At 36.4% G+C, this 72,089-nt stretch overlaps 3 protein-coding genes and 2 pseudogenes across 12 annotated transcripts; 1 reads left to right on the top strand and 4 right to left on the bottom strand.

Moving 5' to 3' along the window:
• Nucleotides 1-1,140: 1,140 nt before the first annotated feature.
• On the bottom strand, nt 1,141-6,581 carry LOC150032681 (uncharacterized; annotated as a pseudogene).
• Nucleotides 6,582-7,452: 871 nt separating this feature from the next.
• Nucleotides 7,453-12,358, bottom strand: LOC150032680 (uncharacterized; annotated as a pseudogene).
• A 21,968-nt stretch (nt 12,359-34,326) lies between these two features.
• Nucleotides 34,327-54,556, top strand: LOC120092021 (ENHANCER OF AG-4 protein 2-like). Of its 9 annotated transcripts, none has more exons than XM_090307119.1 (15): nt 34,327-34,953; nt 35,948-36,024; nt 36,768-38,780; nt 38,925-39,411; nt 39,850-39,958; nt 40,193-40,305; nt 40,390-40,577; nt 42,163-42,829; nt 42,900-43,404; nt 47,005-47,097; nt 47,214-47,287; nt 47,406-47,600; nt 52,302-52,511; nt 52,881-52,953; nt 53,608-54,556. In XM_090307119.1, exons 1-11 carry the CDS (start codon nt 34,843-34,845, stop codon nt 47,282-47,284), a joined length of 4,434 nt encoding a protein of 1,477 aa, XP_090163245.1. In that variant the 5' UTR covers nt 34,327-34,842; the 3' UTR covers nt 47,285-47,287; nt 47,406-47,600; nt 52,302-52,511; nt 52,881-52,953; nt 53,608-54,556. The 9 variants fall into 9 exon arrangements, with proteins under 9 accessions (XP_090163245.1, XP_090163243.1, XP_090163250.1 ...); XM_090307117.1 differs by having other exon boundaries at nt 47,214-47,306; XM_090307124.1 differs by having other exon boundaries at nt 42,900-43,414.
• LOC120092022 (uncharacterized) lies at nt 53,155-57,138 on the bottom strand. The gene is made up of 3 exons (XM_039050214.2): nt 56,550-57,138; nt 55,174-55,304; nt 53,155-54,382 (listed from the first exon to the last, which is right to left on the bottom strand). The coding sequence occupies exons 1-3, from the start codon at nt 56,766-56,768 to the stop codon at nt 53,614-53,616; spliced, it is 1,119 nt and encodes a 372-aa protein (XP_038906142.1). The 5' UTR covers nt 56,769-57,138; the 3' UTR covers nt 53,155-53,613.
• Nucleotides 57,139-59,284: 2,146 nt separating this feature from the next.
• LOC120091589 (uncharacterized) lies at nt 59,285-65,559 on the bottom strand. Of its 2 annotated transcripts, XM_039049684.2 has the most exons (20): nt 65,356-65,559; nt 65,189-65,237; nt 64,868-65,040; nt 64,147-64,284; nt 63,834-63,977; nt 63,654-63,764; nt 63,432-63,569; nt 63,212-63,343; nt 62,978-63,094; nt 62,576-62,674; nt 62,200-62,247; nt 61,806-61,913; nt 61,515-61,583; nt 61,341-61,432; nt 61,017-61,134; nt 60,548-60,636; nt 60,357-60,450; nt 60,179-60,270; nt 59,650-59,963; nt 59,285-59,558 (listed from the first exon to the last, which is right to left on the bottom strand). In XM_039049684.2, exons 1-20 carry the CDS (start codon nt 65,386-65,388, stop codon nt 59,527-59,529), a joined length of 2,190 nt encoding a protein of 729 aa, XP_038905612.2. In that variant the 5' UTR covers nt 65,389-65,559; the 3' UTR covers nt 59,285-59,526. The 2 variants fall into 2 exon arrangements, with proteins under 2 accessions (XP_038905612.2, XP_038905613.2); XM_039049685.2 differs by lacking the exon at nt 62,200-62,247 and having other exon boundaries at nt 65,356-65,558.
• Nucleotides 65,560-72,089: the final 6,530 nt, after the last annotated feature.

The following is a 72,089-nucleotide window of genomic DNA, read 5'->3' as shown; positions in this document are numbered from 1 at the left end:
GTGGAGGGGCAAGAACGGTCAAACCGTCTATGGTGATCGCAGTCTACAAAGGAAGGCCTCATATTGGGCTCTACCGAACAGATGTTAGGGAAGCAACCATAGGATTTGGTGTTAAGAAAATCAATCATTTGTACAATCTAGAAGACATTTCTGACGTTGAAGGAAATAGGATAATTGAAAGCCCAACATCTAAGGAACAAAAAGGAGCGTTGAAGGTGGTAGCGCTACCTAGGATCAAATGGAACTTCTCAGCCAAAAGGGTCAAAATGTTGTCACTGCATAATCTAACGCCAAAAGCCAACATGTGGTTATGCTTCGTCAAAAGAAAACTGCTCCCTACAATGATCATTCTGTCTCAAGAGAGAGGGTAATGGCCATTTTCTGCATCATGCGACTGATCCCTATAAATGTTGGTCGCCTGATCGTAGACCAAATTTGGTCATTCTTCTTAAGGCCAATGGGGCATCTATTCTTCCCATCGCTCATCACCTAGCTCTGTGTAGCGCAATGATGGTTTGAGGAAGAGGAAGATGTGACGATAAGAAGCACGCTCACGAGAAATTCCCTCCACCGCTTAATGAGGTTTCCAGCTCAAGCCTAGAACCAACTAAAGCAACAAACAAAGCGGCAACCTTAGAACCACATGACCCCAGAAACCTCGCAGCGAAAAAAGAGGAAAGTAACAATCGCATTAGAGGTTGAAGAAAGGGTGATACCTTCACCCCAAGTAAAGAAGTCTCCACCACCCCAACCAGATTTTGAATCCCTCAAGCTAAGTGTTGATCTTAATGTGTGCCCTTCATTGCTTGAAAAGCCAACGCCGCCTACTCTTGAAGACGAAACCTTCCTGATCCTTCCCCTTGCATCTAGACCACCAACTCCACCACCCTCCCCTAAATCTAAAACAAGTCTCCACACATCACAATTGATGACCCAAGCCTGTCATCGCCTAGGATTGAAATAGACGGTGGCTCTGGCATTGGTGAGGCTAGTGAACGTCAGCCCAATGAAGAAAATCAACACACTCAAGCCAATGCACCCGAAGGAATTGACCCCAAGGATGAACGGTATAGATTCCTTCCCGATGACCTCCGAGAACCAATTTTGGAAGGTCTTAATGACTTATTGCAGCAACAATAATCACTTCAAGCACAAATGAACAACTTCAGGCAACAGCAAAATGAACTCGTTAGACAACATAACGAGTTGAAGGAATTTGTTCAAGACCAATATAGTGTGACACGTGACTTCATCAAGCAACTGATGCAAAGGCAGCACAACCAATTTCACTACATAATCAAATTTTTCCAAAATGTCGTTTCTCGCCTCGTGGTGGTGCCATCCATTCCTCTGCATCTCCAAAACCCCTTGCAATTCCCCAACAAAAATCCACTGCAAGAGAATAACAATAACGATACAGGAGAAAACTAAATTTGGGAATGGTATCGTTCCTTGTTTTCTCTTTTCCTTGTAATGCCATCTTTCTTCTTTTGTATCTTCTATTCAATGATTTAATAGAAATTTGATAGAAATTTTTCTATCTTTCGTTTCCTTTTCTTTTATTTGTATCACGCCTATACTTTTGATCGCTTAATTATCTGTGGAAGAGAAAAGAAAGGGGAAATTCGACAGGAGGCCGAAGGTGGGCGAGTTTTCTGGCCTAAAGCAAATGGAGGTATTTATAGAAATAATTGCAGCATTGTAACGTTAGAAACTGCGTTGCAACGCTCGACAGAAAAGGCCACGAACGTTAGGGAAAACGTTGCAATGTTGAACATTCTGTCAAAAACTCGATGCTTGATGTTGGATTACTCAATAGCATTTTACACAATTACTCAACAACCTTTTACTCGATGATACTTGATGATACTCGATGGCTGATTATACCCGATGGAATTTTGGAAATTTCAGCTTCTTTGAAGCCCAGATGCTCAAATCAACTCCAAATTGCTTCAAATTAACCCCATTCTTCATCAAATCGCCCATTCTACCTTTTGATTTCTCGGTACCTACAAAATAGGGAAATAAACACGTAAAATATGATAACGAGCCCGAATTAAGCTATGAATAATAACTCTTTTTGAGAGCTATCAAACACCTTCCCCCCCCCCCCCCCCCCAAACTTAATTCTTGCTATAATGCATGGATATGCTATAATATAAAATGATGCACGAAAATAAATGCACAATCTATGGTGGGTTTTAAAACTATATGACATACATTATGGCATATAAAATAAACATATATCACATGTATATTTAAACTAAAGTTGATGGACCGGGTTAGAACATCTCTAAAACCAGAAATTAAATGGCTAACTTATTGCAACAATTGAGTCCACCGATTCGAAACAAGTGAACTGAGTCTTGAACCACTCGCCTCGAACTACTCCACCAAGAACCCTTACAGCTTATCGTGTAGTAAACTCCTGATCATCGAGCAGTAAGGCATCGAGTATAGACGATCGTTTATATGCGATCGTGTAGCTTTTGACTATGCGATGAGCATGAAAGTCCATGCGATCGTGTAGTTAGCATGTGTGCGTCGAATATCGTATACTATGCGATCATGTGGTTAGCATGCATACGTCGAGTATTGTATACTATGTGATTGTGTAGCTAATGACTATGCAATGAGCATGATAGTTTACACGATTGTTTAGCACGCAAGCTTACGTCCAGTACCATATATCACACGATTGTCTACCCAACGAACGCCTACACGATCATGCAGCCAAGGCAACACGATCGTGTAACAAACTCTACACGATCGCATAACCAGATCTAGACAATCATTTAGCTCTAGCTACACAATGTGGCATCCTCCGTTTTGTCTTCTCCATCAAAAGGCACTGCAACCTTTCTTCTAAAGCCTCACGAGCGACTCTAAACTTAAACAAATACAAACTCGATTGCAATTTAATTGCCCAAAAATGCAGGGGCCCTTACAAAACAACTTTGTAAATTAACCAGAAAGCCATAAAATAGAGATTTCTATCCTGAAACATCCATCAACAAACCATCCACGAAGATTTATCATATAAACGCAATGCAGATATTAAAACCCACCAGTATTGTAAACAAATTCAATACAAAAATGGAATTTGGAATCAGAAACCAACAACCTGGCTCTAATACCAATTGAAGGAACTCGTATTGAAAGGAGATCCTTGAGCGGAAGCGGATTGTCCAAATTCCATTAATTATTGAAAACATAATTTCCAGTAAACATATAAGATATACATTCAAAGTAAATTACAGCATACTTGATACAAGAAAAGGGGTTCAAGATACATTACCCTTGAAGAACCTTGCTCTTCACGTAACTCCTTGAACTGTCACGAGCCTCGAACCAAAACAGCAACTCTTAAAGACTTTCTTTAAGAACTTCACGAACTAAACAGAGAGGACACAACCACAATAAACCTTTGGTATTCTCGAGTGAGAACCCAGGAGTGGTAGGCTCTAACTATTTTGGTTAGGAGGGATAGTTTGAGTGTGGAGGAAGAAGATTGAGAGAACACATAGAACAATTCTACAAAAACTCAATCGTACAACAAATTGACAATCGTTGAGGAAGAAGAAGAAAACCAATTTTCTTTTATTCCTCTTGCCACAAAAACAATAACCACCCACTAAGGTGATTGGGGGAAAAGAGGGAAGTTGTTATTCAAAATAATATAAATAAATATGATAACTAACTCATCATATTATATTTATATTAAACTATATGTTATATCAAATATAAAATATAACCTATAGTTTTAATATTGTATCATATACAATATAAAATATAGTTTCTTTTCTCTATTTTATGACATTTAATATAAATCATATTTATATTAAATTTAACTTTATGAATCACATTCATAGAAAATATATTTGAATCTCATTCAGATATTTATTTCCTCTCATTAAACCATAATGTATCAAATACATTATGACAATTATATCATATATAATTGAAACAATTTAATTATATCATATATAATTAAATCCTTCTTATTAATTTGAATAATTCAAATTAACCCAAAAACTGATTCTCAACTAAATCTTTTTAAGCTACCAAGGGGACCTCATGGACCTGTAGCTTGAAGCTCCAATGGTACATGAATAATTAATTAAACTTTTTAATTACATTATCCACCATCCGTTAACTGTCGGACACTCCACTAAAGATCGACAGTTGCACTCTTTGCACTACAAATATATTTCTGTGTCCATTGGATATAACCGATTAATAGTACGATGACCCTTCACAAATTGCTCGTAAGTATAGTTGGGCCAAATTACTATTTTGCCCCTGTAATTACATCTAACTTCTTAAGTACCACTGATCTCTCTAATGAACAATTGATCATAGTCCAACTATGATTAAACCCCTCTCGAGCCAGGAGAGGGTGTGGTGCCACATTGTTCAAGACTCGAAATCAGCCTTTAAGGGAGAAATTTATCTACTTACCCCTGCTTCGGGGAAGGAGTGAATGTCATCTTCTGTAGCTGTGTTCCCAGCTCCCCAATCAGACGAATCCCAAAAATGGTAGACTTGTTGAGTCAGCGATCTGGCCACTCTCACCCATACAAATCAAAGGACCGCCCTCATAGGTAGGAGTTCACAACTCACTCAAGATTCAGGACATGTTACTTATGGTCATCTTGGTGAAATATAGGTCTCTATTATGAATGGCGTTATATAATGAGACTAAACATTTCGTGGTCCGGTCTTATACAAACTCCTTTGTATAGAATATCCCCGCTCGTATGTCTAATACATAAATGATAGAATCAGATCATTTATAGCACTTACAACAATCGTAACACCTACAAAGCGGGTCACACTTGTAGTGTCACCAGGATAAGGTATCAAACCTTATCCATCTACTATAGACCATTTATGTTATCACTTAAACATGATTCGCTCGTATGTCTTCACATACATGTTTAAGTTAAATGATAACCTATGAAGCATAGCCACCGATATGGATATGTGATACAGATACGATCGGATATGACTATTCGTCAATTTCTAAAAAACTGAGATACGGATACGCCATTTATAATTTTTTTTCATATATATAAATTTAACCATAAAGAAAGATACTAAAATGTAATCCACCAAAAACATAAGATACCAAATTAATAACATAAAAATTAATCAACGAAATACATAATACAAAATTCTTAGTACAAACTAGAGAAACTTGAAACATTATCACTTTGTCCCAGCACAAAGTTCTTAGTACAAACCAAATTAGTAACATAAAGATTAACATAAAGACTATAAAATAGAGAAACTTGAAACACTCAAATCTTAAATCACCATAACATCATCATCATCAACATCATTATCACTTTCACCACCACCATGATCTCCCAAAACATCAACCTCTAACTCTAGTTCATCTAAAGATAAATTGACTACTTCCAACGTACTAACATCTTCAAAAGAATCAAAACTATCTCTAGCAATGTCCCATGCTTTAGTCTCTTCTCTTGAATATTCTAGAGTACCCCTTGACAAAAGGCGTAGATTGTTGCGAATATATACCAAATCTTCTGCACGTTGAGGTGTCAACTTGTTCCTTTTGAGAGAGTTAATAAAAGAGTATGTGCTACAATTTCTCTCACAACACAAAGAGGAAGAAGGTTGTCTGTGTACTTTCAATGCAATTAGTTGAAGCATTGGAGCATGGACACCATGAGTGGCCCACCAACTTACAGGATCAATTATACATCTTTGAGATATGGAATCAGGGTCACTAAAATCTCTAGATTTGGTAGAAAAGTTTGCAAACTTTATGTTCACTTTTGCACGATCCCCAAGGTCACTAAAATATTTCTTAAAACACTTCCTCCTCTCTCAAGATAGTTCGATATCTTGGTGTGGGACCACTCGATTAGAGGACTCTAAAATCCATTCTTCACTATAGTACCTAAATAGAAGTTTTAAAGAACGTTAAAACTCTTATAAAATATAATCTATAAGGTTAGAATATAAGATAAACAATATATATATATATATATATATATATATATATATATATATATATTTAAAGATAAACAAGATAGTGTAATTAAGTACCTCAGATTCAAGGAGTGTGTTAAACAATGAAGTGGAGTATTTTTTTTATTCCAGAAAACAATGAGAATTTTATACACCATGTTATAAAAAAAGGAAAAGTCACTAGGTTCAGTTGGTTGCGATCCTTCATGCTTATAAATAGTTGCCTTCACCTTTTCAATCATTTCATCCCACATATCATACACCAAATGTAGACAAGGTGAATATGTATCACAAGCTCTAATCATGTCATAGATAGGTGCAGTGAAGGCAATAATATAATCAATTTTGTCCCACCATAAGTCGTTAAGCACTAAATCCTTCACACGCCTTGCCTTTACCACATCATTTTCCCTATAATTTTCCCATTTATCACTGATGACCATGGCTTGTAAACCACCTTTAATAAGTTTAAACCTCTTAAGCATGATGATAATAAATGTAAAGCGTGTTTCAGCCACAGAAGGCAATTTTAGAGATACAAATTCATAAAACATGGCAAGCCACATCGAATGATTCATAATAAAAATTTTCACAAACATGACTTCACTAGCAATATCAGAGATCCAACTACACTCCTTATACACAAGTTGGTTGTTTTTAACATTCTTTGTTGTGAAATCGACAATTAAAAAACACAAAAAGGAACGTAGAGTAGGGAAGATCGACACACAGATATACGTGGTTCACTAACAGTGTGTTAGCTACGTCTATGGGCAGAGGGAGAACAATATTATTCAAGAGAATGTTTTCAAAATTACATAAAAACAACGCCTCTAGGGTTAGAGAGTTTATATAGCACATTACTCTAAACCCTAGGGTCAAAATCGTAAATAACTGCAAATAAATAAATATGCTGAATACAAAAATCTGAATATAAGCGCCAGCAAACAGATTCAAGGCATTTCAATAAATCTCCACCTTGACTTAAATTCTCTCCCAGATAACAGATGTACCAAATGCAACATAAGTCAATATCGCTAGACGTACTCAGACTTCTCCCTCGTGCCTCAAAATGTCCCACAAAAGGGACCAATAACAATTCAAAACATTCAGCAAGTCCAAACAATGTTAGAACTTGCCTTGTGGAACCGGTTTGGTGAACATATCAGCAAGGTTATCAGCAGTACCAATTTTCATCACTTTAACTCTCTGCTCACCTCTTAAGAAGTGATATCTTACATCTATGTGCTTAGTTCTCTCATGATGAACTTGATCATTGGCTAGGCGTATTGCACTCAAACTATCACAATATACAATAGCTTCGTCATGATGCAAACCAAGATCACCAACTAACCCCCTCAGCCATATTCCCTCTTTAGCAGCTTCTGTCAAGGCCATGTACTCTGCTTCAGTAGTAAACAAATTAAATGTAGGCTGTAAGGTTGCCTTCTAACTAACAACAGAGCCACCCAGAATGAATACATAGCCAGTCATAGACCTCCTATTGTCAACATCTCTAGCATAGTCAGAATCAGAATAACCAGTCACCAAACACTTTGTACAATTCCCATAAACAAGAACAAATTCAGATGTACCTATAAGGTAACGAAAAATCCTTTTAACGGCTTGTCAATGCTCCTTCCCAGGTTGACCCATGAATCTGCTGACAACACTAACAGCATGGGCAAGATCAGGCCTAGTACAGACCATAACATACATCAAACTTCCCACTGCACTAGCATAAGGAACTCGAGACATGTACACCTTCTCAGCTTCAGACTGTGGTGAAAGCTCAGATGACAAACGAGCATTTACAGCACTAGAAGTATCTATAGGCTTAGCTGATGACATACCAAACCTGGACAATATTTTTTAAATATATCCTTTCTGTGGCTAGAAGAGCTTATTCTTATCTCTGTCTCTATAAATCTCCATACCTAGAATTTTCTGAACAGCACCCAAATCCTTTATATCAAACTCAGTACTGAGAAGATTTTTCAATTTCAGAATATCATACTTGGACTTTGCAGCTATGAGCATATCATCTACATAAAAGTAGATAAATCATCGAACCATCATCAGCTTTGTTGTGATATACACAACAATCATACGGACTCTTGTTATAGCCAAGTCCAATCATATAGCTGTCAAATCGTTTGTACCACTGCCTTGAAGAATGCTTTAACCCATACAAAGATTTCTTCAACTTGCAAACATAAACTTCTTTACCTGGACACTGGAACCCATCTGGTTGGGTCATATAAATCTCTTCCTCCTACTCTCCATGTAAGAAAGCTGTCTTCACATCTAGTTTTTCAAGTTCCAAATTCTGATGTGCTACTATAGCTAGTAACACCCTAATAGAAGTATGTCTGACTACTAGTGAGAAGATCTCATTATAATCAACTCCTTCCCTTTGTGTGAACCCTCTAGTAACAACTCGAGCTTTATATTTAATGCCATCTAAAGGTGATATTCCCTCATTTTTCTTGAAGACCCATTTACAAGTGAAATTTTTTCTCTCCTTAGGTCGTTTAACTAATTCCCAAGACTGATTTTTGTCAAGAGATTCCATCTCATCCCCCATAGCAGCAAGCCATTTAGTAGACTCACCACATGACACAGCTTCTCTATAGGTGGATGACTCATGACGATCCACCTCTTCAGTAACTTGCAACGCAAAGGTAACCATATCTTCAAAAACATGCCTCATAGGAGGTCAACACCAACTCTTCTAGCTCCATCATGAGCTATGCTCGGTTGATCTACTCGTGATCTAGAATTCTCAGGCAAAGCAACTTCTGACGTTCTAGGCACATTAATTTCTGGTTGCACATCAGTTTCAGTAGTAACGTGTTGATCTTCTCCACCTTGATGTTGTAATTCATTCACGACTGAAGTGAATTGCATCTCCACCTGTTTATCAACACTACTACTTTCTCCCACATTAGTAGACTTCATAAAAGGCTTTACAGTTGAGTTAAGCATGGAATTTTCATCAAATATCACAGTCCTACTGAGTATGACTCTATTCTCAAAAGGTGACCAGACTCTATATCCCTTAACTCCATCCCCAAAACCCACAAATATACCCTTTTTAGCTCTCAGTTCTAATTTACCCTCATTAACATGATAGTAGACAGTACAACCAAAAACTTTTAATAAAGAATAATCTGCAGGCTTACCAGACCACACCTCGTAAGTTGTTTTTACAATCAGTAGCTGTGTGAGGTCCACAATTGATCAGATAACATGATGTATTTACTGCTTCTACCCAAAACGTTCTAGCCAACCCTGCATTAGAGCATGCATCTTGCTCTCTCCAACAACGTCTGATTCATACGTTCTGCAACCCTATTTTGCTGTAGAGTATTCCTAACAGTATGATGGCGAACAATTCCCTCAGCTTTACAGAACTCATTAAATTCAGATCCACAGAATTCCAGACCATTATCAGTTCGCAGCCTTTTAATCTTCTTCCCAGTTTGATTTTCAATCAATATCTTCCACTACTTGAAATTCATGAAGGCTTCACTTTTATGTTTCATCATAAAAACCCACGTCATTCTTGAGTAATCATCAATTATAGACAAAAAATACCTATTGTCTCTAATAGATTCAACTTTGGAAGGTTCCCAACAGTCTGAATGAATATAATCAAGTGTCCTTTTTGTGCGATGAACGCCTTTTGGAAACTTGCTGCAATGAAGCTTCCCAAATACACAATGTTCACAAATTTAAAAATCCTGCACCTTATGCCCACAAAGAAGATCTCTTTTTTTACAAAATTTGCATCCCTTTTTTCACTCATATGACCAAGTCTCATATGTCATAACTTAGTCATATCATCCTTGTGAACGACCGACGATGCAACAACAGTATAACCTGTTATCGTGGAACCTAATAAAAATACAGTGTTCCACGCTTTATGCCTTTCAGAACTACCTCAAAACCTTTATAGACATACATTGCTCCACCTTTACCTTCAAAACTATAACCCTTGCTATCGAGTACACTAAAGAATATCAAACTCTTCTTCATTAGTGGAACATATCTAACCTCTTTTAAAGTGTAGAAGGCACCATAATGTGTTCGTATCTTGATTGAGTCGATTCCAAATATCTTGCACACAGCACCATTAGCCATGCTAACATTCTCTCCATCCATTTGCTAATAGGTTGAGAACCACACTCTATTTGGGCACATATGATAAGATGCCCCAGAATCAAGAACCCACACATCATCAGAATGTGACTATTCATTCACAACTGAAGCTAGATCTCCTTCAGAATCGATCTCGACTTCTTCATAATCACTCTCAACTTGTGCAACAGAGGCGAATGCTTCCCTTTTATCACTTTTTTCCTTCTTTTTCTGATTCCTTTTTATCTGAGGACATTCGGTTTTCTAATGCCCATTTTTTTTACAATAGTTACAAATATCATCTGATCTAGAACTCTTTGACTTCGAAGACCTTTTATTCTGGTTCGACTTCTTCTTACCATAATTCTTATGTCCCTTGCTTCCTGTAGCAGCTAACCCAGATGCCTGACTTTCTGTAACTGAACTTCCTGCTTTCTGACGGTCCTCTCTCATAAGCAACGTGGACTTTATATCTTCTAAGGTTAGAGTTTCTTTCCCTCAAATATACGAGTCAACGAAAGTCTCATAAGACGGTGGCAAAGATGTCAACAGAATTAGGGCAGCATCCTCATCATCAACCTTAACCTCTATATTATGCAAATCTAATAAAATTTTATTTAATTGATCAAGATGGTCTCGTAGAGACGTACCTTCCTACATACGTAGATGATACAAACATTTCTTCAAAAATAACTTATTGGTTAAAGATTTCGTCATGTAAAGACTCTCCAACTTCAACCAAATACCAACGGCAGTTTCTTCATCTGCGACCTCAATGATGACGTCATCAGCCAAACATAGCATGATCGTCGAATGAGCCTTCTCCTCAAGAGTCTGCCACTCTTCGTCATCCACGGCAGCCTTCTTTGACTTACCCGTCAGCGGCGCCCACAGCCCCTACTGCTTTAGCAAGGATCGCATCTTGATCTGCCATAAACCAAAACTATTCCTCCTGGTAAATTTTTCGATCTTTACATTCGTGCTAGACATCTTCAATTGTTGAACAAATGCGAAATTTCGAAAAAAAACCCTAACAAGGCTCTGATACTAGTTTGTTGCGAAATCGACAATTAAAGAACACAAAAAGGAACGTAGAGTAGGGAAGATCAACAAACAGATATACGTGGTTCACTAACAATGTGTTAGCTACGTCCATGGGCAGAGGGAGAACAATATTATTTGAGAGAATGTTTTCAAAATTACATCAAAATGGCACCTCTAGGATTAGAGAGTTTATATAGCGTACTACTCAGCGAGACCCCCGTACTAGGTTGTTAGAAGTGCCAACAAACAGATTCAAGACATTTCAACATTCTTAGCAGCACATATATTCTTCAAAGCAAGGTTCAAGGTATGCACTACACATAGTCCATACAATCTTGGAAAAATTGTGATTCGATAATTTGTCCTACGACTTTGTAATTAGGAGAATTATCAGTTATCACTTGAATCACTTTCTCATGCCTAACTTCATTAATAACTTCTTTAATCAAATTTTCAATGAAATATTTGTCTTTAGTCTCACCAAAACAATCCACTGACTTTAGAAACATAGGTTGTCCTTCTGAAATTGCCATAAAATTAATCAAAGGCCTCCTTTGTGAGTCACTCCATCCATCACCCACAATACTCACCCCTTTAGTACGCTATCCATCTCTAATTGGAATCAATAACCGCTCAATATTTGTCTTTTCTTTCTAAAGAAGATTCGTCCTCAACATATTATATCCATAAGGCAAATATCCTGACAACAAATGATTTGCAGCATAAGCAAATGCTTCTCTAAAATGTGGATTTCTCGCTAAATGGAATGGCAAACCAATCGAATAAAACATTATGGCAAGTAGTGAATGTATTTGGTCTCGTGATGCATTGTTGAATGATTTTTCAATTGCACTTGTATCACTACTACTATACTTTCTCTTCTTCTTAAAGTCCAATTTGCTTGTAATAGAAGAATTACTGACATTAACACCACCAATTGTTATGACTGAAGGCGGTAAGGGAACATTCTTTGGACCTTTTCTTTCTAGTCAAGCCTTTATTTCTTCTTCCATCTTTTGCATTTCACTCAAAATGGAAGAAGTGACTTTTAAACAATGTCAAATTCCTTGACCACTTATCTTCAATAAATGAGCTCTAACCCGTGTATAAGAGCTCCTCTTTGAAATATTACAAAGGTTACATTGCCAATAGAAATTTCCACCCCCATCACCTAATTTTTAAATTTTGGTCATATATTTTAAAAGAAGTTTTGTATCATATTCAACAATGGAAGAGGATGAGTTTATGGAATGATTTGATGATTGACTTTAGCATGATGAAGATGCCATATTTGATGGTTTGTTATGTTATCTTACTAGACTGTTCATTCCAAATCGACATAAATATTCAGCCATTCTAAGAATCAGAAATATGGATTTCATGATAGAGATCCATGATAAGAATAAAAAATATGGGGGCAAGTAATTTCCTAAGAAGTAAGAACATTTAAACAAGAATAGAGTCAGAAGTTGTTCGATGAACAAGAACTGAAAAGAAATGGAAATGGAAATTAAAATTTTAACTTACTACTGTTAAAAATTAGAATTAAAAACCTAAAATCAAAGATTCAAAGGAAATGGAAATTTCGAAGATTGAAAATGAAAAGTTGAAAACTTAAAATAAAAAAGAAATGGAAATCAAAATTTGAACTGAAGAACGAACGTTTACTTTCCGTTTCAGGCATCGACGATGAGCTGATAAACGAGCCTTGAAGAACGAACTGGTCGATGGTGAAAGTTTGGTGTAATGTCAAACTAAAGAACGAACGAAGAATGAGAAAGAGACGAAGCGAAAGATTTTTGTTGTATCGTCGCCGTCGGCTGGGCTGAAGAAGTGAAGAAGTGAAGAAGAAAAAGAGCTGAAGAATTAAAATTTTAGTTTTAGGGTTTTCTTTTTTAGTTTTACTTTTTGTTTTTAATTTATTATAATATTATAATTATAATTCAATAATTATATTAATAAAAATATAAAACTGAGTGGGTTATTTTGGGTTAATGGGCTATTGGGCTTAAAATTTAGCCCAAAATAAATAAATTTTAGCTTGATGTATCATCCCTTTCACGTATCTTGAAGGGGATATCTGTATCCAAAATTAAAAATTAAAAAATAGATACTTCATTTCACGTATCTAGACGTATCGGTATCAGATACTTATCTGATACCGATTCTCTACACCTTTTGAAGTATCTATGCTGCATAGATGATAACCTTGAATATTAGTTTATTGATTTATGGTTAATGCAACTAAAATATCAAATATTTTATAGACAAAGTGAATAAAATATCATATATTTTATTAATCACATAAGAATTTGTTCATACAAAGTTTATAAACTATAGGACCCCATGAGATTTAGGGAATCGACCCCAACATAACAAACATTGTAGGATAAAGAATCTAAGCTTGAATTAATCTAAGATTCAGCTACCCATGAGAACATTCAGTAGTAGCTACTTAGACTTCCTAAAGGAACTTGACACTAGACCAAATAGAAGTAGTTTTATGTTCATGTATATTTCATTGTCTTGGTATGATGTGGCTGCATCACTTACAGTATAGAATCTGAAAGGTTGGAACATAAATATATCCTTGTTCAAAATTCTCTTTACTTCTTTTATCGCCATTAAACCTCAAAATCACTCATCACTAGTTATCCTTTGGTTTGCATCGAAAAACTTTCTAATAAAGATTGAATTGCATAAATAGTCTAGTGGGAATCGACTCTTAGAATACTTCGAGATTTATTACTTCATCAACAACGTATGCCTACATTTAGACCATATCTATTCTCATTTTATTATCCATACATATTTAGACAAATCATCTATAAAGGAGATGAAATATCCACACCCTTCTCTTGCCTTAACATTCATTGAATCATAAAAGTCTGAATGTACAAGTTCTAAGGGCTATTTAGCTCTATAACCTTTTCCAGTAAAAGGTATTTTTATCATCTTGCCTTCAAGGCATGACTCACATACAGGTAAAGGGTTCTCTTCTAACTCGCTTAGAAGTCCACTCTTACCAACCTCTCAATCCTTAGATGTCAAAAATAGATGTTTTCTTTAGGAGAAATCTTTTGTCTTTTATGTTAAGTTGTTGCATTTTTTAATATTTCAGTATTTAGAAGCGCCTTAGATGCTAACGACCTTAGCACATACAAATTACTCTCTAAATTTGCAAAACAAATATGAACCCCATCTTTATAAATAAACACTTTATTTACATAAAATGAGATATTATAATGTTATTCAAGCAAACATTTCACAAAAATCAAGTTCCTTTTTAAACCAGGAACTTTATATACATTGTTCAATAACAAATAAGATTTATGTAAAAGTAATTTGGTGCCTCCCACTGAAACCGTTGAGATGACCTGCCCGGTCCCACCCCGCATGGTCATCTCACTGGTCCCAAGTTGCCATCGGGAACTAATTCCCTAAAAAGAAAAACAAACGTGAGTAATGGTCCCTGAATCAACTATCTAGTTCAAATCATCATTCTCCATTAAACAAGTTTCCAAAACTAATAGATCACATTTACCTTGTTTGACCTTATTCTTCTCTGCCAAATACTTGGGGCAGTTCTGTTTCCAATGCCCCTTCTGATCACAATGGAAACAATTTTTCTTTTGCTACCTTGGCCTTTTTCTTACCCTTGTGGGTTGCAACTTGGTTGGTTTTATTCTATCACTCTTTTTCTTCTTCTATTTTTTTGTGCCAAAGGAAGAAGACACAGACTTAGTTTCAGAGGTAAAACCTCTATGAAAATTTTTAGAGGGATTGGCATCATTTGCCTCTCCTTTTTATCCTTTGACTTTCATTAAGGACTCGTAATTCTATAATTCTTTTGAAGGGTGGTAAGGTTATAGTCAAGGTTGTTCATAAAAACACTACTACAGAACATGTTTTCAAGCTGAGTTCCCCTCGTTCATACAGTCATTGAAAATGAATTTCAAAGCATTGTGCTTGATCTAAGTGGACAATTGTCCAAGCATCTCTTACAATGAGTCCATATTTTCTTGTGTAGTGACCATGAGTTCATGTTTCTTAGCTAAGACTTTCGTTAAGCTGGCTAAGTTATATGTTCTAGCCTCCTCGTTTGCATTCATCCACCTCTTGTATGCATCACAAACATTTTCGATGCATTGGGAGTGGGGACCTGAGGACACTCCTCAAGCAAGACAAATTTTAGGCCATCAATGATTAACACGGTATTTATCGTGTTTTTCCAGTTCTATAGTTTTCTCCAGTTAACTTATCAACACTTAGCAAGTTAGTAATTGTGCTAGTCATATTTGCTGAAAACAGATAAATTATTCTATTAGAAAGTATATAAATCTTTAAACCTAATCAAGTTTAGCAAATTTTTAATAAACCCTATGTGACATCTAATTTTCAATGATACTTCAGCCACTGAAGCATTGACAATGCCAATGAATCTCCTCCCTTTAAAAGTCACTGAAGAGTGATCAGTTACTTCTTCATTGAATTAAGACACTCTCAGCCAATTATTACACCAAAATAACTTTATTCCTATAATAATTAGTCACCATTTGTTTGTTCAAGAAAATTTTAACTTGTTTAAGGATTTCTTGTAAGTGTGATCCTCAATTTTAGATCCTAGTTTCAGAGGTAAAACCTCTATGGAAATGTTCTGCTTCAATGAGCCAATCAAAGGGAAAAACTGATTGGGACAAAAACTAAAGCGAACTTATGCATTACTGGAGTTTGTCTTAATATCGACTCGATGCAAACACCTTCCAAAGAGGGACATAAATCGAGATGCCACGAGACTAAGCATGAAATCTCATTTGCATACCAATAAAAGAGACCATAGGATGTATTGACTTCCCTCTCCCACTTGTTATAAACATCTTCTCCATTCACATTGATATTAACCTATCAAACACCTTCCAAAGGGGACACAAATTGAGGATGCCACAAGGCCAGCATAGATCTCACAGAGTGAACCTTAATAGAGAACGTGAAAAGAAAATGACATATCATATTTATCTTTTCCTCCCACTAAGTGTTTTAACCCAATTTTTATTATTTAGGTAAATCCGACTAATAATTTATCTAAGTCATTGTTAATTTGTCCAATATAACACTTATATTGGATATTTAACAACGTATGATTTGTTGGGTTTTATGTCCTAAAACTCATGGTTTGCAAACAATAAACTTATTCTGTTATTCAATAAAGATATTATTGAAGTTTTAATTCAATAAAGTAGTTATTGAATACATGAATTGCTCATTTTGTTTTAGAAATAAATCCAATAAACTTAAGATCCATGGTTATTACATGTGTAATTGAACTTTATATGGATACATAAGAGTGGATCAGGTTCGAGTAAATAGCCAAGATGATCTATAGTATATAAATAAGATTGAGTACCTTATTCTGGTAATACTAACGGATGCGGCCCACTCTGTAGTTGTTACAATTTGTTGTAAAGTGCTATAAACGAGTTGATCCTGATTCATTCATGTGGTGACATGAGGAGTTGGAGCATCCTATGTAAAGAGTTTGCATAAGATCGAACCAAGAAATAAGTCACTCTTACTTTATAGCGCTATTTACTGTTTAAGACTGACTATTTCAAAGTGATGACCTAGGTAGCTTAACCTTAATCTTGATCTAACTACGAACTCTTAATTATTCGGGATTATCCTTAAATTTGCATGGGTGAGGGATGGCTCAACAATGCCGGCTCAATAAGCCTCTCATTTCAAGGATAAGACCGTGTAAATAGTTGGGACATAGGGTACAAGATGGAATTCACTCCTACTCGCTTTTAGGGATAGTAGAGAGGTTGTTCCCTTAAGTGCCGACTCTGGGTCTTAAACAAGGGACCCCACCCTCTTATTGGACCGAGAGGGACTCAATTTGATGATTGGATCACAAACCATCTGTTCATTAGAGGATCAGTGGGACTTAAGGAACAATAGGTAATCTCGGGGGTAAAACAACTATTAACCCAGTCGTTATTACGAACAACTTGTGAATGGTTAACTTACTAATTATGGTTATATTGAGTGGACACAATATATCTACAGTGGGGGGGGGGGGTGAAACTACTAGGTTTTAGTGGAGTGACCTGGTAGTTAATGAATGTTGGTTAATTAGGTTAAAGAGTTTAGCTAGTTAATCTCATATCGTTGGAGCCCATGATCTGTAGGCCCATTAGGTCTCCCTACTACCTCACAAATAGAATAAACCTTAGAATAGCATGATGAGTAAATTTGAAACGTTCAAATTCGAATTAAGAGAATTAGTAATTAGATACGATATAATTACACATTTAATTACCGACTTAAACGAAATTGGAGAATCGGATAATATTTAAATATGATTTAAATATTAATTTCATGAATATAAATTCATGATTGAGGAATTGATGGTTAATTAATTTAATATTTGATATCAAATTAATTTGTTTAATTAATTATTAATAATTAATTTTATATGAAATTAATTAGTGAAATAATTATATATATATAATTAAATAAAGTGTAAATTGATATTAATTAAATAATGAATATCTAAAGTTTATTTTGAAAATTAGTTTTCCAAAATAAAAAGAAAATGGATTTTCAAAAAGTTGAAAAATCATTTTAATTGGGAAACCCATTTAGTGGGTTTTTCCAATTCTTTGTATTTTGACTCATCTTCCACTCAAATTGATCAAGTAGTAGTTGTCTTGTTCAAAGGCAATCCAATTGCATGAGTCTCTTAAATAAAACTCATAAGATTGAGCTGAGAAATGGGCATGTAATGTGAATTTGGGAGCTAAGATAAATTCAAGAAGGGTTCTTGTTTTTTCTCAGCAATTTTCACCTTGTCTCCTAAAATTCCCTACAAATTCTTACTCTTTTTTAGTCTCACAACTCAATATAAGGTTTCTAGAGGATAGTAGGAAAGATCTTTTGGTGGTTCACAACTTGTAGCTGAGGACATTGAAGTTAATTTCGTGGTTCAAAAGGAGTTCATCAAAAGTATTTATGGAAACCCTTCTTATTGTGTGAACATGCTTAATTTGTTGCTAAAAATAATGATCTAGAGTGCTTAATAATCCTGAATTCTTCCGTGTATGCTTGTTACTTCCAACGTAATTATCATTCGTTAAATATTTTAATAAATTTTAATCATCTATTGCATGCTTATAAAATATTTGACTAATTCACCTTTCAGGTTGGTTCCAGGTGGGGATGCTTTGTTTTGTCAACTTAATTACCTCAGCCTAGACAAAACCTTATTTAGACAAAGGTCCCTTATAGGCAAATATTTATGGATTTAATCTTTTACTGCATTCATTTTAATCCTATTAAAACAAAAATAAAAATTCACCTATTTATAATATATTAGAAATATCTTAATATAAATCCAAGTAAATTAATTTTAGACCATTTAAAATTAATCAAGATCTTATGTTTGCATGTAACTCTTTTTTAATAAATTTTTATTTATCTCATTAAACATACAACATATATATTTTAATGAATTATTAAAACCTACAACATGCATTCAAATGACATTAGTTAAATATAACTATATATTTACTAAGTAATGTCATGCTCAATGCATTGCTATTTTCATTATATAATATAACAATTATATTAATTACTAATGAAAAACATGCATATCCCATTATATTATATAACATTTAAACTAAAGTGCCAAAATAAAAGGCTTTCCTATTCAATCTCCAATATCAGAAATGTAAGATTCAATCCAATTTACTTTATATTCGAGGGGGCTAGCAGCAAGCCAAATCTTAGCTTATTTTTATATTTCCACACTGCCCAATAAATCACATTAAACCTCAAGAACTCCTCCCTTCTCAACGCGCCACCTACATCAAGACATCTTAAACATTGCCACTCGGACCCACAAAGCTCCTAGTAGCACGTAAGCAAAAGTCCCAGATTTTTGCAGCTCTTTTATATTTGAGCAGCATATGAGTGTCGGATTTAATGTCTTTACCATAATACACACACACCACTTCTGATTAACATTGGTAGGAAGGATCTTGTTAAAAAATTTCTAGAGAAATATTATTATTATTTGAGGCAAGATAGATCCCCAAACATTCTTCCACTAAGTTCCATTCGAACCCCCTTCCAAAGTAGAAGGATCTGAGAGACCTTGGATATACACTTTATATGCGCTTGAAGTTGAAAAAATGCCAATTTTAGTGTAATGCTAACACCAACAATCTAGGATAGTGGTACAAAAAATAGGTATAGAGAGAATTTTTTTAACATTTTCATCCCACAAAAAAGTTTTAAGTTTGGGAATATCCCAATGGCCATCTTCCGTAATACAATCAACCACAACCGAGCTCTCATTATTCATAGAAATAGGGGTTAAGGGTTTGAAAGATCTCCCTCTAGGTATCCAAGGATGGCGAAACACAAAAATGTCCTTCCCATTACAAATGGTATGATAGACACCTTTTTGGAGCAAAGAATGACCCCAAAGAGTATTTCACCAAATAAAGGAAAGCGAATTCCCACACTCTATGTAATGACCCGACCCCTTAGGACTTAAGTTAGGCCGTTACTAAAATACATACATGCATGGCACTTAAAATGACACTCCTTTATGTTGAAATAAATGCTAAATAGATAAGGAAGTTCAAAAGTCTTTTATTAAATGCAAACGTTAAAACAAGAATAGGGTACCCATAAATCATAAAGGTTAATAAATAAATATGAAAAACAATTCTTACTAACAAGTTTCAAACGTCAAAACTAGCATTAAGAGAAACATGAAAAGAACTCTAAATCTCATTATGCGGAAGCGTAAAAACTAGTCCCAGTGGCTCGATCACGAACTCCGCTTGTCCATCGCCGATGCATCTCTACCCTTACTTGAAACAACAACATGAGAAAGAATGAGTATAAAATACTCAGTAAGTAACCCCACTACTGGGATCAGCCTGGGTATCTATGTCCTCTAGATACCCACCTATGGCACATATACACATGAAACAAAAATGGAACTGAGTCCTATCCTACTGTAGTTAAGTATACCCACTACCTGTGGTGAATCCCGAAGGAGACACATACTGGTGAATCTCGAAGGAAACACAAACTGGTGAATCCCGAAGGAAACACAAAATCTAATGGGCATCTAACTAATTAGTAAGGACATTCACATGGTTTCAACATCAAAATCATCACCATACGAATCTACGACATACATGTAATCCTCGATACCATGGCTCTACCATATACACATATACCTCAACAGCATATTCTACAACATTCATGTATACCTTAACATCATAGTTTTACAACATACATATATGCCTCAACATCATCAGATCAGATACAATCACATGGGAACACATACCATCTCATACTAGCATTCAAGTATTTATGTGTATATTTAAACAATTCAGATCTCGTGCCAGAGCTTACTTTGATTCATATCATATTATAATTTATCATGCTAACATTTACCATAACATACACTTATTATGCTAGCATACAACTAAAGTCTGGTCCGTGGGCAGTTCCAATAGTAAAATTACTTACCTTAATCGAATTCCATAGATAAAATCAAACAACCAAACGATGACCGCAGTTTGAAGTAACGGCCCTAACATACGAATACAACCATTAAATTTCAGTCCAACAATAATTGTAAAATCTCAGATTCAAATCCACTATACCCAAAAGCTTACCCAAAGAACTTGATCAATAACAACTCCCAAGATTCGACTCCAAAATATCCTTCTAACAGATTTTAAATCCCAATGGTTAAGTCAAACTTAATTCAATAATCAAAACGTGCCCATAAATCAACAATAAGGACCATAACTTTTACCAAAACTCTTGCCGAACGATCTTGAATCCGCTAGACAGTCGCTGCTGTGATTTCTCAAGCTCAAATCTAAAATCAAAATAATGCGACTAATTTAATCCTTAATCCAACTTAGTGGGCATCCAAAATATTTCAAGAAACCCAACCACCAAAATAGATCTTACCAAAATCTAAGAGTCAAGCTGCTGGAAGACGGCGCGGCACGCGGCAGTCAGGAAGTTGGAGCGGCGGTGGCGTGCAGTGGTCAGAAGGCTGGAGCGGCGGCGACATTCGTGGCTAGAAGCGGTGGGTTGAACTAGTTGGATCGAGCGGCGCAAGGGTGAAGCAGGTGGTGGCGACTCAGATGGCTCCTCCGGCTGGCGAGATCGGTGCGACTCCGTCGACGGCTCTCTGGCTGGACGAGCGGTGCGACTCCAACGGTGGCTCTCCAGCTAGGCGAGCGGTGCGAGATCGGGTTTAGGCAGTGAGAGAGGCGGCGGCGAGATCGGGTTTGGCTCATGCGGCGAAAGGAGGTTGTAATCGGCAGGAGGAAATTTGGGGGAGAAGGGTTTTGTGTGTGAGGGATAAGGGATGGGTTTTTTATTTTATTTTATAAAAATAATAATTATTATTATTACTAAAAAGGAAATAGTATAATTACATTTAAATCATTTCTTAATCCACTTTATACTATTTATTTCCTTTTCTTTTCAAAAGAAAATTAATTTCTGTTATTAATTTTCAAATTGAATTTCAAAAATTGAATAATTTTCACATCAATACTTAAATTCCCGCACTTTACTTGAAATCCAAAATTATAAAAATGCCCTCCAACTAAGGACAATTACTGAATTTCCAAATAATAAAGTTATTGAAAATTACATTATTATTAAATAAAATGTGCGGGGTGTTATATTCTTCCCCCCTCAAAGAACTTTCGTCCTCGAAAGTTCATCCTTGAAAAAGTTCCGGGTACTAGGCCTTCATCTCATCCTCTCGCTCCCAGGTGGCTTCCCTGAACTGGTGATTCTGCCACAGGACTTTCACATGGGACTTCTCTGGCGAAAATCTCTATGGGCTTCTCCTTGTAGCTCAAGTTGTCATTCAACTGTAAGGGCTCGTAGTCAACTACATGGGACGAGTCTGTCACATACTTCCTTAGCATCGAAACATGGAAGATATTATGAATTGAAGACAATGCTGGGGGCAAAGCCAAATGGTAAGCTACAGGGCCAACTCGTTCCAGGACCTTGAAAGGTCCAATAAATCTCGGACTCGATTTTCCCTTCCTGCCAAACCCCAGAATACCTTTCATGGGTGCCACTTTTAAGAACACTTTCACAGTAGTCTTAAATTCCAAGTCCTTACGTCTTACATTGGCATAACTCTTCTGTCTGCTTTGAGCTGTTTATATACGAGCCCTGATCTTCTGTATTGCCTCATTCGTGGTCTGCACCAATTCAGGTCCTAACAGTTTCCTCTCTCCTACCTCATCCCAACACACAAGGGACCTGCAACTCTTCCCATATAGGGCCTCAAAGGGTGACATTCCAATAGTGGACTGGTAGCTGTTGTTATAAGCAATCTTCATTAAGTGCAAGTGAGCATCCCAGCTTCCTGAAAACTCTAAGGCACAGGCCCCAACATGTCTTCTAGTATCTGATTCAATCTCTCTGTCTGCCCATCAGTTTGAGGGTGGAAAGATGTACTGAAGTCTGACCAGGTCCCCAAAGCTGCTTGGAGACTTTTCTAGAAGTTAGACGTGAAACGAGAGTCTCTGTCTGACATGATGGACACGAGCACTCATTGCAATCTTACCACCTTCTTCATGTATATCTATGCCCACTTATTCACTGAAAAGGTGGGCTTTCCAGGTATGAAATGTGCTAACTTCATAAGTCTATCTACAATGACCCATATCACAGTGAAACCTTTGACTGTCTGAGGCAACCCCACGATGAAGTCCATAGATTCATGCTCCCACTTCCATTCTGACACACTCAATGGCTATAGCAAGCCTGCTGGCTTCTGCCTTGGGGCTTTCACCTGCTGCACACCAAGCACTTACTGACGAACCTCTCTTTTCATATTATTCCACCAGTAATAATGTTCCAGGTCCCGATACATCTTGGTGTTGCCGGGGTGAATTGAAAATAAGGAACTATGAGCCTCTGACAACAACTCATCTTTAATGTCACTAACCGCTGGCACGCATAGACGCCCTTGATAAAGGAGGCCACCTTCCGCTAAAACTGAGAATTCGTCATCCTGGCCTGACTCCACCCTACGAACTCTCTCTTCCAGATAAGAGTCGCCTCGTTGCGCATCAATAATCTTCTGCCTTAGACTCGGTCGCACCGACAACTATGCTAATTGTGTCGTGACTCTTCCTACAGCCACTGCAATCTCTGCTCTCTCCAGTTCCCTGCATGAGTGAGTCTGTCTGGTAATGAGGGCTACTAAATGGGCCACTTTTCTACTTAAAGCATCTGCCACTATGTTTGCTTTTCCCGGGTGGTACAAAATTTCACAGTCATAATCCTTCACCAGTTCCAACCACCTTCTTTGCCTCATGTTTAACTCTTTATGAGTGAAAAAATACTTCAAACTCTTGTGGTCGGTGAAGATCTGTATCTTCTCTCCATATAAGTAATGTCTCCAAATCTTGAGAGCAAATACCATTGCTGCTAACTCCAAGCCATGTGTGGGATAATTCTGTTCATGCTTCTTTAGCTAACGTGAAGCGTAAGCAACTACTCTACCCTGATCAATACGCATCCCAACCCCTTCTTGGACGCATCACTGTAAGTGACAAAACCATATAATCCACCGGTACTGTGAGAACTGGGGTTGAAACCAGCCTCTGCTTGAGGTCATGGAAACTGTTTTCACAAGCCTCATTCCAAACAAATGTTGCTCCATTCCAGGTCAACTGAGTTAGTGGGGCGGCTATGCAAGAGAAGTCCTTTACAAATCATCTATAATAGCCTGCTAACCCCAAAAAACTACGCACCTCACTGACTGTGGTTGGATGAGCCCAACTCGTAACTGCTTCAAACTTTGCAGGATCCATAGAGACATCTTCCTTCGATACTACATGCCCTAGGAAGGACACCTCTTCAACCAAAATTCACATTTAGAAAACTTAGCATATAGCTTATTGGCCCTCAACGTCTCCAAAACTTTCCGCAAATGCTCCTCATGCTCGGCCTCTTTCTTGGAATAAATCAAGGTGTCATCAATAAAAACAATCACGAAAGTATCGATGAATTCCTTAAACACCCTATTCATCAGATCCATGAACACTGCTAGTGCATTCGTTAGACCAAATGACATCTCTATGAACTCATAATGTCCATACCTCGAACGGAAAGTTGTCTTGGGTATGACACTGTCCTTTATTCTCAGCTGGTGGTATCCTGAATGGAGATCAATCTTAGAGAATATCGTAGCTCCCTATAACTGGTCAAACAAATCATCAATCCTAGGAAGGGGATACTTGTTCTTGACGGTCACCTTGTTTAGCTCTCTGTAATCAATGCACAGACGTAATGATCCATCTTTCTTTTTCACAAACAAAACAGGTGCACCCCATGGTGACACACTAGGGCGTATGAAACCCTTGTCCAACAACTCATGCAATTGGACCTTCAGTTCATTCAACTCTGTCGGGGCCATCCTGTATGGAGTCCTCGAAATAGGGGTTGTTCCTGGCTCCAATTCAATGGCAAAATCCATCTCCCGCTGCGGGGGCAGTCCGGGAAGATCTTCTGGAAAAACGTCTGGAAAATTCCTCACTATTGGCTTCGAAGTCAAGGTGACTTCATTCTCTCTAGTGTCCACTACACTGGCCATAAAGCCTAGGCTCCTTGGTCGAATAGTCTACTGGCCTTCAATGCAGCTATCACTTTGGGTAGGACTACGGTCCCAACCCCTTTAAACTTAAAACTAGTTCCTGTAGGAGGGTTAAAGATGACCTCCTTACGGGAGCAATCTATGCTGGCATGATTAGCAGTTAACCAATCCATGCCCAATATAACATCAAAATTGCGCATATCTAAAATTATTAGGGTTACATCTAATGCACGATTGCCTACCTCTACCTGACATGCTTTTATCTTTTATGTAGCTAACATGATATCTCCTGATGGAGTGGAAATGGATAATGCAAATGGCAAAGGTTCTAAGTCTAACATGGCATGCCTTACAAATACAGTAGATATAAACGAGTGCGAAGAGCCAGAGTCAAATAAAACGAGAGTATGGTGTCCCAAAATGGGAAGTGTACCTGTCACCACGATGCCTGACTTCTCGGCCTCACGCCGAGTGGTAGAAAAACCCTCCCCTGTTGTTGCTGGCGGCTCGAGCCTCCCTGGAATGAGCTTACGGGCTGGCCCTTGTGCTCAGGTGCATTCCTCCTCAAGCATCTATCTGACATATGCCCCTTCTGGCCACATCAAAAACAAATCCCAGAGCCGGCTAGACAACGTCCATAGTGTTGCTTACCACAAATGGTACATATCGGCCTGTCCTCTCTGCCAGTTACAGCATGGGAACCCTGTTTTCCCCACTGACGTGGAGCATTCACTATGTTCTGGCTCTTTTGCTGATGTTCAGGAGCCCTGTGCTCGACCTTCCTTTTCTACCCTACGAAAGTCCCAATCCCGAGCGACCTCCTGTATTCCTCCCCCACCTAGGAGTCGGCATCAATCCTCACGACGGCCCGTAGTGCCGCAATATGTCTTGAGATCCAAGGCATGCACCATCCCCCATAGTCCGCTCCTCAGGCCCTGGATAAATCTTTCGGTTCTTACTGCCTCGGTGGCAACTAGTTCAGGAGCAAAGCAAGACAACTCATCGAATTCTTGCTCGTATTCCTCCACCAACATAACCCCTTGCCTCAAGTTCAAGAATTCTACCTGTTTATTGTATCGGGTGTTGGCCGAGAAGTACTTCTCATAAAAGCATTCCTTGAACTGCTCCTAGGTTGCAAGTTCACCACCAGTATCAATCATCTTTTCTGCTTAACGCCACCAGATTTCCGCATTACCAATCAGCATGAAAACTGCATATTGAAGCTTGTGCTCTTTCGGGCACCTCATAAAACGGAATATTGTCTCAATAGATGACAGCCACATTTCTGCATTGATGGGGTCCCCCAACGATCCATCAAAGGGGCGAGGGTCATACTTCCGGAAATCCTTCAGATGTTTGGCCTCAAGAGACAGGCCTTGCATGTCTTTGTCCTGCGGTCGGGTTTGTCTTAACGGCTCGGGTGGCACCGGTTCCTTCTGAGCCTGGGTCTGGGCAGGCTGTTCTGCCATCATGCTACAGACCAGTTCCTGCAACTTTCCCATTAGAGCGGTTGCAACAGCTTCACTAATTCTTGCTTCCATCGCTTTTTCATCAACTTGGGTCACAGGCGGAATTGGAGTTGTCGGAGAAGTCTGGCTACTCTCAGCTCTCTCTCTGCTTGCTTTTCTTCTCTAACTGTCTTTCTTGCTTCCATCGCTTTTTCATTCTAGGTTTAGGTGCCATGTCCTGTCATAAATTCATACGTTAACTAACTATTTCTGGGTCTTTCTCAGACATCATGCATTTAAAACACTACATTATTGTTCTCATATATGCATTGAAACTTTCGTTGTAGAACGTACCTGGCGATGACGAGAAATCCGTTACTGGGCCACAGGGACTATCTAGACTTACGTAGTAAGTCAGTCTACAGAACCCAAACCATGGGCTCTGATACCAACTGTAACGACCCGACCCCCTAAGACTTAAGTTAGGCCGTTACTAAAATACATGCATGTATAGCACTTAAAATGACACTCCTTTATGTCATAAATGCTAAATAGATAAGGAAGTTCAAATGTCTTTTATTAAATGAAAACGTTAAAACAAGAATAGGGTACCCATAAATCATAAAGGTTAATAAATAAATATGAAAAACAATTCTTACTAACAGGTTTCAAACGTCAAAACTAGCATTAAGAGAAACATGAAAAGAACTCTAAATCTCATTATGCGGAAGCGTAAAAACTAGTCCCAGTGGCTCGATCACGAATTCCGCTTGTCCATCACCGGTGCATCTCTACCCTTACCTGAAACAACAACATGAGAAAAAATAAGTATAAAATACCCAGTAAGTAACCCCACTACTGGGGTCAGGCTGGGAATCTATGTCCTTTAAATACCAACCTATGGCACATATACACATGAAACAAGAAGTGGACCGAGTCCTATCCTACTGTAGTTAAGTATGACCACTACCTCTGGTAAATCCCCAGAGAGACACAAACTGGTGAATCCCGAAAGAAACACAAACTGTTGAATCCCGAAGGAAACACAAACTGGTGAATCCCAAAGGAAACACAAACTGGTGAATCCCGAAGGAAACACAAACTGGTGAATCTTAAAGGAAACACAAACTGGTGAATCTCGAAGGAAACACAAAATCTAATGGGCATCTAACTAATCAGTAAGAACATTCACACGGTCTCAACATCAAGATCGTCACCGTACGAATCTATGACATACATGTAATCCTCGATACCATGGCTCTACCACATACACATATACCTCAACAGCATGTTCTACAACATTCATGTATACCTTAACATCATAGTTCTACAACATACATATTTGTTTCAACATCATCAAATCAGATACAATCATATGGGAACACATACCATCTCATACTAGCATTCAAGTATCTATGTGTATATTTAAACAATTCAGATCTCGTGCCAAAACATACTTTGATTCAGATCATACTATAATTTATCATGCTAACATTTGCCACAACATACACTTATCATGCTAGCATACAACTAAAGCCTGGCCCGTGGGCAGTTCTAATAGTAAGATTACTTACCTTAATCGAAATTCCACAGATAAAATCAGACAACCAAACGATGACCGCGGTTTGAAGTAACGACCCTAACATACGAATACAACCATTAAATTTTAGTCCAACAATAATTGCAAAATCTCATATTCAAATCTACTATACCCAAAAGCTTACTCAAAGAACTTGATCAACAACTACTCCCAAGATTCGACTCCAAAATATCCTTCTAACAGATTTTAAATCCCAATGGACGACGACTTGGAACCTTAAAAATACAAGGGTTAAGTCAAACTTAATTCAGTAATCAAAGCATGCCCACACATCAACAATAAGGAACATAACTCTTACCAAAACTTTTGCCGAACGATCTTGAATCCGCTAGACAGTCGCTGCTGTGATTTTCTAAGCTCAAATCTAAAATCAAAATAATGTGACTAATTTAATCCTTAATCCAACTTAGTAGGCATCCAAAATATTTCAAGAAACCCAACCACCAAAATAGATCTTACCAAAATCTAAGAGTCGAGCTGCTGAAAGACGGTGCGACACGCGGCAGTCAGAAAGCTAGAGTGGCGGTGGCGCACGGTGGTCAGGAGGCTGGAGCGGCGGCTGCGTTCGTGGCTAGATGCGGCAGGCTGAACTAGCCGGATCGAATGGCACGAGGGCGAAGCAGGTGGCAGTGACTCAGATGGCTCCTTCGGCTAGCGAGATCGGTGCGACTCCGTCGGCGGCTCTCCGGTTGGGCGAGTGGTGCGAGATCGGGTTTGGGTAGTGAGGGAAGCAGTAGCGAGATCGGGTTTGGCTCGTGCGGCAAAGGGAGGTCATGACCGGTAGGAGGAAATTTGGAGGAGAAGGGTTTTGTGCGTGAGGGAGAAGGGATGGGTTTCTTTTTATTTTATAAAATAATAATAATAATTACTAAAAATGAAATAGTATAATTACATTTAAATCATTTCCTTAATGCACTTTATACTATTTATTTCCTTTCCTTTTCAAAAGAAAATTAATTTTCAAATTGAATTTCAAAAACTGAATAATTTTCACGTCAACACTTAAATTCCCGCACTTATACTTGAAATCCAAAATTCCAAAAATGCCCTCCAACTAAAGACAATTACTGAATTTCTAAATAATAAAGTTACTGAAAATTACATTATTATTAAATAAAATGTGCGGGGTGTTACACTCTACCTCTAAGAAGTCCACGTTCTTGAAATACCATCATTTGAAAACTTGAGAAACCAGAGAAGAAGGGTCTTGAAGGAACCGCCAAGCTTGTTTAGCAAGTAAAGGTTGATTGAACCCCTCAAGCTCTCTAAATCCAAAATCCCTTTCTATCTTTGGTTTGCACAATAATTCCCACTTCAACCAATGAATCAAGTCATAAGAGCCCCGCCAAAATTGAGCCATAACATGAGCAAATTCATCATGAAGCATCTTAACAATACATCACATAAGTAGGGAGAGATTGAGTAACAACCTTTATTAACACCCCCCTCCCCCGCCGAAGAAAAAGCTTACCTTTCCAGGAAAAGACGATCTTTTTAACTTTTTCTTTAAGGAATATGAGATATCGACATTTTTTCCTACAAAGGTGGGAGGGAAGTCCCAGGTAGTTACCAAAGTCATGCACAACATTGACATTTAATATACTACCCAAATCCTATTTATATTCATCGGGCACACCAGGGTTGAATAATATGGCAAATTTGGTAAAATTAACATATTGCCCATACCCTCGTTCATAGATATGAAGAATCTTCTCTATATTGGAGCAAACCAAATGTGATGCATTACAGAATAAAAGGTTGTCATCAACAAATAATAAATGAGAGATACGAGGACTTCCTCTAGCTACGTTACACCTAATATGATTTATTGCCAAACACCCATAACTAATAAGAGAAGATGAACTTTCAGCAACAATAATAAACAAGCAAGGGGATAAATGATCACTTTGCTTTAGGCCCTATTGTAGAGAGAAACTTTGTAAAGGCTTCTCATTCACGAGCACATAATACTTCACAATGGAGATACGGTCCATTAGGCTCTCCACCCAAATAGGATAACCCATGCGAAGCATATTCTTGTTAAAAAAAAAACCCTCCATCCTAGCATAAGCTCTACTCATGTCAAGTTTTATAGCAACAAACCTTTCTTCCCTTGTCTTTTATTTGAGATATGATGGAGAGATTCTTGACTGATAAGAATATTATCTGAAATCAATCGACCACCAACGAAAGCACTTTGAGCCTAAAAAATAACATGATAATAATAGTAGTAGAAGTTAAGAATTACGAAACTTTTTGAATTCTAAAACTATTAGATTTTCATTTTTTTAATTAAATTCAAGGAAAAAACTCGAGCATAAGAAACTTTTTATATTCCAACCTTTGAGTTTCTGTTACACTTATTATTGATAATTAATAATTAATTAATTGTGTACTATATTGATAACTAAAAATTAATTATTTATATACTGTTTATAATTCATTTTTGTTTGTATCTTTTGTAAATGAGTGAATTAAGGTAGGAATATAAGTGTAAAAAAAAAAAAAAATCCAAGATCCTTGCTTTTTAATATATTATAGATTATAGATTTATTATCGAAGTTGAGTTATTTATAACCCATTAGATAATATTTTCATTTTATGTTTCTGTTTCTTATTTTTAAGAGATTAACATGTTTGATAACCGTTCGTGTTTCTTGTCCCTAAAATTTGAAAAATATTTCTAAAAATTGGGTCAAATTTGAAAAACTAAAAAAAATAGTTTCTCCTAAGTTGTTTCTCATTTATTTGAATGTGTTTCTTAATTAAAAAATAATTGGAATTTGGTTTGTTGTTAAGCAAGCTACCCTAGAGTAGCTTTTTGCTTCAAGATCATGGGATCGAATCTCAAGTCAGATTTAAAGAAAAAAAAATCCCTCTTTCTTTTATATTCTATATTTTTTATATTTCTTTTATAATTTTCCCCTTTTATTTAAATTTATTTTCATAATTTAATTTTGAATTTTAAATTTTCAAATATTTACATTTATATATTATTTTGATTTTCAAATTTCAAAATTTCTCTCTATATATAAATTTTGTTTGAATTTTGAATTTTAATTTTGTTAATATACATTTTTATATATTATTTCAAAATTTACTTGGTTTGTTTTTCGTACATATGAAACTAGTTATAATTTTATAATATATAAATTTTGTCTATTAAGATATTCATTTAGGTTCATTTTAATATTTTCACAATCACGACATTTATATAATAATATAATAGAGTTAAATTTGAATCGACATCATTTAAAATAAATGACTTGAGTGAGAAAGAATATACCAAATCCAATTGTAACAGCGTATGAATAATAGAAAAAATTGTATATTATTAATAATTTTACATCGGGACAGATGTGTATTTGATAATGTAAATATTTGATGATTATTCTTATATTTTAATGCATGTTATATATTTTTTTATTTTATTTAAATTATATTTAACCTATGAAATATGACAAAATGTAAGTGAAAATATACAAGAAACGAGAAACAAAAATTAGCAAGTTTTTATTTTTGTTCCTTTTTTTCTCAATAAACAAGAAACGAAAATAGTTACTAAACATATTTCTGTTTCTAGTTCTTGAAAATGAGAAACAAAAAATAGGAAACGAGAACGTTATCAAATAAAACTTTAATACCAACTTATGAAGTTGGTGGGCCAAACAACCTCGTATTTCTGACACAAATTACAAAGTTAATTATCGAATGGATTTGAGCTCTCAAACTTATACAAATGTTAAAATTTAACTCTCAAACTTATATAACTGTATATAAGGATGACAATGGGGTTGGGGCAGGGATGCACTCCCCATCCTCGTCCCCACGAGGATTTTTAATCCCCGTTTTATGGGGTCGGGGATTCGGGTCCTCGCGAAAAAAAAATCTCTGCTTTTTATTTTATTATTTTATTATTTTTATTATTTAAAATAAACTAAAATCAGTATTTACATTAAAATTGTAAATTTTATGTAATAAATTAGTATTATTGTTACATATATCTGTTTAGATTAAAAATTAAACAAATATTTTAATATTTTTTATTATAAAAATTATTATATTAGAAAATTAAAATTAAAAAAAATAACTGAAACAAGCTACTATTTTAGTAGTTTATATATATGTGTGTGTTAATAATTAAAAAAATCAGGGTGAGGGCAGGGATCGGGTTCAGGGTCAAGGATGGGTGGGGATCCCCTTCCCATCTCCGATCGAAGACTCAATTATCCTAAAACTCGCAGTTTGTAAAATGATAAACATTTTCTATAATCAATATACTTATTATTGTTTTCATAAATTGTAAGAAAGTCTAAATCCAATAAATTAAAACTCATGACTATTGCACGAGTACTTAAACTTTATGTGGAGACATAAAAGTGAATCAGGTTCAAGTAAATAGTCAAAATGATCTATGGTACATGAATAAGGTTGGGTATCTTATTTTGATAACATCATTAGATGCGGTCTATTCTGTAGTTGTTACAAAGAGCTGTAAAGTGCTACATACGATGTGATCATAAATGTACATGTTATGACATGAGGAGTGGGGGCGTTCTATGCAATGAGTTTGCATAAGACCAAACCAATAAATAAGTCACTCTTATTTTATAACGTTATTTACTATATAAGACTAACTATTTCATTTAGATGACCTAGGTAACTCGATTTTAATCCTGAGCTAACTTTGAACTCCTGTTTATTCGGATTACCCTTAGATTTGCATAAGTGAGGGTTGGCTTGATAACGCCGACTCAACAAGACTCCCATTTCAGGGGTAAGACCTAATAGATAGCTGGTGATATAGGGTGCAAGATAGAGTTCACATCTACCCAATTTAGGTATGGGAGAAAGGTTGTTCTCTCAAGTACTGAATCCAAGTTATGAACAATGGGCCCCACCCTCTTACTGGGCTGAGAGAGATTGGTTTAGTGATTGGACCACAAACCGGTTGTTTATTAGAGAATCAATAGGAACTTGAGGAATAAAAACGTAATCTCGGGGGGTAAAATAGATATTTGACCCAACAGTTATTACGAACAGCCTGTGAATGGTCGACTTGCTGATTATGGTTAAATCATGTGGACATAATATATCGGGGAGTGCGACTATGGGCTTTAGTGGAGTGACCCATTAGTTAACGAATGAGGATTAATCTGGTCTAATGAGTTTAGCCAATCAATCTCAAATCGTTGAAGCTCATGCTCTGTAGGTCCACGAGGTCCCCCTACTAACTTGTAAATGAAATAGCTATAGAATAGCGTGATAAGTTAATTTGAAACGTTCAGATTATAATTAAGAGAATTAGTAATTATATGAGATATAATCACGTGTTTAATTTGAAAATTAAACGGAATAGGAGAATTTATATTTAAATATGATTTAAATATATAAAGATGGATGTGTGTAAAAATTAATTTAATATTTGATATTAAATTAATTAAGTTTTATTTAAAAAATAATTTATGAAATTAATTTTATTTTTCAGTTTTTAAAATCAAAATGGATTTTGGAAATATCAAATTTTGATTTTGAGATAAAATTGAAAAATTGGAAAATGCAATACACAAAATGGAAATCCATTATCCATCTTTTACTTGCTCACACAAAAGCCATCACTATTACCTTGTGTTACTCCAAGCATAAGCTGCAACTCATGCAACTCTCTTCCTTGCATGATGGTGGACAATATATTGAAGAGTTTAGAGTGAATTTTGGGCATGCAATCAAGAGAGAATTTTAGAGAAAATTCAACAAAGTGTTCTTCAACCAGATTGTTGTTATGAACAGTTCTCATCATCCATTGATTCAAGCTTGTTTTGAGTCTCATAACTCAATCTAGAGCATCAAGAGATAGTGGGGAAGATCTTGAGGTGGTTTGCAATAAGATTCAGAGAAGATTGCAGCTGGAGATCGAGCTTTGAAGAGGTTCTAGAAAGGTATGTCATGAAACTCACTTGTTTTCTGTAAGAGCATGCATATTTTGCCAAAATGAATGAATTAGAGTGCTTAAATGATCCTTGTTGCTGATACATTCTTACACGGTTTGACCCCCATACCCGATCAAATCGAAAATTTTCCATCCTGAATGGGTCGGGGATCCGACCTCGCGGGGAATTTTGTCATCCCTAACTGTATAAAATATAGTAATTATATAAGTTTGAAGGTTCAATTTTTATCGTTTGTGGGTCTAATTTCTACCATTATTATAAGTTTGAAGGTCCAATTTGAATACTTTTAGAAGTTTAGGGGCCCAATTTACAATTCAAAGTTTAAGGATGCAATTATAACTACCACCATATTTCAGGGAGGTTTTTGCAATTTGCTCCAAAATAAAAATGCATTCAAATCCGGGTCGGGTCAACTACATTCGTATACCCGGATGCAGGCGGAGCCGTGGGAGACAACCCTATGAGCCAACTTTGATATCTCTCTCCGCTCAACGTTTCTGGCTTTCCCTTTTTGTCTCTCGCTTTCCCTCTCCGACTCCAAAATCTCTCCCAAACTCCCAAATACCCTCTCTCTCTCTCTACTGCACTTCACTTTCTTCTATATTCAACGCCATCTCCGGCACCGGCTCCGACAAGCAATCCCATATCCCAAATCTCAAATCCTCCAACAAATCTTCCTCTAAATCATCTCCACTCCACCGCTTCACCTCCAAAAATTCTCCTCCTTCCCACTCCATCACACTTCTGAATTTCCGCCGCTAAACCCCCCCTCCGCCCCCGATGCTATAGCCCTACCACCGCCGGGGCCATCCACCGCCGGCGAGGGTTCCATCGTCTCCGCGTTTTCCTGTGGATACTTCTCGGCCTGTGTGGATTTTGAAATTTTGGGTTTGGGTTTTGCCCCGAGGTCGTCGATTTTGATTTTTTTGTTTTGTTTTAGGGTTTTTTTTTTGTTCGTTGTTGTTCATATAAACGACCATGGCTCCGGGTCGGAAACGCGGAGCAAATAAAGCCAAGGCCAATAGAGAGCTTAGTTTGGGAGATCTTGTCCTCGCCAAGGTTAAGGGTTTTCCTCCTTGGCCAGCCAAGGTATAATCTTCGATATCTTTTTTTTCCTTTTCCCATTTTCTTTTTAATACGCTGTTGCGTTTACGTGTATGTGGTGTATTGCAATTTGGGAAGTGTGTTTTGTTTTTTCAGGCAGTAATAGTTTCATCAGTGTTGAGGTGGTGCTGTGATTAATTTTGTTTTTTCCGTTCCTGTTTGTCTCATCCTACTTCTCTTCTTCTTTCAGCATACTGGAATCCTTTTTCAATGGTATACTATTTGCGTTTTTGTGTTGCTCACTCGATGTTTGGCCTTTTAAGAACTTTTCGAGCTTGATGTTATTGTTCATTTCCTCTAATTCTTCGACTCGTATCCATCTATTCCTCAAGATTGTATTTTGTGTTACAACTCCGGGGTTTTTGTTTTCTTTTTGGTAGATGGTTATGGAAGTATTTGGTTAAATCTCATGCGAGAATATATATTGTTTTTGGTATGCGGTTATGAACTAGGATCAGGACATAATCATGCGTTCTCTCTCTTGGGCCAATAAGTCTTGTTTCTTGGTTAAGTTCAGTGGTAATTGGCATGACCTTCGCCCCTAGAGGTCGGAGGTTCAATCACTATCCCCACAACTGTTGTACTTAGAAAAAAAAAGTTTTCTTTCCCTAGGAGGAATGGAAGTTGGATATAGAGGCAGAAGAAAAATTATAACCATAACCGTAAAGAAGCCACCAAAATGTAAATTACAATAAAGGGCTCCGGTTGCTTACAATAAAAATATGGAAAGATTACTGGAAGGTTTAATCACTCAGGTCTAAAGAAAAGCGTTAATGATCCTATGTTCTTGGCATTATTTTATTGAGTGTTGAGGTCAAAGAGAGCATTTTTGGGGGGGGTAGTAAGCTAATTGTTACGCTGTTTTTATAAAAAAGAGAAGGTAACTGTGTGGCTAGGTTTTGGAGTATCAATTCATTTGAGCAAGAATAACTACTTAGCCATTTGGAGTTATAAGGGTATGATGGTGTTATGTTTACAGATTAGCAGGCCCGAGGACTGGGAGAGATCTCCTGACCCGAAGAAATGTTTTGTCCATTTCTTTGGAACGCTAGAAATGTAAGTATCTCTTTCTTAGTTTTTTTGTTTTAATAAGCTTGACATGTGTATATGCTTTTCCCTCTCTATCTCATAAACAAAAACTTAGTTTATGCATTTAGCTTTTAATTGCCGTGTAGACTGCATAAATGAGATCATTAGCCTGGAAAGGTGTTTGATACTGGTAGTGGGTATGTACCGCTCATTGTAATTGTCATAGAGAATTGCTTCCTGCATGCACTGTTTGGCATAGGGTTGCTTATATTTATTTATCCTCTTCTTTAAATTTTTAATTGCAAAAACTGTAACTCTGTCAAAGTTTCTGGGAATTTGATTGCTGCACTTGATCAATAACTTTAACTATTGGTTACTGGCATTACCTTTTTGTACGTGCATAGTTTGGATGCGTCAAGGCTTGTTCTCAAATACACTCTTGTAACTGTACAAAGGTTTAAAATACTTTCTGCGACATTCTTTGTTATCGATGGCTAAATTTAACTTAGAACGATGTGTACTTTTTCCATATTCTTTTCAAATGTTAACATCGTTTAATTGGTCATATTTCCAGTTCTTTTCTTTCACCCACCCGTCATTTTTTACGGGTATTCACTTCTTGTAGGTCTTTCTTTTATCTCCTCCTGTGTGCTATAGTACTCAATAAACTTGTTGTGTCTTTCTCTCATCTCCTTATTCATGTGCTATGGACACACATATATCTTTTACACTTTTTAATAGTATCTTTATCCATGTATTGAAATTCACAGAGCTTTTGTAGCCCCTGCTGAAATTCAGGCCTTCACCATTGTGGAAAAGAATAAATTATCAGCTCGTTGCCAAGGTAAAACAACTCAATTTGCTCAAGCTGTGAGGGAAATATGTGCAGCGTTTGATGAAAAACAAAAAGAGAAAACTAGTGGTATGAGCGTTGATATGGATAGATTGGAAACTGAAAGTGGTGCTCCCAGCACTGATGAGGTTGTGGATAATGAGTTAGATGTTGACTTGAAGGATGAATTGGGTCCTGCAGAATCAAATGACGATGCTGTAAATGAAGGCATAGGTGACTATAGCTCTAGACTTGAGCGTTGCTCACAAAAACGAGGTGAAACTAATGTTCCAGACATCAAGCCTACTGCAGAACCGCATCAGTCTGATGATTCGTCTTCAGGAATTTCTTCTGAGCAGAAAGACAGTATATTAGATGTTGCACCAAAGAATGAAGCAGTGACATCTGAATCAGATAAAGATATTACTAAAACAGAAAAGCCTTCTGAACTCCACAGTTTACCTACAACTAACGGTCAAAATATCAAAAAGGAAGGTGCTAGTTCGAAGAAGAAACAAGAGGCTGCTGCTAAACACCACAAGAGCAAAGGCTCTACTGTCACAGCATCTAAGAGCGAAATTTCTGATAATCGTCCCAATCTTCCAGAATCTGTTGTGGATTCGAAGGGTGGAAAGAAAGGCAAACTTACTTCTGGTGGAGTTACGAAGGAGCATGGCCCTAGAACTCTTAAACCAAATTCTGAATCTGGCCATGGGAAAAAGACTAAAGACCTGCCAAGGGATAAAAAACATTTTAAGGGTAAAGATAGTGTGGCAGACACCAGGCGCAGTCCTAAGGAACAGGGACAGGGCAAAAGCAAAGCTAGTACTGGGAAAATGCCTCAGGTTGGACAAGGAAAATCTGATTTGGGATCGAGTGAAAGTTTGCGTCCTGCCAAAAAGTTGAAGCGAGGAGACATAGGAGAGAGTAAGGGATCACTCAGCAACAACATAAAGGTTGTCTCTTCTCCTAAACCTGTTGTGGCTGATGAAAAAGTCGTTAAAAAATCCGAGTTCAAAAGGTTGACGCCCTCTCTTAAATCAGAGAACCTTTTAAAATCTAGTCATCATTCAGATTCTGTTAATTCTGCAGCTGGTGATGAAACTGTGTTGCCTTTGACAAAGCGACATCGTCGAGCTCTCGAAGCTATGTCTGATTCTACAACTACCGTTCATGATGCTAAAAATGAAAAGAGTCCGTTTTCACAGAGGTATGATGCTTCATGTTCTAGTAATGATAAACTATTGGCAAATCATTCCAACAGAAAAAGGAGGGCAGTTTGCATTTTTGATGATGATGATGAAGATCCGAAGACTCCTGTTCATGGATCTTCACGGAATATTGATGCAACTTCAAATGGTCCAGATGCTAGTAAGAATAAAGATGAGCACAATCAAAGCCCTCTTACTTCTCCCATGACTGTTAATGGAACTAGTGGATCAGAACATGGCCATTTTAAGGAATCAACTAGCCAGGTGCAGAGTTTGTCCTCATCTCCTAAAGAACCTAAGACTGAAGAATTCCAGCAAGAAAAACCAGTGGCTGTTAATGCCTCTGAAAGTCCTTCAAAATCAGGATCTGAGCAGCTCCCACCTAAGGAGGCAAAACCAAATTTGATTTCCCCGAAAAAGTCTCCTTCGTTGGCTAATAGCACTACAGCTTTGGAACAGAAAAAGTCTCCTTTGTTAGCTAATAGCACTACAGCTTTGGAACAAGCGAAGACTGTGAAACCTCCAATCAAAGCCTCCAATGCTGGTGTCCAGAAACAATCCCAGGGGGGTTCCGCAAAGTCCATGGTTTTGACTTCAAATTCTCAGAAGTCATCTATCCTCCAAAAAAGTAGGTCACATTCTTCTGGAGAGAAGTCTAAAACTACTCCAAAATCACGAGCCAATGACTCTACAACCATGGTGGGAAGTTCTATGGATCATGATGATCTTCATGGTGAAAGGTAGTAATGTTTGTCATTTAATATCTTCTTTCTTTCTTTCTTCTTCTTCTTTTCTTATATAGAGTCGAAGCTTCAACTTTTGAATGATTTTCAAATTAACTACCTTTTTTTTTTTTTTTTTTTTTTTAAATTCTCAATAAATAGAAACTTAGTCAGTGACTTTAAGGTCACGGAATCTGCCATGTCCATGAAACATCTAATTGCAGCTGCTCAAGCTAAAAGGAGGGAAGCTCATTCACACACAGTCCTTGGGATTTTTAGTTCTGGTATTTTATCCTCTGATGTCCATGGTAGTCCTAGTCCTACTCCAGTCCAGCCGCATTTATCTAGTACCACCCATTTGATGCTGGCAGACTTGAAGGGATCTTATCATCAAAAGGATGTGGCTTCTCCATCAACTCAAGGACATCAATTAGCATCACAAAATCACATTGATATTGAAGAAGTAGAGGAGAAAAGAGTCAGCTCAGTACACAGATCTGTTGGAGATTCACTGAGTGGTGGCACTGAGGCAGCTGTTGCACGAGATGCTTTTGAAGGAATGATAGAGACTTTATCTAGAACTAAAGAAAGTATAGGACGTGCAACTCGGTTGGCTATTGATTGTGCCAGATATGGCATTGCCAATGAGGTAGGCTCCTACTGCGATGCCTGTTAACCTGATTTGGATTATCCTGGATTAAAAATGCTGTTGTTAGAATGACCATTAAAAGATTTCACCTTGCTTTTGTTAAGAGTGTGTGTGTGTGTGTGAGATAAATGACAAAATGGAAGAAATGAAACCTTCTTCTTTTTCCCTCTTTGTTTATCCATATCCTACACCCTTCTTCATCTTGAGTTTGTCGGATGATAGTTACATATGCAGTTGCCCTGTATTAATTAAGCTATGGGTATGATTCTATGGATTGATGGCTAAATTTACCTAAGAATGACTGGTTTGTGAACTAGAAAGGAACCCTGGTTGTCGTGGTTTTGGCTTTTGAAATGACCTAGTCTATCATTTGCAAATAAATGCCCATTGGAAGATCTCTGGTTGCCTTGTAGTGTCTAACTGCTTATCTAACTGTAGGTTGTTGAACTTCTTATCCGGAAGTTGGAGACCGAACCTAGTTTTCATCGCAAAGTGGATCTCTTCTTTCTTGTGGATTCTATAACACAATGCTCGCACACTCAAAGAGGTAGATGCACTTAAGATTGGTTATTAGAAGTAAAAGGGTCCTTCACTGGGAATACTAAACACGTTACTTCTATGTTTATGAAATGATACAAGGCTCTTCATTTCTATTTCTCACCATGGCGTGTTTCTTCTTTTTTAACTCTTTATGAAAGAAAATTTCATTGATTAATGGAGCATTCAAAGGCAGCTTCCATTGGATTACCAAAATAATAATTTCTTCTTATGTTAATCTTAGGTATTGCTGGAGCTTCTTACATTCCTACAGTTCAAGCAGCATTGCCTCGCCTTCTTGGGGCTGCTGCACCACCAGGTGCTGGAGCTCGTGAAAATCGTCGTCAGTGTCACAAGGTACTTATTTTTACTTCTGTCCTTACAGGCTTATGAATCATGCCGAAATAATTTTGAATATATTTCCTGAGGAACTCTCTCCAGGTTCTTCGTCTCTGGCTTGAGAGGAAAATCCTACCCGAATCTGTTCTTCGACGTTACATGGATGAAATAGGAGTATCAAATGAGGATTCATCTATTGGTTTCACCCTCAGACGTCCATCTCGTGCTGAGAGAGCCATAGATGATCCAATCAGAGAAATGGAAGGCATGCTTGTTGATGAATACGGAAGGTCTGGATTTCACTTTACTCTCAGCTTTCAACTTATATTATTATTTTTATTTAATTTGTTATACCATATTTCCAAGCATATTATTTCATCCTTGCCTTTTCTTCCTTAAAAAGAAAGCAAAGAACTACTATGTTCTCGAATACCAAGTCATCTAGTTTTATGTTATATTGGGTATGGAATTTGGTAGTATTTAATGTAGGTACAAAAAGTTGATAGTATATTTGATTGGTTTCTTGGCTTGTATTCTCGAATAATCTTGTATGCAAGTTGAAAAGATTTTTGCCTTCAATGTAAAGTTTGCTCGATAGGGTTCCACTTGGCCAGGACTTTTTGGGAATTTTAAGGCTTTTGTTTTTGTTCTCTTATTATCTCTTGTTTTTTTTCTTTTATAACAAATTATCTTATTTGAAAATTTAAAATATGCAAAAGAAGAGGGAGGAAATCCTCTACCCGAGCTAAGGAAGTTGAGAATACCTTCCATTTAGCACAAAGAGACATGAAGCAAGTTACAAAAAGATTTGAGTAATTTGCACCCCGATAAAGCTATGAATATGGCTTTACTACTCTCTTATTCAATTGGAGAGGTTAGATGGGGGCTTCCTCCCTTTTCGTTATTTCATACCATGAATTAAAAAAAAAAAGTACGAAAACAATATGCTCCTGAGGAATAGGAACATCTGTATTCTATGAAAAGAACCCTTGTTGCTTTCTCCAGCATAAGAGTTCAAAGAAAAGCATTAACGTAGTCACTACACGCATAGATATGGATAGAATGATTGGACAGCCAGGCATTAATTTGACGCAAGTCCAGATGAGGTTTTCATCTTTGAAAGACCATTAAGGTGGCAGTGATCAAAAAAAGATTTTTTTTCTTTTTTTAAACAAACATTTCTAAGGAATTCCAGCTAGGAGTGACAGAATGCACAAGTTCTCCCTTTGGTTCCCTTTTAAAGGATTTTCCTTCAAGCCAAATATACTCAACTCGTTATTGGCAACCTCGAGACATGTTGACAACATGTCTCGATATGGTTTTAACACTTACCCTCCCTGGCCACAGTACTTGGTTTTCAATCTGTACATTGTCATCGATGTTGCTAATTTTCTTTGAGTATGTCTTAAGATGTTCTCTTTCATTATTTGGATAGTTTGTCTAGTATGCATATGTTTATCCTACTTTTGTTGGTTCGTATGGCAGAAGAGTTCCTCTAATTTGTTTCTTGTGATTTTACTTCCATAATTGTATGCTATCGTTTTGTAAATTTCATACATCAATGTGTTTATTTCTTATTTCAACGTTATATTTTCCTATGGGATTGAGTTTCGATTGTACCATTCTGTCTGGAGTGGATTATGTTGAGTTGGGGGTCGGATGAACTTCTTCTAGAAAGTGTGTCGGTAATCTTCCTTGGCCGTTTGGGGTAGGGTGGACATAAAATTTCCCTTACCAGTGTACAAGTTTTGTTTGTTGAGATTTTGTTTCTTGTACTAACAAAAACTAAATTAAATGGAAACATGCTCTTGTGACATTCCTTCTATTTTTCGCATTTTATGAATCATTTTGTGACTCTTTCTGGAATTGTATCAGCAATGCAACATTCCAATTGCCTGGGTTTTTATCTTCACACGTATTTGAGGATGAAGACGAGGATCTTCCTACCACTCCATGTAAAGAAGCCACTGATGCAACTTTGATAGAACTGAGACATGGTGTTGGAGAGGCAGAAGCATCTGCAGTTACTCCGGGTGACAGGCGCCATCGGATCTTAGAGGATGTGGACGGAGAGCTTGAAATGGAAGATGTTTCTGGCCATCCAAAGGATGAAAAGTCGTTGGATGGTGATGGTTCTTTTGAAATAGATGCTCAACATCAGTCTTCAGATAGAGCAACAGAACTTGCATCAATTACTTCTTCAGATTTTCCCCCTCTGCCAGAAGGTTCTCCACCATTACCTCTCGATTCTCCTCCTCCACCCCCACCCCTACCTTCTTCACCACCCCCACCTCCACCTCCATCCTCTCCATCACCACCACCACTCCCACCTCCACCACTTCCGTCATTGCCACCACCTCCTCCTCTACCATCTACATGCCCTCCACCACCACCTCCACCACCATTAATTTCCCAACCACCAGTACCCAGTCAGCCTCCCTTGCCAAACCAGCAGATATTACCGCTTCAATCTTCACAGCAGCCTTCAGGACAGCTTCCTTATCAAGCTCCAATACCCCGTGAATACTGCAGCATAGCTAGTGTAAGAAATCAATATACTTCTTGAAAATTTATTTTTATGGCTATGGTAGTACTTAGCGTCTTTTCCACAGGGAAATCAGCATGTGCCAATGGTGGCTGGAAATGCTTCTCATGGAAGTCACGTGGATGCTTCTGCTAAAAGTGAAATGTATGGCCAGCAGGCACCTTCTTTTGTCCCAGCTGCTGTCTGCAATTCTATCGAACCTTCTGGATTTAATTCTTCAAGGCAATCAGAGTATGGGCATAATGATATATATCTGAATACACCAGTTTCTCAACCAAATCAGCAATATCAGCAAGGTAACCCCAACTTTATTCAAAGACAGATGCTTTCTGGCCCACCTCAAAACCCACCAACTCATTTCTCTTACGCTAAGCCTCCAGTTCAGCAGCATCCTCCTCATCCATACCATCATTCATATTCTTCGCCATCCCTTATGGATGGACGGAGGCCGTTTTTAAGTGATGAACAGTGGAGAATGCCTTCAAATGAATTCAAAACTGAAAGTCGTCAAGGTGTATGGATGAACGGGGGGAGAAATCCATCACATCCAGGTCCACCATTCAGCCAGGAAGGTATTAAAATGTAAATATTTCATTGTCTATCTTGGTGTGATAATATCGTGGCTTTATTCTTTGTCTAGATATGTATTGATGATGGGAGAAGTTACGTAAATATGGTGTGATAATATCGTGGCTTTATTCTTCTTCTTTTATTTTTTATTTTTTCGTGTTCTTTTTTTACTACTTTATAAGGGATCCAAATACACAACTGCGGATAACAAAACAAAGATTATGAAATAAATTGGATGCCTTAACCCAATGGAATGTGCTATCTGTGTGTGAGGAATGTAAACTTTTACAATTGGCTGAGAGGGAGGATTTTGCTTCTAGGGATCTGAGGCGGGTTGACCCTCTATCCCTTTTTCTCTTTTTACTAGTAGTTGATGTTTTGAGTAGGTTAGTCTCTATTGGTGTGGATAAAGGTTGTATTAAGGCCTTAAGGGCTTCCTTCTGGGAAGGCAGAGTCTTTGCCTTTCACACCTTCTAGAAGACGATTGCGCTTTATTGCGCCTTGAGCTTTGAAAAAACATTGGGAAGGAGAAAGAATGGGAAGAAACTACCTCACTTCTAATATAGTATTAAATTAATAAAATGGCGAACTCAGCCATATACAGTCGTCAACTTAACCGTCACATCAATTTTTGTTAGTCAACAACAATTTAAGACCATCTTTTTTTTTTAAAAGGAAACAAGTCTCTTTATTCATTAAGAAAATGAAATGAAATGAGACTAATGTTCAAAATACAAGGATACAAAAAGAATCAGCAGGTGCACCAGAAATCTCAATTAGGTTGACACCCCCTTAGCGCCCTCAACAATTTAAGACTATTTAGAACCATTTCTCAAACTTTAGGGACTAAAATGTCTCTTTTCACACTTGAGGGACGAAAAAGACACTAAGTTCAAGTCTGGGGATCGTGCACCTGTTGATCCTTATGACTTCCTTGTAAATTGAGCATTAGTCTCACTTCATTTTCTTAATGAATAAAGGGACTTGTTTCCTTTTCAAAAAAATTATATTTTGCTTCCTCTTTTCTTTCTTTCTTTCTCTTCTTCTTCTTCTTCTTCTTCCTAAAAAAAAAGAGATTAAGGTCCAAAAGAAGGTTAAGTTTTTTGCCTAGTAGGTCTTGCATGGAAGAGTGAATACTTTGCATGCATCAACATTCTCCCTTTTTTTTCGAGACATCAGTGGTGCTCCCATTCGTGGGTAGGAATCTTGACGCTATCCTCTGGGGTTGGTGGTATGCATAGACAGATTTTGAGATGCTTTTGGAGTATTGTTGACTTGTTCTGGCATTGCTGTCTAGGATGGATGAGATTTTGTTGTTTCCCTGTTTCAGACAGGAGGATGCTTTTCTTTGGTGAACATGCTTTTTCGCCATTCTTTGGTTGAGGGAGTTGGTTTGAGAGGAATGGTAGGCATTTTAGAGCCATTAAGAGATTTTAAGGGGAGTTCTGGGATGTTGTTGGTTTCAATACCTCATTGTGGGCAATGTCTTTTAACACTTGAGGCACGCTAAAACGTAGTATCCCTCTAGGGCATAAGTGCAAGGTACAAAGAAAACCCTAAAAGTGCAAACATTTCTTTGTGAGGCACATTTTGTATAAAAATACACTAAAATAAAGGTATATATGTATATTCACACTAATAAACCTTCGTGGAAAGAAATGAGGGTTAATAAAGGAAAATGTTCAAAAGATAAACAAGATTCAAATACTAGTATTGGGGTCAATTCTCCACAGAAAAACATGAAACGATCCAACGATAATGACAAATAAAAATCTTAAGTCCTGAATATTTTACTATCGTGACTAAATGGGGGTTCATCCTTCGGCCTCATTTCAATGAGAAAAATTGCTCTTTGTTTTCCTTCTCTAAAATAAAGAAGCATTGGAAGATTTAATTCCATGGAAGGACAAAGTGTGGAGATATACCACTAAGGACTCCTGCTACTTCCCTTTGTTTTATATATATTTTTAGAATCATTCAAAATCACCCACTCCCATAACAATGTTTTAAAATGCCCTATCATGCGCAGGTCTGGTAAGGGGAGGCGCAATAATGGTTTATCTTTTGGGGGAGCCATCCCTACTGTCCCTGCTAAGGCCTTAAAACGTGAAATTCAAAATCAACTTTAGGACCATTAAGTTTGCAAATGTCCTTAAGTGGCTATGGACATTCACCTAATGGTGCACTATGGAAGAACATGACCGCTAGTGTACGTGGGACTGATCTCTCATGATGTAGGGAGTACTAGGGAAAAAATGGTTAATCTTGGGTAATTCCATGATTCTTTTTAGTTTCCTATTTAGAATTTAGTTTCAATTTGCTTTTATTTTCTCTATATATAAATAGAGAATCTCTCTCATTTATTCATTAACTTTTGGTTGATAATGACTTTGATTTGATTCTTGGAGAATTCTCTCCTTTTATCCTCTTAGGCCACACCATCTCAAGCTCTCAGCTGAGGTGCTTACCCCCCCACCCCAGCGCAAAAAAAAAGACTCCCTCCATTTCTACCTGATAGTTGTTGCATTTCAGAAACAGACGGGCCTTTTGCTGATTGTTGTAACACAGAACTGGTTTCCAATGAAGTCCATAGAGAGCTCAACTGTTGGTTGGGGCTTATCAACGATGTTTATTCAGTTCAACTAGGGGGGAGGGAGGGAAGGACAGTTTTTTTTATCCTTTGACCCCTTGAGTCCTTTCTCTTCCATGTGTTTTTTAAACTCATGAAATTTTTACTAAGTTTAGATCCCCTCTGGCTAGTTTGGTCTGGATATTAAAATTGTGAGGATGGTTGTCTTCCTTTTGTCCCTGCGGAAGATTCAGAAGAAATTGCATGATTGGGTTTTGTCTCCCCATGTGCAGTGTTTGCACAATGTCAGTAGATCATCTCTTCCTCACTGCCCTTTTGCGTTCAAGGTTTGGGTTTTTTTTTGGATGAATTTGGATGATCAGTCTATTTGCCCAGAAATGTGGACAAGTGGCTCCGAAGCTCTCATGGGGTGGCAGTTAAAAAACATGGCTAAAATGTTGTGGAATTGTGCAGCAAGGGTGCTGTTTCGGTGTAGTTGGAAGGAGCAGAGTCGAAAGGTTTTCCTGAAAATCCGGCTTCTTTAGAAGTTTTATGTAATGGTGTTCAACTTGTATAGTCTGTCTTGGTGGTTTTGTAGTCGCAAGAAGTTCTTTGGTAAATACAGTTTTTCTATGATCCTCTGCGATCTGGAGAGGCTTCTTATTTTGTTTTGTGGGGGCAACTTTTGCACACATTTGTTATATCTTGGTTTCATTTAAAAATAAAATAAGCACATAGCAAATTGGCACTTACTCAAACCTCCAACCAGTAGAAATCTCTACTTTTTTGCTCAAAAACTTACAAATCCAAATAGGATTTTTTGGTTCCTAGGCTTGTTTGATCTAAGACATACTATTCAATTTTTATTTTGGTCCCATAAGGATTACGCTTTAATTTATGCTCTACTGAAATGGACTCATTCATTGATTTTGAGCATCTTAGAACAGACCAAATGTAAGATTATAATTTGATATTCACATTTCCTTACCTACCAGTATCAACTATCCTAATGCTATATAATTCATCTTTGTAGGCTATTTTCAACCACCTTATGAACGACCACCAAATAATATTGGTTTTCAGCGTCCTGCCTCCAATAGTCTTCCATCTGGAACTCCAATTTCTGGTGACTTTTCTATTGTGCTATATTGTTCATAATTTTAATTTTACGAACAACTGTAAATTTATAGAACATTTTCCCCAATTTTATATAGAGAAAAGTCTCTTATCACATTTTTACAGGTCATGGCATTCCTCAAATGTTGCCGTCTAGACAAGACATTTCAACTCTTAATTGTTGGCGGCCTACATAAGAGGTGTTTTTTTCTTTCCAATGTGAGTTTTTTCTTGCATCATTGTAGTAATGTTCACTACATATTCTCTTCTGAATCTCTGAGTTTTCATCTGTTGAATACTTCCATCGTGTTCTTTCAGTGCTCAATATGGAATTGGAATACCAATTGATTTGTACTGTAAAGAAAGATCAGCTATGTGCATAAATTTTGTACAACTTGAAGGTGCTGTCAAGACTTTTGGAGGCTCTCGGTTGAACTGTGTACATAGTAGTTATCCTGACAAACTTGATCCAGGAACATTTGCTCCCAAGTGTAGGCTTATGTTTCTGACCTGGTTAGTGTTATCTAGTCTTGATTCTTGTAATTAGTTTTGCATAACTAGCTTGAAATAGCATTTATTCCATCATTAGGAAGTTTCTCGTAGCATTTCAGGTAGCTAGTCCAAATGCTTAAGATCACTTTAATCTCTATATATTTTAAATGGCATTTTCATGATCAGAATAAATTCACTCATTCTTCAATTCCCGAAGTTTTTCCATGTGGCTAAACATGTCATATTTGAATTGAAATAAAGTTCGCTATCTAAGCTAGGGAGAGAAATCCTCTACTTGTAGAGAATTGAAGAAACAATATATATATTATATATGCACACACACATATTTTGAATGATGAGAATGTATTTAAAAAACTTGAGAGAATGTAACCAAAACTGTTAAACTAACTACATTGGAGTTATAGATCCCGAGGACAATTGAGAATTTGAGTGTTATGGTTCTCGTAGGCAGGAAGGGGTATCTTTAAGATTGACACTGAGAAGACCTATAACCATGTGTGGATTGGGATTTCTTGGATAAGATCCTTGCAGAGATGGATTTTGGGTTCAAATGGAGATCCTGGTTTAGAGTTGCAGAAGGATAGTTTTTTTTTTTTGAGAAAAGGAAACAATTGCAGAAGGATAGTTAAGTGCTCCATTCTTATCAATGGTAAATCTAGGAGAAGCATTTGTGCTTCAAGATCGGATGTTCCCGAAGGGACAGCATTTGTGCTTCAAGAGGTCTTTCCTCTCTGCTATTTACATCCTTGGTAGAATTATTCATTGTTTCAGAAAACTTAATGTGGCCTTGAGGTTCTTTCTCAAATTGAGTTGATGCGAGCAAAATCATAAAAATGTAAAATTATCATATTCCTAATGCTGTATTTTTCATACGAAAAACTGAAATACATCACTTCTTTAATTGGAACTAAACATGATATCTAAAAAACTAGATAATTAGAAGATAAGAATACAGAAAAAACCAAGAGAAAGTTTAAGAAGAAAATACTAGAAAAAAGAACATTAAAATTTTGAACTAAAAAAACAATTTAACAAAATTAAGAAGCACGTAAAATATTTATTTGATGTAAATTTGTAAACGATAATAAAATAGTAGTGAATGGGTAGGGATATGTTCATCTCAGAGAGAAAAAATAAAGCTAAAGATGAAAAAATAAACCGTTAATTCCTATCCATATAGAGCAGTAATAATAAACAAAGGAAAGGTTGAACTCATTAAATAACCCACTACCACTAACATAAGCCACTGGTAGGAATTTGCAGTGGAACGAAGCTGGAGGCTTATGCCTTGGGGCATCTAGAGCTGCTCCTTGCCTCAAAACTCATTAAATAACCCACTAACATATTTATTTTGAATGAGTGGCGGGTAACATTCTGGAGGGTTTATAGATGGAGGAGAATAAGGTGGCCTTGTCTCATCTCCTTTTTGCCAATGAAATAATGTTTTTTCCTTAAGAAAGAAGGAATCATTTCTTAATTTGAATAGAGTTTTGTTCGGGTTCTTTAGGATTGATAGAGGCAAAGGTTGAATCTTAGTTTTTCTTTTTTTAGAAGAAATAATTTCATTGAAAATGGGCAAAGCCTCCAATCAAAGAAGTTACATAAAACCTCCACTTTTAAAGGAGAGAATTATAGCTATAGTGATGAAAGAGTGAAGAATATTTACACCAAGAAACAACCAAAAGAACTATAGCATCAAGTTTGGTAGATTGGCGACCTTGGTGGGATTTAGGATCGGCAAACTTCCTTTGGTGTTCGGTCTAAATTGTAATCCTATCAAGTTTGGTAGATTGGAGACTTTGGTGGGGTGGTAGGTTGGAGCCTTTTCGTCGTCCTATTTTGGTCTTCCCCCTTGCATATAAACCCAAGGGTCTCCTTATCTTTTGGGTATTCTTTTGTTTTGAGACCACGTTATAGGTAAGATTTGAGAGATGCTCACTCTTGAGGGAAAGGTTTTTCTCCAAAGGTGGGAGACTTACCCTTAATTAGTTTATCCTAAGCAGCATCCTGGTCTACTTTATGTTCCTGTGTAGAGCCCCTAGTACAGTGAGCAAGGCGATTGAGAAATTGATGAGAAATTTCTTATGTATGGGGTTTGATTATGGAAAGGATTGCACGTGAGATGGAAGAGGTGGTGTTTTAAGTCTTTGTACCTCAAGGGGTTAGGCAATGGTAACATGAGGTCGAGAAACTTTGATGGTTCCGTCATGAATATGATACCTGAAGGCACAAGGTCATAGTTAGAAGGTATGCTCATCCTTTTGAATGGACTGTTGGTTGGGTTATACGCTGCAAGGAAGGATCTGACTGTACCGCTTTTCAGATGCGAACAAAGTATAGGAAGATATTTAAGCTAAAGATAGGCAATTGGAAACAGACCCCTACACTTTATGATTCCCTGGTTATATTAATCGTCTCTTTGAGGAATTTTCGCTTTGGTGTTTGGTACAGTCCTCATCATTGAGTGTTTTTTTTCTCCATCTTTGTGTGGAGGGTGAAGAATCTACAAAGGTTAAGTTCTTCGTGCAGTAGGTTATGCCTGAAGGAACACTTCGAATTGGGTCTTGGGCAGATAGTCCAACTTTTGTTAGGTTGCTTTGTCATATTCTTTGCAAGAGTGCAGCACGGATTTTAATCATATTCTCTGGCGATGTGTTTTGGCTGGTTCTATTTGGAGCTGTTCTTAAGGCATTCGACTTTTGCTTTGTCGGCTTTTAGGGTTGTAGAGAGATGTCTGAGAAGCTTTTTTTTTTTTTTTTTTACCCATTCTCCTTTTCATTTCTTTTAAAAAAAAGTTGTGGGCCTATGGGGCGAGAAGAATAAAAGAACCTTCGAGGGCCAAGAGAAATCATCTAATGATGTTTGGTCTCTTATTAGATTCTTTGTTTCTCTCCCGGCTTCAATGACAAGGTCTTTCTATAATTACCTTCTTGGTGTTGTTTCATTTGATTGGAGCCCTTTCTATAGTTCAGCTCTCTTTTGTGGGCTTTATTTTGTATATTTGTATTCTTTCATCTTTTTCTTGATGGAAGTTCAGTTATTCATGAGAGAAAAGGTTTGTGTATATGACAAGAAAATTCTAATGAAGTTCTCGTGTTTCTTTCTAAACCCCAGGTCCCGACATCTATAAAAAAAATATATAGATAAAATAATAAAAAGTTGTAATTCCAGGCTTTCTTCAGAATTCTCATCATGTGATGAGAGAGCATTTTTGAAGGTCTGGAACAATCTCTATGAGAGGCGTATCACCAAGTCGTATGTCTTCTCGTAAGAAAGTACACTTGTACCATTTTCGAGGCTGAGGCTCTGTAAAGCTTTTATAAGTAGGCTTCTGGGTTCACCATTTAGCTTCATCACAAAAAGACCACTTTGGAGAGACTTCAGCATAATGCATATATCTATGTCAATTGTTTGCTATTTGAATATGGAATCTCTAAATCCATTTAGCATAAAAACCTCCCCAATCTTCTGCGTTCTGCCTTGGGGATTGTTATCCAACTTGAAGGATTTCTCCAATATGCTGACAGATTTCTTGGGAAGTTCTGACTAGCATACATTAAAGCATTGTGCTTGAACAAGGAAAATGTAGCAGCCTCATCAACTAGACCTTTGGAAGTCAAGTTGGGGGAAGGTTGTATTATAGCCCTATAGGTTCAGAGAGACCATCCATTAATCACCTACACAAATCTGCAATCTTAGAATTATTAGGTCTTTTGAAGGGGAAAAGGCATGTCAAATGGGACAAGGTGGCCAGACTGATTGACAAGGGACTTGGTTTTCGGTTTTTGCACCCGAAGAATCTACCCTTAGTGCCAACATTGGCAACTTCTTTGGAGGTTTTATGTAGGATCCTGTAGCTGAGGGTGGTGGTCAGCATCCATGGAGTTTGCCAGTGTGGATGGATTCTGAACTTCAGTCCTAAATAGAGTGAGAGGTTGACTTGATCATTCGATCATAGGACAAGCTCTTAAATTTTTTGGTTGCTGAATATCACTGGCAGTGGAACCCCCTTCTGTCGGTGTTGGGAACACTCGTGACAATGAACATATGTTTGTATATTTACGTATTGGAAGTTGAAAGGGTTAAGGCTTAGGTTCTTGCATTCCTCTGGTATTTTTCCTCTTACAAAATGCTTTTGCCAATGCTATATCCACTGCTATATGGTAGGGGTGTTCAGAGAAATGATTAAACCGTACCAACCAGTTCTTTATTTGGCCACCTCCCTCTCTGATCTTCTTGCGTCCATCTCTGCAGCCACTACTCTATTTACCCCTCTGATCTTACTGTGCTAAGTCACCATATGCGCCTTACTAAATGACCTGATGATCATTGTGCAAAGGACGTTGTACATTTTTTTTTCCTTTTTGGTATAGAGAAGATTAATTATCGGTATGATAATATAACCCACCCACCCACCCCCCCCCCCCCCCCCCCCCCCCCCAAAAAAAAAAAAAAAAAAGTGACAACAGTTTTCACATCATGTCTTACTTATCTAGATGTGCTCATAATATCTAAATCAGAGAAGTTTTTAGACTATGAATAAGTGCTTGTTCACTGATGTTTGTATGGGAACTTATGTACTAATATAAGTATTCATTTGGAGGGCGTCCTAGCTTGTATGAGTATGTTTAGTTTGGCTTGCAGATGATGATGATGTATTCGGTAAATGATATGGGTGTCCGTGGCCATATGTTGTGACAGGTTTTGATAGAATTTTAAGATAGAGAAAGATGAACAATTTTTGAGATTCTCAGACATGTTTACTTTAACCCGGGAAAAGAGGAGAGAGTCGCATTATATCCATGGAGATAGCTCACAGCTGCGAAGTTGAGATAGACTATATTTAACATGGATTATTGTGCCAACACACGTGCCTGATCCTTCCTTATTATGCAGACTCCCGTTGTAAAGGTAGTCCCCAGATACTCAAAAAACAACTTTTCAGATTTTATGTAATACAATACTTTCATTATATTGTACATGATATCATTCCCCTTTTCTCAACCCTCACGTCTTAAAGTATTTTCTAAAATAATTTCTTTATCATTTAAAAATAATCAAAATAGTTCAATTAGGAGCTTCATTTCCCCATTTTAACTCCTTATCCTCGCACTGATGCTTAAAACATAAAACTCTTTTTATATGCTCGGCATTTTTTTTTTTTTTTAAATTTGCATCTGATAGATTTAGATTTACTTTAAGTGGACGTGGTCTGCTTTGAAAGTTTGGCTGTATGCATTTTGGTTTTGGGAGAGAATTTTCATTCATTACTTGGCGCAGTTTAATGAACTTTCTAAAACAGCGGTGTGGTGTATTGGACTTTGGTATACAATCATGCACAATTCATAAAGAGGTACCTTATTTGCTCTCTACTTGAATGTGTTGTTCTAATTGAAAGTGGCATTGTAATTTCTAAGATACAGAAGTGGGATAAAGAAAAATTATCCAGTGTTTACGTTTTAAAGTTTTATTCGATTGGTATTCACAATTATTTTAAATTGATGAATATATGTATAGGAAAAAACTTTATATATTGCAGTGAATGAGAGCTGGATTTTGATGCCATAGTGAAAATTAAAGTAGTATTATAATAATCTTCAACAAATCGGAAGGGAAATAGCAAAAAAGTATCAACTAATACATTAAACTGAACACATCACGCTTTTAAAAAAAATTGTTTTCCTTTCAAAGTTTCGACTGAGTTGACCCATATTTAACTAATATACATTTCCTACAAAATAACAGACGTGAGCACGTGATGGCATGTGTTCTTCCATCAATTCACTGTTGTGTTGTGTTCTCAAAAACAATCTCTCTATCTTTAAGGAACTAATAATTCGAAACCAAAATGGACCTGTGATTTGACTTTTTAAAAAAAATTCTTCTATAGTTGTATTCTTTCTTAAAACTATAAAAGACGGCATATTCAAACCTCTGATAAATAACGGATCAAGAGTTGGTAGAAAATTTATCCCCCTTCTTTTTTCTTTTTCTTTTTTAAATTCAGATGGAGCTAATCAAGTGCAGCTTTGTTTCTTCGACCTGTCAAAGGCTTTGGGAAGCCATCAAATATCGGTCTCGAAGCAGTTGAAATTGCCTGAGACCAGATTGATGAAGTGATGCCATTTTCTTGATCTGGCAAACTTGATGTACTTGACGACTTCCTGAATGCAGCAAACCCATCGGCAGCCACAAACGAATCCCCCAGACCAATTGGAATTGGAATCAATCCGACTTCATTGTCGCTCGCCAAATTAGTTCTACTAGAAGTTTTGGGTCTTTGAGCCAATAAGCCTTTTCCAGCTGACGATGAGAAGCCATTACTACCACCACTGCTGTTGTCATCTTTCAAGAGCATTTCGGGAGAATTCGAAAAGTCAGCCACAGATTTCTGGCGCCTTCTGATCAATTTATCACTCCATTTCGGATCTCCGTCCCCGGCTTCTGCAGATTGCGGATCGCCTGACTCTCCTTTCTCACCCAGAAATCCGTTCACTAAGCTCTTGGATTTTCGATGGTGATGTGTTAGTAAATCCGAATGCTGTGGGGTCCCAGAGACAGGCTCGTCTTCTAAATAATGGGAGACTCCGCTTCTGTACACTGCCATCTCGAAACCGTCAATTCTGCTCTTCTGATCGGATGGTTTAAGCCCATAGTAACCTTGTAAAGAGCTCATGGCTGGGGACACCCTTTGATCGGAAGACTTCAATTTGAGGGACTGGAAAGATTCGAAGAATTCCGATGAAAGAAGTTGACTTGGAGTCTTTTCGGAGCTGCTCTGTCTGCAAAAGGATTCCCTTATCAACACAACATAATGGATGAAAAATTATAATCATCCACTTATTGAATTTTAATGGACATAATGTAATAACATCACTTGGGATAAATTTCAATTAGAAATTTACACACTTGGGAATAAAGAGATACAAGCAAAGTTTTGGCGAATTAAATCAAAATTGGCGAACTATGCTTAAACATTAACATTTGACAGGCTCTGCATTATATTTATGATGGATGGGCCATGAATGAGACTCTAGGTATACTATTCATAACAATTGTAACTTTTTAAATTTCTTTGTACATTCAACATGAGGTTTGTTGACATTCAATTTTGTATAATCCAACCACCTGAGCACGATATATGCCATCACTATATAGCATTCCACACTCACAAATCACAATCAGTGCCACTCTTCAACCATCGCCAACAATTCCTAACAAAAGAACTATTCAGTATACACTATTCCAACCCATGACCTCCCATCATAAAAAGAAGAGCCATTAAAGCCCCAAGGCGTCCACCAAACATAAAAGAATGGCCCTAGCTCCACTAGTATATCATTTATACTTTCATCATGGCTTCCCTTTGGTCACTCCAAGCACAGTTTTACAGATAGAAATACTACTTGAACTCCAACCTTAACCTCAAGCCCTATGTGACTGATAACTATTCTGCAAGTCAATACGAAGCTCAAACACGGAGTTGAACACAGCTCAACGAGTCAACTCACAGCATTCTTGTGCAATAATATGTGGAAACAATATGATAGATATCAAAACAGCAAACACATACCCTGGAGTGTTTAGACCTTCTAATAGACAAGGAGATGGAGGATGCCTTCCAGGAAGAGGTATCTGCAGAGATTTAAGAGCAAACATTTGAAAGTCTGTGACTAGCCCATTCATCTTCTTTATATCTGCAACCTGACGAATCACCATAAACAACAATTACAGTTTCATCTTAAAAGACTCATTTTATTGTAAAAAATTATACTTGAAGACACAGTGATAACTGTATTCTATCTGCATTGTATACCCAGATCACAAGCAGTCTAATTTTCATTGAGATAACCCAATAAACAATATCACAAATAGCATCGATGGTGGATGAAAGATACTGTCCGACTTTGGAGTGAAATTTTCTACTATACGATTATCACAAGAAGAAGAAAATCGATATTCATAAGATTGGCCAATTAGCAAACCCTAAGTAGTCAGTGGGGGAGCTAAGTATAGAAGGCGTAGTTTTCTTTTAACTCTAAAGTTTCTTAGAACTCTCATTACATAACTTAGAAATAAGAACTTTGACCCTTTGAATTTTGATTTTTTTCAATAAATATTACAGTTCTCCTATAAAATTACTGTGTGATTTTAAGGCTGGTTAAGTTTAGAGGAAAATATCAATTTATACTCCTAAACTTTAAAAATTGTGCCAATTAAAACCTTGAACTAATATCAATGAAAATCTTAAGTTTTCAGAAGTGTATTAGTTTATACCTCCATTAAATTTCGTTTGAAAAATCTTGTATGAAACATATATTCATTTCATTTATACTCCTAAATTGTCACATTGACTCACTTCTAGTAGGATTAACAAAATGGATCATTAGAATTGCTGGATGGAGGATTTTCAAAGAGTAACTTTATCCATATGAAATAAATTGATATAATTGCTAGTGTAATCCCAGAATTTATAGATATTTTCCCTAATATTTTATTTCACAAATGTTTGCCACCCAACAAAAACTCCCGCTCCGCCCCTTTTATGTGGGACTATGGGAAAACAGGAAAGATCTGATAAACATCTGTACCGGTCCATGCTAGTACAATGATTATCTCAGGAGGGGGGGAAAAGTTCTGGTTCATTCAATTTTCAATAAAAATCCGTCATAATTCTCATTTCGTCATAGCAGAAAATTTCAGGTACGAATGAGTTGTCATCGATCTGGTACCTTTAGAAATCATGCCAGGCCAAAAAGGAAAGAGAGTAATTATAGCTTTGTAGATTCATTATAAAAAAATCTAAATATAAAAAGAGGAGAAAAGGCAACATAATGTTTTCTCATCATAACGGCGACTGAAATAAATTTGAGACCATTACAGCCTAATGCAAATTAAAAAATTCTCTATATACTATAAACTAATTCAAAATTCTGAAGTGTAGTTTACCTCAACACCATACTTGATTGCAACTCCAGCAAGAGTATCTAATTTAGAAACCGGATGCACGATGCAATTCGAAGAAGATGCAACCTGCGACGTCTTCCCAGAGCTTCTTCTATCAAGCGTGCTGTCTCCATAGACATCCACTAGATCTAACGAATGATAACCATTGCTTTCATAACTATAATCACAATTCCCATTTCCGTTCATCCGCCCCCTTTCCATCTGCGCCTCTCAAATCCACCATCAAAATCAATTTCCGTCAAGAAAGAAAAACCATCATCCAATCAACCAAAATTGAAAAATCGATCCAAATCAAAGACCACAAAAAGAATCGTCTCGGAAAACAATCTGCGATAATCAGGATGAACAAGAACACGAAAAAAGAACCCTAGATCTGAGTCGAATGAAAATCGTTAAAGAATATTTTCGCCTTTCCAGATAAAAAATTCACAATCCAAAATTTCCTGGAAAAAAATAATGAAAGATTTTCGCTCGTTTTTCTTCTCTTCTTTTTTCTTCGTTCTTTCACAAACCTCCTCAAAGGAAAAAAATATATCCCACAATTATAGAATTTTGACGATTATATTTACCATTTAGATATTAAAATATTTTTATAATTTGAATAATCTATTGGGCCGGCCCACTACAGTAGAGACCCAAATCCAAAAGGTATGTGGGCCGTAATTTGTCGGTGGGCCCACTGGAAATTTCGGCAAAATACACGTAAATTGAACTGTCTGGCTTGGTTTTCTAGGCCGAAGCGCGTGGGTCCCAGTGACAGTTAAGCTTTGATGGGGTCCACAGGCATGCAATGGAGACTTTGAAAATATTCTTAAATAAAAAATAATTTAGAAAGTCTCTGGGGAATCTGGTCCTTTGAATATTCATTGGGGTAAAGGGTATCTGATTCTGATTGACTAGGAATAATTTAAGGGAAATTTTTATTTTCTTTTTAGTCCTTCCATTTTTATTAATTGCTTAGGTTATTCTCGTTAGGTCGTTTATTTCTTAGGAATCTAAAATGTCTGTGGAGTGGACATCTTATGTTTGTTTTATAATAATGGAAGATGTCGAGATAATTCTTAAAATTAATAATAACGAATGACCTATTTGGATTAACTTGAGAAAAAATTGTTTTTAAAAATACTTATTTTTATTTAAACACTTTTTATAAGAATTTATTAAAATATACTTGAAAAGCTATTTTGTGTGGTTGTCAAATCCTTCAGTTTTTTTCAAAATAATCTATTTTTAAATTAAATACTTGAAAATATATTTCAGACACACCCGAAATCTTTTTCTCTGTTTTCTAATAATATTTTTACTTTTACTTTTAGAAATTAAAATTTAATGGGGAGAGTAAGGCTTTTTGCTTGGACTTGAAAGTTCAGTTAAATCTACCATCGTCTGCTTTTTTTTTTCTTTTTTTCTTTTCGTTGAAACAATCTGTTATTACTTTTTTGAAAACTAATTTGTTTGTTTCATTTCAAAATAAAATATTAGTACTAGTTTTCACACAAACAACAATTACCATTAGATAATAAGGATGTCTCAATTTCTCGTAGCATTGATGACATGACAATGTATGGAAAGCATGGGTAAAAAACTTCATCATGAAAAGTATATTTTTGTATCAAATGGATCGTTTTAATCCTAAGTTTTTTTGGAATAAGTTTAAGGTCACTCTATTAATCATTAAGTCATTAAAATTATTTAAACACAAAAACGACTTGATGGTTGACGTGAAAAACATAATGTCAAACTTGGAACTACAAGCATGTTTATTACTCTTTATGTCCCAAATTCCTTCCTCCTTTTAGAGAGAATGTCTCAAGAATTCTCTCTTCACATGGAATGTCAAATTAGGAGACGGTATTGGAGCTACAAGCTTATGGCTGCATCAATGTAGTTTGAGCAAGGGTAATGCGAGAAAAGATGGTTGAGATCTTAGGGAGAAATCAAAGCAAAAACGACAGCGAATTTGATTATGATTGAAAAATGAAAAAGAAAGATGGGATTTTGAAGGGAGGAGAGAGAATAATAAAAGAGAGAAGGAAAAGATTTAAAATACTTTAGTTTGTCGATTTAAAACAACTTAAACACCGCTTTTTCACATTTATTTAAACTTATTCATGTTGACTTGACGACAACGTTTGTCACTATGTTGTTTCATATTATTGTTTTTAAAATCAAGCCTATTTTTTTCTATTTTTATAATGATTTACATCTTTAAAAAAAAATTAAAAAAAAAAACTATTACCAGATCAACATTTTACCAAGCGAACCTTAATTTAAAAATTAAATAATATATATTTTTCCTGTAGCCTTAGTCTGGCAAATTGCAAGCATCACTTCTTTTATCTGAATTTTTAAAATCACCTTTACCAAGGAACCAAACTTTTCATGTTGACTTGACAATCTCATCATATATACCCAAAGCAATAAAGCCTTCCTTTTCTCGAACACAATTTTTCTGACTGAACCTTAAAATATTAACTATTGCATTGACTTCATATAATTCGATTAAAAAAATCTGAACTTTGAGATGGTAATTAATGTAGGAATAAAGAAAACTTGGTGAAAACAACAGGTATAAAAATTTGACTAGAAAATATTACAAAAAATCTACCAACCCATGCAAAGTAGAAGGGCATATGATTTTTTCTTTTCTTTTCTTTTTTTTTGGGGAGAAAAAAAAGGACATATGTTTTGATTGTATTAATGCTAAATATATCAAGTTGTCAGTAACCATTTTAACTTTAGGGAAAAAAATATTAAAGAACAATAAAAATTAAAGAGTTTTCATAAAAAGAAGCAATCACACTCAGCTACTACTAATACTAACATGTCTTTTTCTCCCACTGCCAAAACTTTGATTTCCCCATTTGCTTTTACATTTTTTCCCTTTCTACATGAGACACCGATAGATCCCATTTTTTGAGTTTGCTGGGGAAACACACCATTAATTTGGTCCTCTCTTTTATTCATCATCACCAAATGTGGTTTTCTTTCCTGCATTCACATTTTCAACAACATTCATGAGATCTCCAATTTTCAGACCATAAAATAAGAGGTGAAAGAGAATTGATCTTTTTCTATTTACCAGATGGAGTCATGCTTGGTTTGTTAAAATTTCCACGTCCTCCTCTCCCACCTCTGCCACCACGATCACCACCACGTCCTCCTCTGCCACCAAATCGTCCACCACTTCCAAATCGCCCACCACTTCTACCGTCACCACCGCCTCTTCCACCACTCCTTCCACCACTCCATCCACCACCTCTTCCACTCCCACCGGCACTGTCTCCACGTGGCTTAGCCTCGTCGACAGTTAGGTACTGGCCATGGAGTTCACTGCCATTGAGTTCAAGAGCTCTGTTGAAGCTTTCAGCATCACTGAAGTCCATGTATGCCATCCTGGAAACAGAATGCCAAACCAAGATTAGCATTGACTTATAAAATAGGTATTTCAGTACTCAAAACTTCAAATAATGTCAACTGAACCAAAATGTTCATTAGTTTTAGAAAATGCAGGACCGAAATATCTAATTTGGGTTTAGATGCCAAAAACAAATCTTGAAATTTTAGACATAATTTTTTTTATCAAGATATATACAATACAAAATTCAAACCCTTTAACGTTGCCAGTCTCGTAGTCTTTTGGAATTGACACCCTGGTAATGTCTCCACAAGAAGCAAAATGCTCTTGTAGGGCACTTCTAATCTGTACAAATAAGAATTTCAGAGCCTTTGTAAGATACAGCACAGAACAGTATCACCACTGCTATAAAAATGCATATTACTTATTACCTCATCCTCCCCTAATGATTTATCAAATCCACGAACAAAAATTGTTTGACTTGAGCCCCTTCCACCTTTCTGGAATGAGTTGTTCCTCTCTTTGCTATTAATATCAACGAATGGGAAAGAAATGGGTCAATATGAATATGCAAACAGTATCAGAGAACGAAGATACAGAAAACTAAAGTTGTGATCTTTACCTGTCATAAGGGGTGTATGAACCTTTTTCTCTAGCCAAGTCAAGTCTTACTTCGCGATTCAAGAGGAGTTCACCGTTCAATTCAAGAGCCTGAGGAAATATTGTAGAGTGCAAAATGTGAACATAGCAGTGACAAAAATATCAAATAATTAAGAGATCAAGAATACATGGACATAAAAAAATAATTTTAAATATATCAAATATCATAAACAAAGGCCATTTTCTGAGTAACTGAACAGAAAAATATCAAATATCATTCTAGTCGGTGCACCATTGAAAAAAAATGCTAAAACAAAGATTTTATCTATGTATGGAGAATAGGTACAATTTAACAGGGGGCAAACTCTAAAGTTTAACCAATCAACAGACACGTAGACTTTCTGTGCACAAATTTTTCTTTAAAACTAGAACAATCCACCAACAGAACTAAATAAATTCATAAGGCTTATAAGATTGGAACCGAATCTTACTTTTTTGGCAACTTCATGTGACTCAAACTCAACGTGTCCAAAGCCCTTGAACCTCCCATCATGGTCGGAAGCAAAACGGATATCAACAGGTTTTCCAACATCTTTAAAGAAATTTTCCCTGCAATATTTTTTACATTCAATTAAGAGTATGTACAAATCCAACGGCAATAAATAGTAGATGGAACTGGCAGAGAACTGTTGAACCAAATGAACTCATATAACCTATGGGTTCAGTATCACACGCAAAGACCCCATATTACCAATAAGTGAACTGTCAAGAAGAAAATAAAAACCAAAATAGCACAAGAAGAAACTTTAACATACACATCAGCCTGTTCAATTTGAAATGACAGATTGCCAACAAATAGTGTCTTTGATTCACCACTCTGATCTTTAGGAGTAATAGGAGTTTTAGGCTGCATGGATATCATTAAAATTAATTGCTGAATGTATGATATTATACTTGAGACTGAATAGCACAGTGAAGATAAAACTTACTGCTTCTTTCTTTGATTGCTTGGCAACTGCTTTGGGTGACGTGGCATCTACCATTTCTACATCAGTATCCTATAACCAAAAAAGTTGACATGGAATAACTTCATTACTACATTAACTTTGATGAACTTGAAGGAAGTAAATCATGGGTTACTATAGCAGATGACCCAAGTGCTTTCAATTACTACAAAATCTAAGGAACTAGCACAGTTACTATTTAAACATATCAAATTTTTATCAATGCTCAAATTACATTAAAAAAAAAAAGTATACATAATAGCACCAAACACTAACCACTTTCTTCTTTTGTGGTTTTGTCTCCTCCTCGTCACTTTCGCTGGAACTGTCATCGCTGTCTTCTTCATCCTCACTCTCGTCACTATCCACATCCATCTTTTCTTGCTGCAGAAGGATAATGAACTAAGACTAATTCCCACTTCAAAAAGCACACTACAACTATAGTAACTCTAAAGGATTATTTCTGCAGAACAATAATGAGCTAAGACTCATTCTAACTTTCGAAAAACACTCTATCACTATAGTCATTCTGCAGGATTATTTACATAAACAAAAATGTTTCAGATTCATTTCACATGACACAAAAATGTGTTGCACTTTAACACATGTTCAAAAGTAATAAAAGGAGATTAAATTCAATAAAGAAAACAGATTAACATTTAAGAAACACCTTCTTAGAATCTTTCTTCTCAGAAGGAACAGCAGATTTCTTTTGAGTCTGCAAAGACAAGATAAACAATTTAATATTATATATGTTGTATTGTCAAGAAAACTCGTAGCATAATACAGATGTGTATCTTTCTTAGGCATTTATATTTTAAAATCAATTATGCAATGCCTGGAAAGAAAACCATTGACAGATGACAAAATAAATCTACGTGTAGAACATACATTTCAATCCAAATTCCAATCAGTGCTAAGAAACATAAAAGAAACAGCATTCACCCTCATAAAACGAGGGTCAATGAAAATTATACAAGTAAAACAAATCAAGAAAGAACCAAATGATGAACTGTCAATCAATGGTGGTCAAAGATAGAACTCACATTGTCCTCGTCCTCTTCCTCAGAACTGCTGTCTGAGCTCTCTTCTACCTTCTTGGCCAGCTGAGCTTTAGCAGGAACAGCTGCAGGCTTTTTTGCAGCCTGATAGAGAGAACGTTGGTTTAGAAAAGAGACAAATGAATATATCCTCTAACATGTTTTTTCGGAAAATAATTACCCAGGCACATAGTTTCATTCTTAATAAAGGAAGATATAGCACTATATCAAATTAACCAACCAATTAATAACAATGAAGTCATGCAATTATGAAGCTGTTCCATAAATGTAGGACAGCTACGTAGGAGGATATCAGATTTTTAAGCATGACTGCTACAATCTAAAAGCAGACACAAAAAGCAGGAAGGAATGTCTACACTAAAGATCAAGAAAGATGTAACATTATACCACTTCCTTGTCAGAATCGCTGTCTTCCTCATTAGAATCACTTTCTTCGGAACTATCGCTAGACTCTTTCTTTTTAGCACTAACAGGTGCTTTGGAAGCAGATTTCGCTGCAGGAACCTAAGAAGGGCAAATCAATGACTCAGAAAGAACTCCGTTGAGGAAGTTAACTAGTTCTGGAAAAATCAAACGCCAGACAAACTAAAAGGCTGAAAGGAATACTAATGTAGAACTCACATCTTCATCAGAATCTGAACTCTCTGAATCAGACTCATCACTCGATTCATCTTTTGTAGGAGCTGCAGCACCGTTTTTAGCAGATGAAGGCAGTTTCTTCAGTTCATTGCTTTTTTTGGATTCCTTATTTTTCTGAATCATTTAAGAAAAAGTTAATTTCAACTGCAATAAGTCCCCAGATCTTAAAAGTAAAACTTACTACCAAGTAAATAATACTTACAGGCTCTTCATCTGAAGAGCTGTCGTCCTCTTCTGAAGAATCTGAATCAGAATTATCACTTGATGCGGCCTTCTTCTTAGAAACAGCAGCAGTATCTTTCTTAACAGTTGTAGCAGCAGAAGAATTCTTGGCAGCATTCTTGAAATGAAAGAAATCAACAAAAAAAATTAACAGAAAGATCCGCACATAATCCATTACTAAATGTTCCCATCAAATACTTACATCTTCCTCCTCTGAACTGTCATCTGAGTCCGAGCTACTTGACTCCACTTTACCTTTGGGGGTAGTGGCGGGGACACTCTTTTTTGCTGCAATAACTTTTCCCTTTGGTTCCTAGAACAGGGAAATAAATTAACAGACTTCCACGAATTGCCACACTGGATTTTTAGTTTAAAAACTCACATCATCAGAATCGGAATCATCTTCAGAAGAGTCTTCCTCAGAACTACTGGATGCCTTGCTCTTTTTGGCAGGGATAGCAACTGTACTACTTTTTGCAGCACTTGGCCCCTTCTTCAATGTTGTGGCAGCCTTAGAAGCAGGCACCTGAAAATTTTGATAGATCAAAACTGATAACTGAACAAACTTGCTTACCACTCATACACCAATCAATGCTGTCTGATAAAACCCACAGAAAAAATAAAATTCATTCAAAGAACACTAATTGAAATTATTACTTAATTGCCCAACATATTGAGGGAGTATATTTGCTCACCTCATCAGAATCTGAGGAATCATCCTCTGAGCTGCTGCTGCTAGCAGGCTTCTTCTTTGCAGGGGCAACAACGCCGTTAGCCTTTTTAGAGGGCAAAGTGTCTTTCTTTGAAGAGGGAATAACTTTAGAAGCAGGTTCCTGTAATTGTTTAAAAAAAAAAAAAAAAGGTAAACATGATTGAACATTGGAGTATACATCATATTTCCTCTTATCACTGACCAAAATTGACCATGTTTAACATCAAATAGTTAAATCAAAAATTTATAATCAATGCCGAAAAAATAAAACAAAAGAAAACAAAAACAATCAGGAGTGAACTAAGATCTCTAAACATCAATATATGAGGGGCCTTTATAAGAAGAGTTTATCTTGGTTCGGAGTTATTTCTTTATTCATTTACTTGGTATGAGTTAAAAAGAAGAGTGTAGAAAAATATATATCGATTTAGAAACTCAAATCATACAAAAGTAAACCAAAACTAATACAGGTAGCTAAAGAATGAATGAGGAAAACAAAAGAAGATCTATTTAGCAGTTGTCGGAAATACAAATATGTTACCATGATGGAGGCAAAACAATTATTCCACATTAATGCTGTCAGTACCCGAAACACAAATTGTAATTCCGACCAGTTTCATATTCCATAGAGGAAGATACCAAGAAGAAACATGGAAAAAAAAAAGCAAATAAGGAATCTAGTCCATAGTTATCATGGTGTTTACCGTCTCTTCTTCCGAAGAGGAATCTTCCTCGGAACTACTGGTCTCCACCTTCTTCTTCTTTTGCGTTTTTGCTTCAACCTTCTGTTTCTGAACTGCCTGCTCAACGCCCTCGTCTCTCTTCTGCTTCTTCGCTACCACTTCTTTCTCAACAACCTCCTCAGCCGCTCTCTTGCCTTCATGAACACCAACATACCAAACACTTAACGACAACCAACAGGAATTAAAAACCAACCCATATTACCCCATCGATCACCATAATGCAGCAAACAACATACATAACTGAAAACACAAATCGGCTAAACTTGAGAATGTATACGCTACCTTTCTTCGCAGGCTTAGAAGACGGGACTGCAGCCGGAGCTACATCAACCTGCATCAAACAAACAAAATCAGAAACACAATTAAAGAAACCATCAACAACAAATCATGTAAAAAAAAAAAGTTTCAAAACGAAAAGAAAACACGTCTCTGAGAAGAATCATACGCACTTTAGTAGCAGACTTCTTGCTGGACTTGCCCATTAGAGAAATAGACCAAAAACTTACTGAGCTTTGGAAGAATTCTTGAGAAAAATTGCAATGGAAACGGAGAATACAATGGAGGCTCTGCAAAACCCTACTCGTCGAAAAAAGATTAGGGTTTTGAGGGAACGGTAAGTATGAAGTGGAGGCTTTACTTCTATATTTATAAGACGCGGGTTTTGTATTCGGTGCGGGTTTTAGGGTTTCAACATATTCGCACGTGTGAGATATAAATCGATAAATCGTGGATGTAGTAATCGCCGTTCTACTTGAATCTACGCCGTTCGTTTTCCTTCCTTCAGTAGATCACTGCGGCGATTATGTTTTAAATCGGCCGTTGGTTTTGTGGACCCCACCGCGTTTCGGGCAGATATTTTGAGGGAGTCTTTGCATTCATACATGGGTTTAAGATTCACTCAAAACAATTTATGAATTTTGAAATTTTTAATCTTTTAACATGTTTTTTCTATATTTCAATATTAGAATTCCCATATTTCAAAAATAAATTAATAAATAACTCACTTTTATTATAAATATTACGATATTAGAGGTTCATATTCATGTTTAATATCTATTGATCATGCCATCATTTTTCAAGTATTATTCATGTGTCTCAACACTACACGCTCATTATTAGTGTCACCTCCTACTTACCCAATGATTGTAGCATTTGGTAGGGTTTTAGCATCCGCAAATTCCATGAAAATTGAAGAATTTAGAAGAATCTCTTGTTTTATATTTTGTTTATTTAATTTATTTAATTTATTTGATTTTAAAATTTTTATTTTATTTTATTTTATTTTATTTTAATATTATATTTTATTGATATCTATGTTCTTCCTCGAGTTAATGACATATTATTAGCACAAGCTCCTATTGTTTTTTTCGCTAAAGTAGGTCCTAAAGGTATGTCAGGTTTTTCCTCGTCGTTGTAATTAATAAATTTAATGTTATTTGCATATTTAATATCTATTAAATTTATAATATAAATATAATATTTTGTAATTGTGTTACTATGAAAAAATATTACAAAATTATATTTTGTAGCATTTGATATTAATGGCTATAATTATTTGTCATTAGTGTTTGATGGCAAAATACACCAGCATGCCATAAAAATATGATCATCATAAAATATTTTTCTTCCTAAAGCTCATTGTAAATGGATGCACTTGAGGCTCCAAAATTTTAAATATTGTTAGAGACATTTTTCTACATTTCGAATATGCTTCTGCAATAGCAATATCAAGAGAAATGTTTTAAACGGTATTATAAACTAACTTAATGTCTTCTAGTGGTCGAACAAAATAACGAGTTATTGATGAAAAATCATGAATCTCGACCAACTGGAACAACACCATTCCCATAAGTGAATGTTGTGAATGTTGATAATCGCGGTCGAGTCGTGACCGTGGCAGAGGAAGAAATTATTATTGTTTTTACGGTGGTCGTTCTAATTGTTCAAATTTTAAAAGTCACACAAAATGATCTCCTTCAAGATTTCACCAGAGGTCAGGGATCTCCTTCTAGATTCACCAGAGGTTAGTGTTTCCTTCGGGATTCACTAGAGGTTTGTGTTTCCTTTGGAATTTAATAGAGGTTAATGATCTCCTTCGGGATTTCACCAGAGGTTAGTAATCACTTTCGGGATTTTACTAGATGTATGTGTTTCATACAGGATTCACCAAAGGTTAGTGTCTCATTCAGGATTCACCAGAGTTTAGCGATCTCCTCACGATTTCACTAGAGGTTCGTGATCTTCTTTGGGATTTCACCATAGGTTTGTGATCTCCTTCGGGATTTCACCAGAGGTTTGTGGATACATCTCATCTATGGTAGGTCAAGTTAAACCATTTACCAGATAACCATTCATGGTTAGTAGAAGTTTTTGCATGTCTCACTAGGAAGTTTATTGGACATAAATGCATAGCTTGATCCTGGCAGTGGAGTTACTTACTGAGTATTTTATACACATTCTTTATTATGTTATGTTTTTCAAGTAGGATGAGGACACACCATGCGAATTACAGAAGGAATCTGTGACCGTGTCATTAGGACCAGACAGATGTTTCCGTTCATGTTTTCATATTTTGATGTTTTAAGTTCCAGTATTTATGTTTGAACTTCGAGTTATAGTGTTTAAAATTTTTATTTACATAGCGCCATGAAATTTATTTTTATTTCAGGTGGACTCCGACCAAAGATTTTCGATTATTTAGGTTTTACAAAAGCTATCTATTTAATAAAATTCTTTTGATTTTAGTCAAAATTTATGAAAATAGTCGTTTTGAGATTTATGCATGTATGTAATAACGGCCTAGTATAAGCCTATAAATCTAGTTGTTACATAATTGCTCCACTACAACATACTAAGTTGGGTCCTGGTTAGTGAAGGGATCGAAATTTCCCGCAACATAAGCAATTAGGCGCACTAATCTCTAAATTTCGTTTTACATAGCACATAAAATTCAGAGTGATGGAAACCATGGAAAAACATAAACTTAAGCATGCTTTCTACAGTGCAAATTAGAAAGGAATGGATTAAAAAATCACTTATTCATTAAAGACCAATTCTTCATGTTCCTCTCCAATTCACATCATCTTCTCTCAATCCCACGAACATCACAACCAGACACTGGGCTTGGCAAATTTCCCACGGGCCCCGATTGGGGGGTCAAACCGAAGAAATTTTTCGGAGCCCCGTCCGGGGACGAGGACGAGGACGGGGACGGTATCCCCGCCCCGACCCCGATTTGATATCTGTATATTTCTAATATTTTATAAATACATATTTATAATATATAAAATAACTTATTTATATGTATGTTTATAATGTATAGATTTATAGTATCGTGGAGCCCAATATTAAATATCTAAATTCTAAATCTAAGCCCAAAAGTCAAGCCCAAAATTTAATCAAATTTTAAATAAAATAAAATTTTAATTAGAAAAATGGGGAATCCCCGTGGGGACCCCGTTTCCCTGACAAAGAATCCCGCCCCCGCCCCCGTCCCCGCCTTCAAATGGCGGGGATGGGGGAGAATTTTCCCCACGGGGCCGGGGATGGGGGATGCCCCCAACCCCGCCCCGGCCCCGTTGCCAACCCTACAGGACACCATCACAGGGTCTTCCCCGTTATTCTTAGGGACGAAAACGGTGCAGAGTTGTGGGCTTGCACATAAGTTTGGCAAAAGGGAAGGAGAATATAATTCAGAAAAAAAAATATTCTCTATAAACATCATAAAGAGAAGGAGAATAACCAGTGAGAGTGAGAGAACTTTCTTTCTCCTCATTTGTTACGTGAAAGAATGAGAGATAGGGTGAGGAAGTTGTAACTCCCCCCATTAAAATTGAAATAATTAAATTTAAATTATAAATTTGGACTTAATATATATATATATATATAAATCGCTTTGATATATACTTGAACTATATGTTATATCACATGTAATTTATAACCTATAGTTAATATTATATCACATGTAACATATACCCTATGAAGTTTTTTTTAGCATATTTGTTTCCCTGTTGTTTTTCATTTTTCATTTTTTTGTCCTACTTATCTTTTCTTTTTTTATCAATTATTATATAAAACTTATATGTATTTTCATAATTTATAGTTTGTTTTTCTCTCTCGTTCACAAATTGTTCACACAAGATTTCCAGAAAAACGTGTTTCATGGAGTTTGAATTTTGTATTTGCGTTAGTTTTGGTATTGTGAATATAATCTCTAATATTTGATCCTTTGAATATTTCTCTCGAAAAATAAACTTTAATCCTTCATCTTGATGATCTTCTTGGATGATCGGCCTTTGAGCTTGATGATATTCTTAGATGATCGACCTTTTGAACTTGTTTATCTTTTTGGAGGATCGTCCTTTTGGACTTGATGATCTTTTTGGAGGAGCGATTCTTGGATTGGTTAATCGACTTGAATCGACCCTTGACTTGTTGATGAACTTGAATCGGCTTCTCGCTTGTTGATTAGTTTGGGTTGACCTTTCGCTTGTTGATCGAATTGGATTGGCTTCTCGTTTGTTGAATCAACTTAGATCGACCTTTGGCTTGTTGAATCACCTTGGATCGGCCTTTGGCTTGTTGATCAACTGGTGTTAACTTCTAGCTTATTGATTTACTTAGATCGACCTCTGACTTGTTGATCTACTTGGATCAACATCCAGCTTGTTGATTGATTTGGATCGACCTCTGGATTATTGATATATTTAGGTTGGCCTTTGGCTTATGTGATCTGCTTGAATCTACCTCTAGCTTGTCGATCCTCTAATTTTTTATGTTCGAATGAGTACATTCGATTTGAGGAAACGGAGTGTGTGATGTTCTTGAAATAGAAGTCTTAGAAAAATGATTGTATCCTCAAAACTCAAGCTTCAAGGAGTGGTTCAGTCTTTAGGAATCATGGAGGCTTTCGATTGTAGATAATTCTATCTAAGCTCTTTGGAGTCTAAAATTTCAACCCTCAAAATGAAGGAGAACTTCTCTAGCGTTTTCTAGTGGGGTTGGGCTTAGTTGGTTCAAGTCTAACCCTTGAGATTAACTCATTGGATTTGATTCAATCCAAATCTTAATGTTTAATTGGACCAAAATAATTAATTTGATCTAACCGTTCGAGACAAAAAAACACATGGCATCATTAGGATTGGCCATCTATTGTATTCGATTTTAATCTGGGACACATGTCAATTTTTAATTAGTCATAAACTTGATGATTTTGTAATTTACCCATTAATTTGAGAAATACGTGGCAATTTACGATCGGTCCAATATTTCTCATTCAACACAAACATCATCACTCCTCTTATCTACTTTTGAATTATCTCACTGTGTAATTTTTCTTTGTATATTATATAATTTATATTATGTTGTTATTTTTTCAACCTCTATGGTTCGCTTTCTTTAATTCTCCATCATATTTATAATGATGGAAGATGATGAATGATTGATTACGATGGTAAACGATGAGGATATTTAATCAATCTATTGATATGCAAAAGTTACGATACATTGGACTGATGATATGTATCCACATCTTACTAATGTGTACAAGTCTTCTTAAGCTAAACCCAAGTATAAATCTAGCCTAAGTGTCTAGGTAAGCCTAAGATCGAACGTAGAGATTCTAGAGTATACTAACGCAAGGTTGGTCTTTGAATCTATTGTAGAGAGTTCTTAATTATTTGATAGACGTTGGTTATTTACACTAACTACTGGTGTGCATGCAAGAGGATATAGAAGTTTAAAGAGGAAAGAAAAAGGTTCGTGGATGAATGACTTAAGTGTAGATGGTATGCGTAAATTTTCTAGTGGGAACAACAAGACTATATAAGCGCAATGGCAATGAATATGGAGATGGTATGGATGTCTGCTAAAATCTAAGTGTATGCGTGATGCGTTGGAAATTTGTTCTTTAATTCATGTTCAACATTTCTCAATGTGGATGTCACGCTTAGTCCTATCTCTAGGGTGCATGCGTTACTTACAAAGAACAAGTAAAAAACATGAACAATTTTATCTCTAAAATTACTTTATGCTCTAGCTTGATGCGTTCAACAATTAATTACTCTCTCGAGTGACTTAACTAATTTTTCACTTCAATTAACTAATCAGGTAGATTCAATCATAAACTTTATGGATTTATCGAGCCAGGAAGTGCACAAACACAAATAACTTAGAAAATAAATAGGTGGAAGTGTGGAGAATGGTCGAAAATGAGATTGAATTGAAGATATCAGTTTTAGATATAAGTTTTGGTACAAACAATATTAATTCAATAAAGTGAATGGTAAATGAGAATGCAAATAAAAAGGAAGAAGTCAAGCCACATCTCTTGTCCTTTCTGGTTTATTTTTAATGCTTATTGTGGCCAAGTTGGTGGAGGAGTTGAAGAAGATGTCTCTCTCAAGCTTCTCTCCTACAACACCTCGTTATTAATGATGGAAAATGGTGTTCATCCCTCCTATTCCTTATTTGTAGATGACAAAGGTGAAAAATGACTAACTACTGGCTAACTGTCTACTGTCTGATTTTCTAACTGTTTCTCTTGCAAGTAGCTTCCCTTTATACAGGTAATCACTTAGCCACTTGGTGATATGATTACATTAAATTCCATACCCTGAGATAGTCACCTGCCACTTTGCTTTGATTAGACATCGTCAATCAGATGCCCATGTCTGCAAGTTGATGATTTGACATGAATTGCACAAGTCGAATGTATCTTCCATGCATCGAGTAGTTTGGACGCATACCCCTTGCGTTGGCCTTGTCTACAACACTTAGTAGAATTTTCCGATTATTGCATTAAAGTGCATTAGTGAAGCAGTTTCTCACTTAAAGAATACTTTTATATGAGTTTATCATATATATAGAATTGCATGCGTTTTTCTTTAACACGAGTGCGTTTACAACACTAGTAATCCTAATTATTCCAACTTTGAAAGAACAATAACTCGTATTATTATCAATGGTACCCATAATCTTAATCATCTCTTTACCTTGTGCTTTTTTTCCAACATTTTTGTTTTAAAATTCAATTTAACTTCTAATAATATATTGAAAATACAATTTTTTTTAAGGAAATATTGATTGTAAATAGGCCAATTTTACTTAACTAATTTGATTATACTTGATTGTAAACTAAACTACTAATTCATCAATTGTACACTCTGTAACTTAATATTCAAAT

The sequence above is a fragment of the Benincasa hispida genome, chromosome 11 (genome assembly GCF_027475165.1).
Source record: "Benincasa hispida cultivar pf3 chromosome 11, pf3_genome.v1.1, whole genome shotgun sequence".
Classification (NCBI taxonomy): Eukaryota; Viridiplantae; Streptophyta; class Magnoliopsida; order Cucurbitales; family Cucurbitaceae; genus Benincasa; species Benincasa hispida.
Note: the sequence above shows the minus strand (reverse complement) of the source record. Positions and strands in the feature narration are given on the sequence as shown.

Coding starts and splice junctions, on each gene's coding strand:
- LOC120092021 (XM_090307119.1), top strand. CDS start 34,843: ATGGCTCCGGGTCGGAAACGCGGAGCAAATAAAGCCAAGGCCAATAGA. Junction 34,954..35,947: donor TTCCTCCTTGGCCAGCCAAG/GTATAATCTTCG, acceptor TTATGTTTACAG/ATTAGCAGGCCCGAGGACTG. Junction 40,306..40,389: donor ATCGTCGTCAGTGTCACAAG/GTACTTATTTTT, acceptor AACTCTCTCCAG/GTTCTTCGTCTCTGGCTTGA.
- LOC120092022 (XM_039050214.2), bottom strand. CDS start 56,768: ATGGAAAGGGGGCGGATGAACGGAAATGGGAATTGTGATTATAGTTAT. Junction 55,305..56,549: donor CAATCAAGTATGGTGTTGAG/GTAAACTACACT, acceptor GTGATTCGTCAG/GTTGCAGATATAAAGAAGAT. Junction 54,383..55,173: donor GAAGGTCTAAACACTCCAGG/GTATGTGTTTGC, acceptor ATCCTTTTGCAG/ACAGAGCAGCTCCGAAAAGA.
- LOC120091589 (XM_039049684.2), bottom strand. CDS start 65,388: ATGGGCAAGTCCAGCAAGAAGTCTGCTACTAAA. Junction 63,344..63,431: donor GCTCTTCAGATGAAGAGCCT/GTAAGTATTATT, acceptor TAAATGATTCAG/AAAAATAAGGAATCCAAAAA. Junction 60,271..60,356: donor AATCATTAGGGGAGGATGAG/GTAATAAGTAAT, acceptor TTATTTGTACAG/ATTAGAAGTGCCCTACAAGA.